Source organism: Pteropus medius, unplaced genomic scaffold, assembly GCF_902729225.1.
Source record: "Pteropus medius unplaced genomic scaffold, Ma_sr-lr_union100, whole genome shotgun sequence".
Taxonomy (NCBI): Eukaryota; Metazoa; Chordata; class Mammalia; order Chiroptera; family Pteropodidae; genus Pteropus; species Pteropus medius.
In genome coordinates, this window is record NW_024350399.1 from 3,164,551 (window position 1) to 3,236,639 (window position 72,089).

The following is a 72,089-nucleotide window of genomic DNA, read 5'->3' on the forward strand; positions in this document are numbered from 1 at the left end:
TCCCAACTTGTTGAGATAGCCCAGAAGGTGTTCAACAACAGGGAGGCACTGGATGACCCCAAACGTATGGCTAAAATAATGGTAGCTGCCATACAGGAGGAGAGATCAGGGAAGACTAGGGCAGAACAAGGAAGATCAGAAAAAGGCCCACGTATACAGGTTGCACACCCATATGGAAAAATCAATGTGCTTACTGCAATAAAGAAGGCCATTGGAAGAATGAATGTCCTAAGAGAAATGCAAAAGACCAGGGAAATTGCAAGACTAAAATACTCGTCACTGAGGAAGAGAACTGACGGGACCGGAGATCCTACACACTAAGCCCCCAGGAGCCCAGGGTAGCCTTAAAAATTGGGGACAAAACTGTTAACTTCCTGGTGGACACAGAGACTACCCACTCAGTGTTACTCGACCCAGGGGGACCAATCTCCAAATGAAAGACCACCATCCAAGGGTCCATGAGCAAAACATGAGAATACCCATGGACCACTGAAAGGACTGTACATCTGGGGTGAGGGACAGTGATCCATTCTTTCCTCGTAATTCCAGAATGTCCAGCCCCACTTCTTGGTAGAGACCTACTCCAAAAGCTAAGGGCTACTATCATATTCGGAGATAATACACCTCAGGTGTCTATGTCTGCCCCATCAACTATCTTAATTACCTGTCCTCTATCCGAAGAGTACCTCCTCTATGAGAAGGAAGAAAATGTAGACCCATACACGAGGCCTTGCTAGACATACTCCTGATAGAATATCCAGGGGTATGGGCTGATAACAATGCCCCAGGTTGGCTAGGCACCAAGCCCCGGTAGTAGTGAGTGTAACTGCTACCATGACCCCTGTCCGGGTTAAGCAATACCTGATTGGCTGAGATGCCAAAATCAGTATAAGGAAGCATATCTATTAGCTACGGGAAGCGAGATTCTTGTGCCATGCCAATCGCCATGGAACATTCCTTTGTTCTCAGTCCAGAAGCCTGGTACTCAGGATTACGGGCCAGTACAAAACTTAAGAGAAGTGAACAAGAGAGTTGAAACCGTCCACCCGCCTGTATCCAACCCATACACTCTCTTAAGCTTGCTACCTCCTGAGAGAACTGTTTATACCATACTAGGTTTAAAAGATACTTTCTTCAGCATTCCCCTAGCCCCCAGCAGCCAGCCTATTTTTGCCTTTGAGTGGACAGACCCAGAAGGGGGATTCTCAGGCCAACTAAAATGGACGCATTTTCTGAAAGAATAAAAAAAATTCTCCTACTCTATTTGATGAGGCCCTAAGTGCAGATCTCTGTCCCTTCTGTCAACGTAATCTTGACTGTACATTACTTCAGTATGTTGATGATTCACTATTAGCAGCTGAAACCGAGGAGGTCTGTCTTGCAGCAACCAGGGACTTACTCGGCACCCTAGAGGCATATGGGTACCAGGTCTCGGCTAAGAAAGCCCAGTTGTGCACTCTGCCGGTGGCCTACCTCAGGTATACCCTCGAAGGAAGAAAACGGACTCTCTCCTGGCAGAGGATTGAAGCCATTCTTCAGATTCCAGTACCCACCATCAAGAGACAGGTAAGAGAACTCCTTGGGGCAGCGGGTTATTGCAGACTTTGGATTACTGGGTTTGCAGAGATCGCAAAGCCCCTGTACTTGGCTACGGGAGGAAATCAGCCCCTCAACTGGACAGAGACAGAACAGAAGGCCTTTGACCTTCTCAAGCAGGCACTCACATCAGCCCCAGCCCTTGCTCTTCCAGATATCACCAAGGGATTTCATCTTTTTGTGAGTGAGACCAAGGGAACCGCCAAAGTGGTCCTAACCCAAATGCTAGGTCAATGGTGCCAACCAGTAGCCTATCTATCAAAGAGACTAGATTCAGTGTCCTCTGGATGGCCACCCTGCCTACAAGCCATAGGAGCGATGGCTCTCCTAGTCAAAGAAGCTGACAAACTCACCCTTGGGCAGAGTCTAGACATTACTGCCCCTCGTGCAGTAGAGGCCCTTCTCCGCAGTAGCCCAGAATGATGGATGACTAACTCCAGAATCACTCAATACCAGACTCTCCTCCTCGACCATCCAAGGATCAACTTCTCCAAAGCTACTGTCATCAACCCAGCCAGTCTGTTGCCAGATCTAGACACCGAGACCCCCATTCGTGACTGCATGGATTTCATTGACGCTCTGTGTTCCTCATGGCCAGACCTCAAAGACTTCCTTCTGCCTGAGGCTGATGAAGTTCTGTTCACGGATGGGAGCAGCTTCATGCAGGAAGGAAGGAGGTATGCTGAGGCAATGGTCGTAACTCTAACTGGCATCATCTGGTCACAAGCTCTTCCCCATACAACTTCTGCTCAAAAGGCAGAACTCATCACCCTCACTGAGGCACTAAGATGGGGAAAGGATAAAGCAGTCACAATATACACAGACAGCCGATATGCTTTTGCCCCTGCACATATACAGGGAGTCATCTACAAGGAATGAGGGCTTCTGACTTCAGCTGGGAAGGACATCAAGAACAAGGAAGAGATCTTAGCTTTACTTGAAGCCATATGGATGCCTAAGGCTCTGTCTATTGTTCGTCGTAAAGGGCATCAAAAAGGGAATAGTCCTGAGGCTGAGGAAAACTGATGGGTTGATGCAGAGGCAAAGACAGAGGCCACAAGGCCAGTGGGGCCCCCATCACATCTACTGACTGTTGTCCCTTACCCAGAACTGCCTCTGTCTCTGACCTATACAGCAGAAGAAAACAAGTATTTTCAAGACAAGGGAACCACTAGGAACCAACAGGAGTGGTGCATGACCCCAGATGGAAAAATCGAGCTCTCACGGGCCCTTGAAAGGACTCCTCCACCAACTACACCAAACCACACACCTAGGGCGAACTAAGATGCCTACTTTTACTTGTTAGAAGGGAGAAGAACCACAGAGGTGATTGCCTCACGATGCCCAGCTTGTGCCCAAGTTAATCCAAAGAAAGGCAAGATAGAAGAACCTAGGCATAGGGAAAGAGGAATTTATCCAGGGGACCACTGAGAAGTCAATTTTTCTGAGGTAACCCCGACTGTGGGGGGCTATAAATATTTACTTGTTTTTATAGACACCTTTTTAGGATGGGTAGAGGCCTTCCCCACCAGGAAAGAAACTGCCTTAGTAGTTACTAAGAAACCGAGACAAGAAATCCTCCCTTGATTTGGTCTCCCTGGATCTTTAGGGTTGGTAATGGGCCAGCCTTCATAGCAAAAGTATCATAACAATTGGCTAGCTACCTAAATTTGCAATGGAAACTCCACTGCGCCCACCAGTCCCAAAGTTCGGGCCAAGTAGAGTGAATGAATCGGACCCTAAAAGAGACATTAGTCAAGTTAGGATTAGAAACTGGTGGGACCTGCGTAGAACTTCTCCCCTTTGCTTTTCTCCAAGCCAGGTGTACTCTGTATATTAATGGATTCACCCCATTTGAAATTTTTTTTGGAAAACTCCCACCTTTAGTACCTATAATAGAAGATGAGAAAAAGGCAGAACTACATAAGTCTTGTCTTACTTAAGTCTTTACAGGCCCTTCAAAGTGTACAGAAGGAGATTTAGTCCCGGGTTCGTGTTGCCCACTCAGCCCCGGGAGACGGACTTCTCCATCGGTTTCAGCCTGGGGACTAAAACCCAAAAGGAAAAGACCCTTCACTGTCTACCTGATGACACCCACTGCAGTTAAAGTAGACGGCATCCCATCATGGATTCATCACTCCCACATGAAGGCAGCACGAGAGTGGACAGCTCAGGAGGACGGACCCTTAAGTCTAAGACTCAAGTATACATAAGTCTAACCCTCTATTTCTTCCTTTTTTCCTCTTTAGCCCAGGCATTTGACCAGCCACAACCAAAACCAGAAGGAGCATTACACAAGGTCTTAAATAAGACCACCCCAACATAGGACAAGATTGCTGGTTGTGCCTAAACCCAAAACTCCCTTACTATGTCGGGGTAGGAACTCCCCTAAACTTAACTGAGCTCATCAGGGTAGAACTTCAAGTCGATTCACTAGCAGAAGTAGTCCTCCAAAATAGAAGAGGTTTCGATTTATTGCTTCTATGCCAATAACTCTGGAATAATTAGAGAAAGTTTACTACTAGTACAGAGAAATTTAGATGCCAGGGAAAAACAGAGATTAGAATCAAATAACTGGTTTCATAGGATGTTCAATTCGTCATCATGGCTAACAACCCTCCTATCTGTTGTAGCTGGATCTTTTTGCATATATAAGGAAGAGAATTAATTCCATTAAACTTTTAGTGTTACAAAATAGAGGTTATGAGCAAATTCCACATGAAGAATCAAGGATTTGAATTTTTGCTAAGGCCGGTGGGGAATGTGCTGGCTGGAAAATTATTGCTTGGCTATCGCCCATGGGACCATAGGCTATCATTCATGGGGACATAACATTCTAACAATAAGCTTTCTGCTTCTGTACCCCCGCTTGCACAACCTACCTGTGGGTTGACAGTAAATAGAAGAAACATAGACTTTTGTGTTCAGACAGAATGAAGAATAGGGTTTAGGGCTTAAAAACTCTGTACCTCTACATTTTGGGGCTTCTTAATTTGGGGTCTGCATACCTCTGGCAGACCCAACTGGCTGAATAAAGAGTGTGCTTCCTATAACTCACTGGTTTCTGGTGGTCCATGTTTCTATTGGGGGCTGGCGCCTACAACACTACCAATAACCTAGACTCTGTGACAGAAACTAATGTGCAGTGCATGAATCACCGATCAAAGCTGTCGACTCTTAGAGAAAAGAAAGGAGACCTCTGGACAGTTAACATTTCCATCCTTTCTTCAAATGATATAGACTGGAGACCCATGCCCATGACACAAAGCCAGTTTCTTCCTAACACTAATACAACGGAGCCCTGTTCTAATGCTAAAAAGCCTGTCCTCATTGAAAATTAGAATATTGGAGACCTTAAACCACAAGGCCAGCCTTTGCTCTGGTATGAATACCTTCTTAAATAACTAAGCATTGGCTCCAGGACTGGACTTTCTGTTAGGATTGAAAGTGGTGACTTTGGCTTGCAGTACCAAATCTTCACCTATTCCAGGAGGTCAAGCTGGGACCTAGGGCCGCAGCATTTCTTCTGTCTTTTCTTAGTAGAGAATGATGTGGTGGCCTGAACCTACGCTTCTAAGCTTGTTCTCCTTGAACGAATGTCAAGTGGTGTCCTAGGGCCACAGCAGCAAACCCATTTTCATGCAAGAGAAACTAGAATGGAGACTTAGGCCTGTTTCAAAAAGCCAGGACTCTCCTCATAGGAGTTAGATTGCAGTCCCAGGCTCCCAAATTCAAGATCATCCAATTTATAACAGACTAGATGAAGCAACTGCTCACACTACACAGGAGGTATCACCTGTGAACAGAATCTAATGTGGAGTGTTAGGTCTACAAACAAAGCTGTCTCCTCAGAACAAAAGAAGAATGGAGGCCACCATTAATACCAGCAAAACTGTCTTCCCTTAATTGGTTGTGGAGCAGTGACAGGGGCCCAAGAAACAATGCCTGTTTTTTCCTAACAAAAAGTACAAGGGAGACTGGGACCAAAGACATTTAAGCCTGTCCTCTCTGATAATTAGTAGATAGGAGATCTTAACCCACCGGGCAAGCCTGTCCTCAGGTAAGAGAATCTTATCTGGAAACCTAGAACCTTGTCTCCTGCCTGGATTTCTAATCAGGAAACAGAGTGCTAGTAGTCTAGCTATTCAGTTAAGATCCCATCATCTCTTTAAAAAGGATAGAGCATAGAAATTAGCCCACAATATTCTTATTCTTTTTTCATAAAAGAGACTGAATGGGTGGCATTATCCTACACTTCCAAGCTTGTCCTCTTTGAAAAAATATCGCCTGGAGTCCTAGGCACAATCAGCCTCAATTATCAACACCGGGAATGTGCAAGGGCCACCTCCACTGACATAAAACAGTTGTCCGGACAAAAGACAAAACTTCAGATGAATTAACAATCATTGGCTGGCCGCATATACCGCTGACCTCAAGTAACTTTTGTAATGTGGACACGACATGCGATTGGAGGTCAGTTAGGAGGCTGTCTCAGCTACTTTCTGTTACACACAGACTAATGTTTTCTCAGTGTTCATGTGAACTTTCTCAACTGATATGCACTCATCATTTGAAAGGGAGCACTACATCATCCCCATCTGTCACATAATGTTCCTGTGTTTCATACAGTCCAGTCTCTTGATAGGCATCTGATTGCCATGGGCAGACACGTGATCCTGTCATGACTCCCTCTTGGCCATGCTGCCAAGATTAATACTGTCTAATTTTGAACAGATTGGCTAAGGAACTCCTCACCCTACCAATAACCAAGACCCTGTGACAGAAACTAATGTGCAGTGCATGGCACACTGATCAAAGCTGTCACTCTTAGAGAAAAGAAAGGAGATCTTCAGGCAGTCTACTTCCTAGGAATGTGACAGACCTCCAGGCTGTCACATGATCCTCTCGTGACTCCATTGAGATATGCTGCCGAAGTTAATACTGTCTAATTTTCAACAGACTAGGTTAAGGACCTACTCACCATACCAACATCCTAGACCCTGTGACAGAAACTATTGTGCCGTGCATGGTCTATCAATCAAGAGTTGTTGTCTCTTACAGAGAAGAAGGAGATTTCCATGCAGGTAACAGTACAGTCTTTTCTTCAAATGATGGAGACTGGTGACCCGGGCCCATAACACAAAGATGGTTTCTTCCTAACACTAACATAACTGAGTCCTGGTCTACGGTAAAAAGCTTGTCATCACAGAAATTTAGAATATTGGAGACCATAAAATGCAAGTCCAGCCTTTCCTCTGGTACAAATATCTTTTTCTAGAACTAGAGCCTTGGATCCATGCCTGGACTTTATGTTAGGAGTGAGAGTGGTGACTTCGGCTTGCAGTACCAATTCTTCATCTATTCCATGAGGTCAAGCTGAGACCTCGGGCCACAGGATTTCTTCTGTCTATTCAGAACAGAGAATGAATTGGTAGCCTGGACTCACGGTTCTAAGCTTATCCTCCCTGAATGAATGTTGAGTGGTATCTTCAGGCCACAGCAACAAACTGTTCTTTATGCAAGGGAAATTAGACTTAGGAATGGAGACTTAGGCCAGTTTCATCAAACCTGGACTCTCCTCACAGGAATTAAAGTGCAAGACCAGGCTCCAAGGTTTATAACAGACTAGATGAAGCAACTACTCACACTACGCCCATGGTATCACCTGTGTACAGAATCTCATGTGGGGTGTATGGCCCAGAAACAAATCTGTCTCTTCATAACAAAGGAAGAACAGAGGCCACCCTTATTACAAGCAACTCTGTCTTCCCTTGGGAGGATGTGGAGCACTGATGAGGGCCCAAGGCACAAAGCCGGTTTTCCTAACAAAATGCACAAGAGAGACTGTGACCCAAGGCGCTAAGCCAGTGCCCTCTGAAAACTAGTAGATAGGAGAATTTAAACCAAGCCTGTTCAGGTAAGAGCATCTTATCTCGAGACCTAGAACATAATCTCCTGCCTGGATTTCTAATCAGAAACCAGAGTGCTGAACTAGGTTTTCAGTTAAGTTCCCATCTGATCTTTCAAAAGGGTAGAGCTGAGAAATTGGCCCACAACATCTCTTCTCTCTTACCCTAATAGAGACTGAAGAGATGGCGTTCGTCCACAGTTCCAAGCCTGTCCTCTGTGAACAAAAGTCTCCTGGAGTCCTAGACTCACAGAAAATACCTTGTTTATGGGGTAAAAAAACAACAACAAAAAACCTAAAACAAAGACTCTGGAAATCTGCATCAACCCTGAAACTCCTAAAAGAAACATTGGCAGCCACAGGCCCAACACGTCAATAACATCCTGTTGGTAACATAGCCTGACTGAAGACCTTCATCCACAAGACCCATCCTGGCATTTGCTACCAGAAACTCTTGTGGAGAGCTTGGCCTACAGAACAAAGATGTCATGTCCTAGGAGGAAGAAGAACGGAGGACTAGGTTCACGGCTAAAAGACTGTCCTCCTTTTCAAGAATTTACAATTGAAATTTGGGCAGTTGGCACCAACTTTGTGTCACGTTAACAGTACATTCAGTAAAACCTGGTACCAGGTCACATATTTTCTCTTTTGACAATTATCGAATGGTGACCATGACTTATAGCACCAAGCCTTTCCCTTTGCAAGAGAAGGTAGTGTGGGAAATAAGAAACCTGGCACAAAGCCTGGACTGTACATTCAGGAACTTGATTGAGGAGTTTGAAAGCACGGCAAGCATTGCTCCTATTTTCAGGAAGTAGAGTGAATACCTTGGCCCACAAATCTAGCATGATTTTACTTAACAGAACGTTAGGCAGAGGACTTGGCACACGGCAACAAGACCTTCCTAGTAGAAAAAAGAAAGTCGATATAAGTCCATTGCCTAGGACCCAGTTCTCTGCCCAGACTAGGGTAAGTGGAGTGGATGTTTGAAAACACAACACCAAGCTGATCTCATTTACAAGGTAAACTCGAGTGGAAAATGGTTCAAACACTCAAGCCTGGTTCATTCAAAGAAGTGAAGTGAAAACCTACATCCATAGCAACAAGACTCATCTGGAAGACACTAGAGTCCCACGGGGTCTTCCTTGGCCCCCAAGTGAATGCCATGAGGTGTTCACGTGACCGCCGGGTGATTTGCTAGTGATTGCTACTTGATTTTCAGTTGAATTCCATCTTATTACTCTTTCCTTATTCTCAATCAGATATTGTCAAAACACGTCTCATAAACTCTTCATTTTCAGTATTTCAGCATTGATGTATTGTCCATGAATAAATTCCCTCTCGACAATAGTGGCATAAGGTCTGCATACAAGAATAATGTGGGAGTCCCACCAGAAGTTGTTAAGAGCTATGCTCAAAATGACTCAGCATTTTTGCTAAATTACTGCAAAATTTTGCCTACTGTTTCCACAGCTCTAATGTAGCTTCCTCAAGCAGACTCAGCCTCCAAATGTGAACGTGGTTAATGTGCGACAGGCTCTCACATGGCCTTCAAGCAAGTTACCTGACCACAGACTAAACCTCAGCCCAGTTAAATGATGACAATTGTGTTGTAGTCTGCACCATTTTCCGCAAGCAAGTCTTCTCATGCAGACATGACCTCCTGAGTAAAGGGCCATTAAGTGGCTAGGTTACACACAAATTCACTTTTGCTCAGTGTTTATGGGATTTTACCAAGAAATGTAGAAGAGTAACTCAAAAGTGAAAGCAAAACCATTGACCCAATGTCATGTGATCTTTCTGTGATGCCCTCAGGCTAATCTCTTGATGGTCATGTGAATCCCGCAAGAAAGCCTCGTCAATATCACGAGATTCCCTAATTCTTGTCACGAGATTTCCATGTGACCGCCACCTCATTTTCTCTGCTATCCTAAAAGAAGCTTTTTCAGAACACTTTGAAGGAGCTTTCTTTTTATGGTAATTATGCCAGTCCTTTTCAGAATTTGTAGTCTGAGGTTTGCTATAGTGAAATTCTGAGGCAGCTGTTCCTTCCTCCATGAAGACGTATCCTTTCAATGTTCTAGCATTTTTTCTACAATACAGCAAAATGATGACAGTTATCACCACTTTCCAGTTGCTTCCTCACAGCACCATCAGGCTCCAATTACCAACACAGCAAATATGCGACTGCTATCTCCACTGCAATAGTGGTTTTTCCGGACAAGATACAAATTTGGCTGTTTGCGTATACTGTTGACCTCAAGTAAGTTTTGTAATGTGGACACGACATTCGATTAGAGGTCAATTAGGAGGCTGTCTTGGCCATCTTCTGTTACACACAGAGTAATGTTTTCTCAGTGTTTATGTGAACTTTCTCACATGATATGCACTGTCATTCCAAAGGCAGCACTGCATCATCTCCATCTGTCACATGATTTCCCTGTGTTTCATACAGTCCAGTCCTTTGATGGGCATGTGATACAAATGGAGGTCACATAATCCTGTCGTGACTCCCTCGAAGCATTGCTACCAAGGTTAACACTATCTAATTTTGAACAGACTAGGCTAAGGACCTACTCACCTTACCAACATCCTAGACCCTGTTACAGAAACTAATGTGCAGTGCATGGCCCACTGAACAAAGCTGTCAACTCTTACAGAAAAGAAAGGAGATCTCCATGCAGGCGACTGTACTGTCTTTTCTTCAAATGATGTAGACCTGGAGACTGGGATCATGAAACAAAGTCAGTTTCTTCCTAACACTAATACAGCTGAGCCCTGGTCTAAAGCGACAAAGTCTGTCATCATTGAAAATTAGAATGTTGGAGACCTTAAACTGCAAGCCCAGATTTCCTCTGGTAAGAATATCTTTTTGAAGAACTAGAACCTTGGCTCCAGGCCTGTATATTCTGTTACGGGTGAGAGCAGTGACTTTGGCTTTCAGTATGAATTCTACATCTATTCCAGGAGGTCGAGATGAGACCTCAGGCCGCAGCATTCTTCTGTCTTTTCCTAACTGAGAATGAAGTGGTGGCCTGGACCCATGGTTCTAAGCCTGTCCTCCCTGAACGAGTGTTGAGTGGTGTCCAGGGCCACAGCAATAAACCCGTCTTTATGCAAGGGAAACTTGAATGGAGACTTAGGCCTGTGTCACCAAGTCTGGACACTCCTCACAGGAATTAGAGTGCTGGCCTATGCTCCCAATTTTAAGATCATCTAATTTATAACAGATTAAATGAAGCAACTACTCACACTACACCCAAGGTATCAACTGTGAAGAGAATCTCATGTGGAGTATTGCCCACGAACTGTCTCCTCAGAACAACAGACGAATGGAGGCCAACTTTAATACCAGCAATACTGTTTTCTCTTGAGAGGATGTGGAGCGGGGACACAGGTCCAAGGCACAATGACTGTTTTTTCCTAACAATAAGTAAAAAGGAGACTGGGACCAAAGGCACTAAGCCTGTCCTCTCTGAAAACTAGTAGATAGAAGACCTTACACCACAGTGCAATCCTATCCTCATGTAACAGAATTTTATCTCGAGATTAGAACCTTATCTCTTTCCTAGATTTCTAACAAGGATCCAGAGTGTTGACCTAGGTTTTCAGTTAAGATTCCATCCACTATTTCAAATGGGTAGAGCTGAAAAATTGGTCCTCAACATTTGTTCTCTCTTTCCCTAACAGAGACTGAAGGGGTGGCATTAACCCACAGTTCTGAGCCTGTCTTTTGTGAACAAATGTCGCCTGGAGTCCTAGGTTCACAGCAAAAGTTTTATTTATGAAAGAGAAACTTGAATGGAGACTCTGGAAACTTGCATTAAGCCTGGACTTTCTAAAAGAAACTAGTTGGCAGCCCCAGGCCCACATTGTCATTACCATCCTATGGGTAACAAAGTGCAGACTGAAGACCTAGGTCCACAACACCCAGCCTACCCCTTGTTACTAGAATCTCTTGTGAAGAACTTGACCTATAGAACCAAGATGTCATATCCTAGGAGGAGGAAGAACAGAGGACTTGGTTCAGGGTTCCTAGACTGGGAGGCCTTTAAAGCATTATGATAGAAATTTGGGCAGTTGGCACCAACTTTGTGTCATGTTAACAATACTTGCAGCAAAATCTGGCCCCAAGTCACCTATTTTCCCTTTTGGCAATTATTGAATGCTGACCATAATTAACAGCACCAAGATATTCCCCTGGCAAAGAAGATTGTGTGGGCACTAAGAAACCTGGCACAAAACCTGGACTGTTCTTTCAAGAACTTGATTGGGGAGCTTAAAAGCAAGAGCAAAGAAGCTCCTATTTTCAAAAAGTAGAGTGGAGACTTTGGCCCACAAATCTAGCCTAATTTTACTAAACAGAACCTTAGGTAGAGGACGTGGCACAAGATTTTCTAGGTAGAAAAATAGAAGTCAATATAAGTTCATTGCCCAGGACACAGTTCTCTGCCCAGACAGGGTAAGTAGAGCGGATGTTTGAAAACACAACACCAATTCGATCTCATTTACAAGGTAAACTCAAGGGGAAAATGTTTCAAACACTCAAGCCTGGTTCATTCGAAAAAGTCAAGTTAAAACCTATACCCACAGCAGCAAGAATTCTCACCTGTTAGACACTAGAATCCCATGGGGTCTTTCTTGGCCTACTGTTTACATCGCCCTAAAGCAGCTTCGTCAAGCAGACTTAGCCTGAAAATGTCAATATGGTTAATGGGCAGCAACTGCTCTCATTGCCTTCAAGCAGGTTGCCTCAGCCCAGTTGAATGGTGACAATTGTCTGGAAACTTATGCCCTTGTCCTCAAGCAAGTCCTGTCATGCAGACATGACCTGTCAATTGAAAGGCCGTTAGGTGGTCTTTTACACATGGACTCTCCTTTTCTTAGTGTTTATGTGAATTTCACCAAAGAATAAAAAAGAGTAACACAAAAGTGAGCATCACACCATCAACCCAGTTTCACATGATCTCCCTATGATGCCCTGCAGCCAGTCTCTTGGTGGTCACGTGAATCCCACGGGAAAGCCTCGTGAATATTGCGAGATTCCCTAATTCTTGTCATGAGATTTCCAGGTGACTTGCACCTCATTTTCTCTGCTATCCTAAAACAAGCATTTCAAAACACTTTGAAAGAGCTTTCTTTTTATGATAATTAAGCCAGTCACTCTCAGAATTTGTAGTCTGAGATTTGCTATAGAGATATTCTGAGGCAGTCATTCTTTCTGCCAAGAAGAAGTATTCTCACAATGACTCAGCATTTTTCCTACAATACAGCAAACTGGTGGCTATTGTTTCCATCACTTTCCAGTTGCTTCTTCACAGCACAATCAGCCTCCAATTATCAATGCAGCAAATGCGCGGCCACTACCTCCATTGCTATAATTAATTTTCCTGACAAGAGACAAAACTTGAGGGGAATTAATGATCATTGGTTGACTGTTTATACTGTTGACCTCAAGTAATTTTGTGAGGTAGACACAGCATTCGATTGGAGGTCATTTAGGAGGCTGTCTTGACCACTTTCTGTTATACAGACTAATATTTTCTGTTTTTATGTAAATTTTATCAAGTGATAGGCACACATCATTCCAGTGGGAGGAATATGTCATCCCTATCTGTCACATAATCTCTTTGTGTTTCATGATCTTCATGAGCACTTGACTTCCATGGGGCTGTCACATGATTCTGTCGAGATTCTCGTGGGGCCAGAGTCCCGAGGTTAACACTATCTAATTTTGAACATACTACGCAAAAGATCTACTCACACTACCAACGACCTAGTCCCTGTGACAGAAACTAATGTGCAGTGCATGGCCTACAGACCAAAGCTGTCTACTCTAGAAAAGATAAGAGACCTTTATTCATGCAAACAGTACTGTCCTCTCTTCAAATGACAGACAGGATACCCAAGACCATGACACAAAGCCAGTTTCTTCCTAAAGTTAATACAACAAAGCCCGGGTCTAAAGCTACAAAGCCCACTAACTTTGAAAATAGTAGATTGGAGACCTTAGACCACAAGCCCAATCTTTCCTCCAGTAAGAATATCTTTTTTGGAGTACTAGAACCTTGTCTCCATGTCTGAAATTCCCTTAGGAGCAAGGGTGGTGACTTTACCTTGTAGTTCCAATCCCTTCACCTTTTCCAGGAGGTAGACCTAAGACTGTCTCACTGCATTTCTTCTCTCTTTTCCTAACAAGAGTGAAGTGGTGGCCTAGGCCCAAGGTTCTAAGCCTGTCCTCCCTGAACAAATGTTGAGTGATATCTTAGGCCCACAACAACAAGCTTGTTTTTATGAAAAAAAAATTAATGAAGACTAAGGTTTGTGACACAAATACTAGACTCTTGTCACAGGAACTAGAGTGTAGGCCCAGGCTCCCAAGGTCAAGACTTTCTAATTGATAACAGACTAGAAGAAACAACTACTCACATGACATCCAAGGTAGCCCCTGTGAAAAGAAACACATGTGCATGGACCACAAACAAAGCTATCTTCTCTGAAAAAAAGAAAAAATGGTGGCCTCTGTTTATACCAGGAACACTGTCTTCCCTTGAGAGAACGTAAAGTGGTTACACAGGCCCAAGGTGCAAAGCCTATCTTTTCCTCACAATACATGAGGGAGACTGGATCCTATGACAGTAAATCTATGTCCTCTGAAACTAGTAGAGAGGAGACCTTATCCCACAGGGTAAGCCTATCCTCAGGTAAGAGAATCTTAACTCGAGACCTAGGACCTTGACTCCTGCCTGGATTTCTAATCAGGAACCAGAGTGCTGACCTTATTTTGCAGTTCCTATCCCTTCTCATATTTTCAAGAAGTAGAGATGAGAAATTGGCCCACAGCACTTCATCTGTCTTTCCCTAACAGAGACTGAAGGGGTGGCATGAGCCCACGTTTCTAAGCCTGTCTTCTCTGAACAAATGTCATCTGTGGTCCAAGGCACACAGCCAGAAGTCTTCTTTAAGGAGGAAACACTAGAACAGAGTCTGTGGACATTAGAACTAAGACTGGATCTCCTCAAAGGAACTAGATGGCATTCCTAGGCCCATAAGGTCAAGATCATCTAATTGGTAACAAAGTCCAGACTGAAGAGCTACCCCAACACACCTAGCATGGCCCCTGCTACCAGAAACTCTTGGAGAGTCTTTGGCCAAAAGAATCAAGATGTAATCTCCTAGGAAGAGGAAGAACAAAGGACTTGATTCACTTCACAAAGGCTATCCTCTCTATAAATCATTTACGAAAGAAACTTGAGCCAATAGCATCAAACTTGTGTTATCCTAACAGTTCATTCAGCACAATCTGGTACCATGTCACCAATTTCCTCTTCTGCCAATTATTGAATTGTGTCTGTAACCTACAGCACCAATTCTTTCCCCTGGTAAGAGAAGGAATGTAGGCACTTAGAAACTTGGCACAAAGCCTAGACTCTTCTTTCAGGAAGTCGATTGGGGAGCTTGGAAGAACAGCCAAGCATTGGTACTATTTCCAGGAAGTAGAGTGGAGACCTTGTCCCACAGAATCTAGCCTAAATTTTCATAATGGAATATTTGATGGAAGACTTGGCACAAAGTAAGAAAACCGTCTTGGTTGAAAAAATATATATAAAGTTGATAGAAGTCCATGTCCCATGACCCAGTCTTCTGCCTAGATCAGGAAAAATAGAGTTGATGTTTGAAAACACAACACCATACTGGTCTCATTTTCAAGGTAAACTTGAATGGAAAATGTTTTCCACCCTCGCAAACCTGGTTCATTCTAAGAAAAAGAGTGAAAACCTATGCACAGAGTAACAAGACTAATAACCTGATAGACAAACGATTCCTTCAGGGTTTTCCATGATCCTCATGTGAATCCCATGAGGTGTTCACGTGACTGCTGCATGATTTCCTAGTGATTGCTACATGATTTTCAGGTACTTCCACACTATTCCTCATCCCCTATCCTCACCCACATGTTTACAATACATGTGTCATTACCTGCACATTTTCAATATTTCAGCATTGATGCATTGGCCGTTAAGCAATTTCTTCTCGACAGTAGTGGCCTAAGGTCCACATCCAAGATTAGTGCTTAATTCACAGCACCGGAAGTCATTAAGAGTTATGCTCACAATGACTCAGCATTTTTGCTACAATACAGCAAAATCACGGCTGCTGTTTTCACCTCTCTAAAGTAGCTTCCTCAAGCAGACTCAGCTTCCAAGGCACTTAATGTTGTACAGCTGCTCCCATTGCCTTCATGCAGGTTGCGTGACCACAGCTAAAACGTCAGGGCAGTTATCTAAAGGTCATTGACTGGTAACCTACATCACTGTAATCAAGCAAGCCTTACCATGCAGATTGAATTTTCAATTGAAGAGCAGTGAGGTGGCTTTCTTGGCAAATCTCTGCAGCACACGGAATCTCATTTTCTCAGTATTTATCTGAATTATACCAAGGAATGTAGACGGATAACTCAAAAGTGAGCACCGCACTATCCTCCAATGTCATGTGATCTCCCTGTGATGCTCTCGGGCCAGTCTCTTGATGGTCACGTGATTCCCCAGGGCAGCCAAGTGAATATCCCAAGATTCCCCTTTTCTCGCTACAAGATTTTCACGTGATTTCCACCTTATTTCCTCTGCTGGCCTAAATCAAGTGTTTCCAGAACACATTGAAGGAACTGACTCAATGTCAATATCTCAGCTTTCTTTTTATGGTTCTTAAGCCAGTCCCTCAGAGAATTTGTAGTCTGAGGCAGCCGTTCTTTCCGCCATGAAGAGGTATCCTCAAAACGACTCAGCATTTTACCTACAATACAGCTAAATTGTGGCTGTTTCCAGTACTATCCAGTTACTTCCTCACAGCAAACTCAGCTGCCTGGTTTCAGCGTGGCCAATACATCACTGCTGCCTCCACTGGCACAAAGCATGATTCCTGACAGCAGACAAAACCTGAGGCGAATTAAGAATCATTGTCTGGCCGCATATATCATTAACTTCAGGTATGTTTTGTATTGTGGACACGACATTTAATTGGAGGACATTTAGGTGGTGGTCTCGGTCACCTTCTGTTACACAGACACTAATATTTTCTCAGTATTCATGCGAATTTTGTCAAGTGATATGCACTCATCATTTCAAAGGGAAACTTTGTATCCCCATTTCACACATGATCTATTGTGTTTCATAATGGCTAGTCTCTTGATGGGCACGTTATTCCCACAGCGTGGTCACGTGATCCTGACGTGATTCCTGTGAGGCCATGGTACCAAGGTTAACACTGTCTAATTTTGAACAGATGATGCAAAAGACCTACTCACACTACCAGCAACCTGACATGCAAACTAATGTGCAGAGCATGGGCCAGAGACCAAAGCTATCTCTCTTACAGAAATAAAAGGAGGCCTCTGTTTATGGTAACGGTACTATCCTCCCTTCAAATGATGTAGACTTGAGACTCAGGCACACGACACAATACCGGTTGCTTCTGTACAATAATACAACAGAGTCCTGGTCTAAAGACACCAAGCCTGTACTGGTTTAAAATTAGTAAATTGGAGACCTTAAACCGCAAGGACAATCTTTTCTCTGGTAAGATTGTATTTCTTGGAGAACTAGAACTTTGGCTCCATGTCTTGAATTTTCCTTAGGAGCGAGGGTGATGACTTTGGCTTGCAGTTCCAATGCCTTCTCCTTTTCCTGTGATAAAGCTGAGACTCGTCCACAGCATTTCTTATGTCGTTTCCTAACAGAGACTGAAGCCTACAGTTCTAAGTCTGATCTCCCTGATTGAATGTTGAGTGGTATCCTTGGGCCTCACCAACAAGCCTATCCTTATGCAAGGGAAACTAAATAGAGACTTAGGCCTGTGAAACCAAGCCTGGAATCTCCACATAGTAACTAGAGTGCAGGCACAGGCTTCGAAGATCAAGACCACCTAATTGATAACAGACTAGTTGAAACAACTACTCATACTACACCCAAGGTAGCCCCTGTGAAAAGAAACACATGTACATGCATAGCACATAAACAAAGGAAGAATGGAGACCTCCGTTCATACCAGCTACACTGTCTTCCCTAGAAAGGATTTGAAGTGGAGACACGGGCTCAAGGCACAAAGCCTGTCTTTCTTTAGCAATAAGTACAAGGAAAACTAGGACCCATGGCAATAAACCTGTCCTCTCTAAAAACTAGTAGAGAGGAGACCTTATCCCACAAGGCGAGCATGTCTTAAGGTAAGGATATCTTAACTTGAGACTTAGAACCTCGTCTCCTACCTGGATTTCTCATCAGGACCTTGGTTTGCAGTTCCCATCCCTTCCCCTATTTCAGGGAAATAGAGCTGAGAAATGGGTCAAAAGTATTTTGTCTGCCTTTTACTAACAGAGATGGAAGGGGTAGCCTGGGCCCACGGTTCTAAGCCTGTATTCTCTGAACAAATTACACATGGAGTCATAGGCACACAGCAACAAACCTTTACAGATGAGAAACTGGAACAGAGACTGTGTAAATCGACATCAAGCTTGGACCTCCATAAAGGAACTAGTTGGGAGCTCCAGGCTCACAAAGTCAAGACCATCAAATTGGTAAAAATTCCAGAATGAAGCCCTAAACCCACAACACCCCACCTGGCCCCTGCTACCAGAAACTCTTGGGGAGTCCTTGGCCAACAGAACCAAGATGTCTTCTCCTAGGAGGTGGAAGAACGGAGGACTCGGTTCACAACAACAAGACTATTCTCCCTTTAAAGCATTCACATACACACACACACGAAAAAAACTTGGGCCAATAGCACCAAACCTGGTACCATGTCACAAATTTCCCCTTCTGCCAATTATTGAAAGGTGACCGTAACCAACAGAACTAAGCTTTTCCCGTTTTAAGAGAAGGTAGTGAGTGTGGCACTTAGAAACTTGGCACAAAGCCTGGACTCTTCTTTGAGGAACTCGATCAGGGAGCCAAAGCATGGCAAAGCATTGTTTTTATTTTCAGGAAGTAGAGTGGAGAGTTTGTCCCACGGAATCTAGCCTAAATTTTCATAATGGAACCTTTGGTGAGGTCTTGGCGCATGGTAGCAAAAATGTCTTGGAAGATAAAAAAGAAAAAATCGAGAGAAGTTAATGGCCCATAATCTAGTACTCTGCTTGGATTAAGGGAAATAGAGTGGATGTTTGAAATTATGCTAGTCTTGCTTTCAAGGTATACTCGAGTGGAAATCGTTTTCCACACACTCAAGCCTGGTTCATTCAAAGAAGTAAAGTGAAAACCTATGACAACAGCAATAAGACTAGTCACCTGGTAGAAAAAAGATTCATGCAGGGTCTTCCATAACCCCCATGTGAATCCTGGGAGGTATTCATGTGACCACAGCAAGATTCCTTGTGCTTGCTACAGATTTACCGGTAACTTCCACTTTAGTCCTCATCCCCTATCCTCAAACAAGTGTTTTCAATATATGTGTCATATATTGCACCTTTTCAACTTTTCAGCATTGATACATTGGCTGTTAAACAATTTCCTCTCGACTGTAGTGGCCTAAAGTCCACATCCAAGAATAGTGCTTAGTTCGCAGCACTGGAAGCTGTTTAGAGTTATGTTCACGATGACTAAGCATTGTTGCTACAATACAGAAAAATCATGGCTGCTGTTTCTACTGCTCTAAAGTAGCTTCCTCAAGCAGACTCAGCCTCCAAATTTCAACACGTTTAATGTGTGACAGTCTGTCCATTGCCTTCAAGCAGGTTGCCTGACCACAGCTGAAAACTCAGGCCAGTTACCTAAGGATCATTGTCTGGTAGCCTACACCGCTGTCCTCAAGCAAGTCTTCTCATGCAGATCTGACCTTTCAATAGAAGAGCAGTGAGGTGGTTGTCTTGGCCATGGTAAGTTACATGAGGACTCTCCTTTTCTCAATGTTTATGTGAAATTTACCAAGAAATGAAGAAAAGTAACTCAAAAGTGAGTGCCACACCATCACCCAATATCACGTAATTTTCCTGTGATACCCTCAGGTCAGTTTCTTAATGTTCACGTGATTCCCATGGGGCAGCCACACGAATATCCTGAGATTCCCTCGTACTTGCTACGAGATTTCAGGTGACTTCCACCTCCTTTTCCTCTGTTGGCCTAAACCAAGGGTTTCCAGAACATGTTAAAGGAACTTCCTCAATGTCAACATCTTAGCTTTTTTATTTTTTTATATGGTCGTTAAGCCAGTCCTTCTCAGAATTTGTAGTCTGAGGTTTGCTATACAAGAATTCTGAAGCAGCCATTCCTTCCACCATGAAGTGGCATCCTCACAATGACTCAGCATTTTACCTACAATACAGCAAAATGGTGGCTGTTGTGTCCACCACTATCCAGTCGCTTCCTCACAGCACAATCAGCCTCCAGGTTTCAACGCAGCATATATGCGACTGTGGCCTCCACTGCCACAAAGCCCGTTTCCTGAAAGGAGACAAAACCTGAGGTGAATTAAAAATCACTGTCTGTCCGAATATAACTTTGACATCAAGTAGCCTTTGTAATGTGGACATGACATTCGATTGAAGGTCAGTTTGGAGGGGGTCTCGGCCACCTTCTGTTATAAAGAAGCTAATGTTTTCTCAGTGTTTATGTGAATTTTATCAAGTGATATGCACTCATCATTCCAAAGGGAGCACTACGTAATTTCCATCTGTCGCATGATACCCATGTTTCATACAGGCCAGTCTCTTGATGGGCATATGATTCCCAGGGGCTGTCACGTGATCCTGTAGTGACTACTGCTGGCCATGTTCCCGAGGTTAAGACTGTCTAATATTGAACAGACCATGTTAAAGACCTACTCATCCTACCAACGACCTAGACCCTGTGACGGAAACTAATGTGCAGTGTATGGCCCACAGAGCAAAGCTGTCTACACTTACAGAAAAGAAAGGAGACCTCCTTTCATGGTAACAGTACTGCCCTCCCTTCAATTGATGTAGAATGGATACAAGCAGCCATTATGGTAGTCTTTTCCTAACAATAATAAAATGAAGCCCTGGTAAAAGCCACGAAGCCTCATTGAAAATTAGTACTTTGGAGACCTTAAACCACAAAGCCAGTCTTTCCTCTGGTAAGAATATTTTTCTTGGAGAACTAGAGCCTTGGCTCTATGTCTGGAATTTCTCTTAGGAGCAAGAGTGATCTCTTTGTCTTACAATTCTAATCTCTTCACCTTTTCCAAGAGGTAGAGCTGAGACCTCATCCCACTGCATTTTATGTTTTTTCCTAACAGCAATTGAATGGTAGCCTGGCCTAAGGTTCTAGGTTTGTCCTCCCTGAACAAGTGTGGAGTGGTTTCCTAGGCCCACAGCAACAAGACTCTCTTTATGCAAAGGGAACTAGAATGGAGACTTAGGCTGGCGACATCAAGCCTTGACTCTCCTCACAGGAACTAGATTACAGGACCAGGCTCCCAAGATCAAGACTGTCTAATTGATAACAGATTAGAAGGAACAACTATTGACACTACACCCAAGTTAGCACTTGTGAGTAGAAACTCATGTGCATGGCCCACAAACAAAGCTGTCTTCTCTGAACAAAAGTATGAATGTAGGTTTTGTTTGTAACGGCAACACAGTCTTCCCTTGAAAGGATATAGAGTGGTGACATGAACCCAAGACACAAAACCTGTCTTTTCCTAACAATAAGTACAAGGGAGACTGGGACTCATGGCAATAAACCTGTTCTCTCTGAAAAATAGTAGAGGAAAGTCCTTACCCCACAAAGAATACCTGTCCTATGGTAAGAGAATCTTAACTCGAGACCTAGGACCTTGTCTCCTGCCTGAATTTCTAATCAGGAACAGCATGCTGACCTTGGTTTACAGTTTCCATCCCTTACCCTCTTTCCTGGAAATAGAGCTGAGAAATTGGCCCACAGAATTTCTTGTGTCTTTCCCTAACAGAGACTGTGGGGATGGCCTGGTCCATGGTTCTAAGTCTGTCTTCTATGGACAAATGTCCCCTGGAATTCTATTCACACAGCAACAAGCCTTCTTTATGGAAGGGAAACTAGAGCAAAGACTTTAGTAATCAGCCCCAAGCTTGAACCATCTAAAAAGAAGTAGTTGGCTGTCCCAGGCCCACAGGGAAAGACCATACAATTGGTAACAAAGTCCTGACTGAAGACCGAGGCCCACAACACTCAGCCTGGCTGCTGCTACCGGAAACTCTTGGGAAGATATTGGCCCACAGAACCAAGATATCATCTCCTAGGAGGAAGAAGAAAGAATAATTCGGTTCACGATGCCATGACTGCCCTCCGTTTAAAGCATTTACGATAGAAATTTGTTCCAATGGCACAACCTTGTGTCATCTTAACAGTCCATTCAGCACAATCTGGTCACATGTCACTAATTTTCCCTTTTACCAATTATTGAAAGGTGACTGGAATCTACAGCACCAAGACTTTCCCCTGCTAGGAGAAGGTAGTGTAGGCACTTGAAAACCTGACACAAAGTCTGGACTCTTCTTTCAGAAACTTGACTGGGGAGCTTGGAAGCATGGTCAAGCATTGTTTCTATTTCCAGGAAGGGGACTGGAGACCTTGGCATGCAGAATCTAGCCTAAATTTTCATAACAAAACTTTTGGTTATGGACTTGGCACACAGTAACAAGACTATCTTGGTAGAAAAAAAAAGGTTGATAGAAGTCCATGGCCCATGACCCAGTCTTCTGCCCAGATTAGGGGAAGTAGAGTGGATGTTTGAAAACACGACACCATGGCAGCCTCTTTTGCAAGATAAACTCGAGTGGAAATCGTCTCCCACCCACTCAAGCCTGGTTCATTCTAAGAAGTAGAATGAAAACCTACACCCACAGTAACAAGACTTGTCACCTGGTAGACAAAAGATTGCTGCAGGGTCTTCAATGAACCTCATGTGAATCCCACGAAATGTTAAAGTGAACACCACATGATTCCCTAGTGATTGCTATGTGGTTTTCAGGTGACTTCCACCTTATTCCTCTTCCCCTAACTGCAATCAAGTGTTTCAAAACACATCTCATAACGGGCATATTTTCAATATTTCAGCATTGATACATTGGTTTTTAAGCAATACCCTCTTGACAGTAGTGGCCATAGGTACCCATCCAAGAATATTGCAGGAGTTGCACCTGAAGCTGTTAAGAATTATGCTCACAAAGACTCAACATTTTTTCTTTAATACACAAAATGGTGACTGCTGTTTCCACTGCTCTCAAGTAGCTTCCTCAAGCAGACTCAGCCTCCAAATTTCAATGCGGTTAATATGCAACAGCTCCCGTTGCCTTCAAGCAGGTTGCCTGACCAATCCAAGTCCTCAAGCCAGATATCTAAGGATCATTGTCTGGTAGCCTACACCGCTATCCTTATGCAAGTCTTCTCATGCAGGCCTCACCTTTCGAATGAAGGACAGTGATGTGGCTGTCTCTGTTATACACAAACTCTCATTTTCTCAGTGTTTATGTGAATTTTACCAAGGAATATAGACGGATAAATCACATGTGAGTACCATACCATCACCCAATATCACGTGATCTCCCTTTGATATCCTCAGGCTTGTTTCTTGATGGACATATGATTTCCGCATGGCAGCCACATGAATATTGTGAGATTCCTGCATTCTTGCTACAAGATTTTCTGGTGACTTCCACTTCTTTTTCCCCACTGGCCTAAAACAAGGGTTTTCAAAATTCCTTGATGGAACTGCCTCAATGTCAACATCTTAGCTTTCTTTTTATGGTTATAGAGCCAGTCCCTCTCAGAATTTGTAGTCTGAGGTTTGTTATAGAGGAATTTTGAGGTAGTTGTTCTTTCTGCCATGAAGAGTCATCCCCACAAAGACTCAGCATTTTACATACACTACAGCAAAATAGTCGGCTCTTGTGTCTACCACTACAAACAAAGCCTGAGGCTAATTAAGGATCATTGTCTGGCCACATATACTGTTGACCTCAAGTAAGTTTTGTAATGTGGACACGACATTCGATTAGAGGTCAGTTAGGATGCTGTTTCTGCCACCTTCTGTTATACAGAGACTAAAGTTTCACAGTGTTTATGTGAATTTTATCAAGTGATATGCACTCATCATTCCAGAAGGAGAGCTACATCATCCCCATCTGTCATATGCTCTCATTGTGTTTCATAAAGGCCAGACTCTTGGTGGGCATGTGATTCCTCTAGGGCTGTCATACAATCCTGCTATGACTCCCGCAGAGCCATGGGATCGAGGTTAATACTGTCTAATTTTGAACAGGCTAAGAAAAAGACCTACTCACAGTACTAACAACCTAGATCCTGTGACAGAAACTAACTACATGGCCCACAGACCAAAGTTGTCCACTCTTATAGAAGAGAGACCTCCATTCATGGTAACTCTGATCAAATGATGTAGACTGGAGATCCAGTTCTATGATATAAAGCCATTCTCTTCCTAATAATAATACATCAGAGCCATGGTCTAAAATAACCAAGCCTGTCTTCAGTGAAAATAAGAAGCTTTGAGATCTTAAATTGCAAGGCCAGTCTTTTCTCGGATAAGAATACCTTTCTTGGAGAACCACATGTTGGCTATTTGTCTGGAATTTCTCTTAAGAACAAGAGTTGTGACTGTGGCTTGTAGTTTCAGTCCTTGCACCTTTTCCAGGAGGTAGAGCTGAGACCTCGGTCCAAAGTACTTTTTTTTTTTTTTTGCTTTTCCTAACAGACAGAACTGAACCCTCAGTTCTAAGCCTTTCCTAATTAAACAAATGTCGAGTGGTGTTGTAGGCCCATAGCAACAAGCCTGTCTTTATACAAGGGAAACTAGAATGGAGACTTAAGCCTATGACACTGAGCCTGAACACTCCTCACAGGAACTAGAGTGCAGGCCTAGGCTCAAATGTCAAGACCATCTATTTGAAAACAGATTAGTCGAAACGACAACTCACACTACACCAAAAGTAGCCTCTGTGTAGAGAAAATCATGTGGAGTGCATGGCCCACCAACAAAGCTGCCTTTTCTGAACCAAAGAAAGAATGGAAGACTCCGTTCATAGCAGCAACACTGTCTTCCCTGGTAAGAATGTAGAGTGGTGACAAAAGGAACAAAGCCTGTCTTTTCCTAACAATAAGTACAAGGAGACTGGGACCCATGTCAATAAAACTCTCTTCTCTAAAAATGAGAAGATAGGAGGCCTTATCCCACAGGGCAAGCCTGTCATCGGGTAGGAAAATCTTAACTCGAGATCTAGGACCTTGTCTACTGCCTAGATTTCTAATCAGGAACTAGAGGGCTGACATGGTAGGCAGTTCCAACCCCATCCTTTATTTCTTGGAAGTAGAGCTGAGAAATTGGCCCATAGCATTTCTACTCTCTTCCCAATAGAGACTGCAGGGGTGGCCTGGGCCCATGGTTCTAAGTTGGTCCTCTCTGATTGAATGTCGCCTTGAATCCTGGGAACACAGAAATAAGGCTTCTTTATGGAAGAGAAACTAGAATGGGGACTGTGGAAGTCAGCATCAAGACAAGATCCCCTCAAAGGAAAGAGTTAGCAGCGCCAGGTCCACAAGGTTAAGACCATCCAGTTGGTAACAAAGTCCTGACTGAAGACCTAGGCCCACAACACCCAGTCTGGCACCTGCTAACAGAAACTCTTGGGGAAACCTTGGCCCTCTGAACCAAGATGTTATCTCCTAGGAGGAGGAAGAACAAAGGAATTTGTTCGCGGCACCAAGACTATGCTCCCTTTAAAGCATTTAAGATAGAAATTTGTGCCAATGGCACCAACCTTGTGTCATACCAACAGTCCATTCAGCACAACCTGGTATTACGATATCAATTTTCCCTTTTGCCAATTATTGAAAGGTGACCGTGACCTATGGCAGCAAGCCTTTTGGCTGGTAAATAAGTAGTGTGGCACTTAGAAACTTGGCACAAAGGCTGGACTCTTCTTTGAGGAACTCGACTGGGGAGCTTGGAAGCACAGATAAGTATTGTTCCTATTTCCAGGAAGTAGAGTGGAGACCTTGGCCCAGAATCTATCCTAAATTTTCATACCGGAACTTTTGGTGGAGAACTTGGCACATGGTAACAAGTCTATAATGGTAGAAAAAAAAAACGTCGAGAAAAGTCCATGGAGCATGATCTAGTCTTCTGCCCAGATCAAGGGAAGTAGAGTTGATGTTTGAAAACATGATGCCATGCTGGTCTTATTTTCAAGACAAACTCAAGTACAAAACATTCCCCACCCACTCAAGCCTGGTTCATTCTAAGTAAAGTGAAAATCTATGCCCACGGTAACAAGACTAGTTGGCTGTTAGAGAAATGATTCCCATGGGTCTTCCATGACACCCCCTGCCATATGAATCCTGCGAGGTGTTGATGTGGCCAACGAATGATTCCTTAGAGATGATTATGTGGTTTTCAAGTGACTACCACCTTATTTCTCTTCCTCTATCTTCAATAAAGTGTTTTTAAAACATGTCTCATAAACTGTACGTGTTCAATATTTCATCATTGATACATGGGTTGTTAAGCAATTCCCTCTCAATAATATTGGCTTAAGTACCACATTCAAGAATAGTGTGGGAGTCGCACCTGAAGCTTTTAAGTGTTATGTTCACAATGACTCATCATTTTTCCTCTAATATAGCAAAATGGCAGCTGCTCTTTCCACTGCTTTAAAGTAGCTCCCTCCAGCAGACTCAGCCTCAGAATTTCAATGTGTTTAATATGCAACAGCCACTCCCATTGCCTTCAAGGAGGTTGTTTGACCCGAGCCAAAACATCAGGCCAATTATCTAAGTATCATTGCCTGGTAGCCTATATCTCTGTCCTCAAGCAAGTCTCCTCATGTAGACCTGACTTTTTGATTGAAGGATAGTGAGGTGGCTGTCTTGGCCATGCTCTGCTACACAAGAACTCTCAATTTCTCAGTGTTTCTGTAAATTTTACTAAGTAATGGAGAAGAGTAACTCAAAAGTGAGTGTCATACTATCACCAATGTCATGTAATCTCCCTATGATGTCCTTAGGCCATTCTCTTGATGGTCATGTGATTCCTGTGGGGCCACCACGTGAATATCATGAGATTCCTACATCCTTGCTACAAGATTTTCAGGTGACTTTCAACTCATTTTCCTCTGCTGGCCTAAACCAAGGGTTTCCAGAACATGTTGAAGGAACTGCCTCAATGTCAATTTCTCAGCTTTCCTTTAGGGTTATTAAGCCAGTTCCTCTCAGAATTTGTAGTCTGAGGTTTGCTATCAAGGAATTCTGAGGCAACCATTCTTTCCGCCATGAAGTGGTATACTCACAATGAATAAGCATTTTACCTACAGAAAAATTGCTGCTGTTGTTTCTACCACTATCTAGTCGCTTTCTCACAGCAAAATCACCCTTCAGGATTCAACACTAGCAATATGCAACTGCTGCCTGAACTGCCACAAAGCAGGTTTCTTGACAACAGACAAAACCTGAGGCAAATTAAGGATCAATGTCTGGCTGCATATACCGTTGAACTGAAGTAAGTTTTGTAATGTGGACAAGACATTCAATTGGAGGTCAGTTAGGTGGCTGTCTTGGCCACGTTCTGTTATACAAAGGCTAATGATTTCTCAGTATTTATGTGAATTTTATCAAGTGATATGCACTCATCATTCCAAAGGGAGCACCACATCAACCCCATCTGTCACATGATCTCCCTGTGTTTCATGCAGGCCAGTTTCTTGATGGGCACGTTATTCACATGGCCCTGTCAAGTGATCCTGTTATGTCTCCCTCGGGGACAATGGTTCCAAGGTTTACCCTGTCTAATTTTGAACAGACTAGGCTAAAGACTTACTCACAGTACCAACAATCTAGACCAGGTGATGGAAACTAATGTGCAGTGCATGGCCCACAAACTAAGCTGTCTACTCTTACAAAAAAGAAAGGAGACTTATGTTTATGGTAACAGTACTGTCTTCCCTTCAAGTGATGTAGCATGGAGACATGAGCTAATGATACAAAGCCATTTTACTAACAATGATATAATGAAGCACTGGTCTAAAACCACCAAACCTGTCCTCATTGAAAATTAGTACATTGTATACCTTAAACCACAAGGCCAGTCTTTTGTCTGGTAAGAATATCTCTCTTGGAGAACTAGAGACTTGGCTCGTGTCTGGAATTTCTCTTAGGAGAAAGAAGGGTAACCTTTTCAGGAGGTAGAGCTGAGATCAAGGCCCACAGCATTTCTTCTGTCTTTACCTAACAGCAGCTGAAGTGGTGGCCTGGGCCTATGTTTCTAAGCCTGTGTCCCTAAACAAATATCAAGTGGTGCCCTAGGCCCACAACATCAAGCCTGTCTTTATGCAAGGAGTGCAGGCCAAGGCTCCCAAGGTCAAGACTGTCTAATTGATATCAGACTAGATGAAACAACTACTCACACTGTACCCAAGGTAGCCCCTGTGAACAAAAACACATGTGCAGTGCATGGCCCACAAACAAAGCTGTCTTCTCTGAACAAAGGAAGAATAGAGGCCTCCATTCATAACCAACATTGTCTTCCTTGAAAGGGTATGGAATGGTGACACGGGCCTAAAGCAAAAGCCTTTCTGTTCCTAACAATAAGTACAAGGGAGACTGTTACCCATGGCAATAAACCTGTCCTCTCTGAAAACTAGTAGTTTGGAGACTTTACCCCACAGTGCAGGAAGACATCAAGGTCTTCTCAGCAAGGGAAGATATCAAGGTTTTCCCAGTGGAGAAAGACATAGGCCAGGGCCTTCCAAAAGGGAGGAAATGTTTTACCCTGGTGTGTGAATGAGCAAAAGAATGGGCTTCTTGACCAGTTTGATTCAGTCAGGTACAAATTCGTGACTCCACAGCTGGGCACTCTTAAGGTCCCCTAAAGTCTATGGAGTCCAAGTGGGCTCATCTGTGAATCCGTAATGTACGACATATGGTTCAGCGCAGCATTGGACTAGTGTCTGATTGTAAGTCACAAAGTCGAGTCCACTATAGCCAAGTGTCACCTAAGCTCCTTCGGGATGCAGCCAGATGAGCACCTAGTTGGTCTCCTCTGGAGGAGGCACCCACACTTGTTTTTGCATCACTGACACAGGGTGGGATACACGAATGGGGAACAATTAATTACTGATTTGGCTTAAGAATTGTCTATCTCCAAATGGCCCTTTTGACAAAGGCGCCCTCTGTCAAATTATTTTCTTGAAAATTTTAAGGTCTATTTTCCCCCTCCATTAGGAAGTTCTGTAAGGCAAATATGGAGATGTTCCTCTAAGCCAACTGCTTTTTAAAAGTTTTCTCAGGGGATTACAAGGTCAAGTTGACCCCAAGGAAACTTCGTACTCTTTGTGAGTTTGAGCGGCTGGACTGACTCTGGAAAGAACAAGGAAGAGCCAGCAAAAGATATCCAATTTATTTTAGCCACCCGCTACACAACAATTGAAACGGACCACATTCTAACAGCAGCCTGTCAGGAGGCAGATGAGGCTTTAGCTAATAACACCCAGAGCCATGCCCCTGGAATAGAGGTAGTACCTTTAAATGATTCTGATTGGAATTATAATACCCAAGAGGGAATGTCTAGATGTGCCAAATTTCTAGAGGCCCTCATGAGGGGAATGAAAAAAAAAAAGGAGAAAAAAAGAGAATGGAATACAAAAGCCATGAACTATGAGAAGTTTAGAACCATTGTTCAAGAAAAAAGATGAGAACCCGGCCAGCTTTTTGGCCAGCTAGAAGAATCCTTTAGGAGGTACACTAATGTAGGCCTCACTGTCCCTGCGGGGTTAACTTTATTAGGCCAGCATTTTATTAGCCAGTCAGCCCCTGGTATCACATGCAGGCTTTAAAAGCTGCAAATGGGGCCACAGATTAACCAAAATCAATTACTAGATATAGCCTTCATGGCCTATAACAATCAAGATCTTGAAGAGGGAAAAGGAGAACAGATAAAGAAAAATGACAAGCCAGGATTATGACTGTCATAATTGGCCAGGTCCTTGGTACCCAACAAGCATCCCTTTAGAGACTGGGGAATAAGGAGACACTGAGTTTTTGCTTCAAATGTAAGAAAGTAGAACATTGGATAAAGGACTGTATCGAAAAGCCCCTGAGCCCCTGCCGCACATGCAAAGAAACCAGTACTAATCCCTGGCATTGGAGAGCTGACTGTCTATGCTCCCAGAGAGGAGGGTGGCCAGCTAACACCCTGGTAGCCCATGTCTGGGTACTGTGTGACTGAAGAGGCCAAGGGCGATCTTCGCTGCCCTTGTCTGGGAATGTGGTCATCACGACCAAGGAACTCCAGGTAACCCTGGACATAATGGGTAAGCAAATTCAGTTTCTTTTATTACAGGGGCAACCTATTCTATTCTCCCTTCATTTGCAGGAAAACCCTCCTCACGAACTACGATTATCATAGGAGTAGAAGGGGAAGGCAAGGTCAACCAATTTACTCCACTACTAACCTGCCAATTTGAAGATCATATCTCTCTGCAGGAGTTTTTAATAGTTCCAATCTGCCCAGCTTCCTTTGTTAGGATGGGATATTTTAACTAAATTAGGAGCAATATTACAACTCGGGTGTAGATTCCTCAGACTTTTAATGCTCCAAGTATCAGCTAATATGCCAGAAAATATTGACCGACAAGTTAATCGAGTGTCTTGTTATAATGGCAAGCCCAGGCAAGCCAGGACGGCTGCACCAGTAAAAGTTCAGCTTCTATGCTTCTTCACCAAGACTCAGACTTATTAGCTGGCCCAATGATAGGAGCACCTTTCTAGAGATCTTGGTATTCAGGAATTTCCTCCCTCTTCATGCTTGGACTCTAAGAGGGAAATGAGTTCTCTTGGGACCCCATCTATTTCATCGCTCCCTGATGAAAATAGATATGCAACCTCAGGGAAGTTACAAATACTAATGATGGGGAAATAAGAGTATGTATATGACCTCTGATCTATATTTATCTGTGTTATATGAAATGTGGTGGTTCAGTTAAAATTATAATTATGATGGAAAGGAAAATGTTTTTAGTAACAGAAGGTATAAAGTATGGAGATTTATTTTGAAGGGAAATGAAGGAAAGGTGTTTGTCTTAAAGTTGGTTATTTCTGAATGAGTGGGAAGAGGCAAACTGAAGAAATGAGGCAAGAGGTTGAAGGTGTGTGACGAGAAATCCTGAGAGGAAATTTTATGTGATTAAGCTAAACAAGACTGGAAATTTAAATGCCAAAAGTCTTAGACTATTGGTCTGATACTGATGTTATGGAAAAGTTTTCTGAATAGAAAAAAAGTATTTCGTGCTTAATTAAAATAATTTCTATATTTTATGTTGCCTTAACCAGTTTTCCGAGACTTTTAGACAATATACTAACATTGGCCCAAAGTCTGAGGGCTAAACACTCCTGGCTATATATTTCAAAACTTGGACTGTGCCCAATATTCAAAGGAAGCTTCAAAAGTTGGGGCATAGACCCAAACCCCACAGACTGCCTTGCTGCCAGAGGTCTTTAAAGTGTCCAATAACTGGGACAGGGAAGAGAAGGAAGTTCCTTGTCTAGAGACCAACGCAGCACTTCAGTGGGAAACCCAAGACCCTGCTCTGATTAAGGCGCAAAAGGGAAAAAGCTCCATGAAACCCCAGTAGGTAGGGACTACGACCCTTCTTAGCAGCAAGCAGATATAGAAGACACCTCCCATCTCTCAACATCCATACTAATAATAAAGGTTCATGGCTCTTAGAAAAGAGTTAGGCAGGAAAATTAGTTAGAGGGTATCCGGGTCTGCCTGAAAACACTGAGGTAGGTCATCCTATCCTAGAAGGGGTATGCCCTAATCCACCAATAATTAAATGAGTCATGGGTGTCCTGGTCCAGAATACGGAATTGAGGATCCTGGCTTCTCCCATTTGCAGGTCCTCTCTTCATGCTCTTCATAGCTCTCTTATTTGGTTTCTGTATCCTGAACTGTCTCCTCACGCCTAGAGTCCATAAAGTTACAAATGATTGTGACATCCAGACCACCCTTATACCAGCCCCTAGACCAGGAAGATCAGGAGGTTGACGCCCTATAAGAATTTAAAGGGCATCAAAAGGAGGAATGAAGAGGAATTTTTCACGCAAATGGCTAACACTGTAATCTGTAGACATGCTTGCTGCATAGAGCGAAGAAGTGGGTGACCTCAAGATCAACTGAAGATGGACCCTCCCCTTTGCTTGTTCTGTCTAGATAAGAGATGTATTACCTTCGTTTGTTAAGAACAGATGTATTACCTTTGCTTGTTAAGCCCTAAAAAGGTAAGGTTACCCCTAAGCTTGGGGCCCAGATCTTCAGAGTGCTAGCTCTTCTGGGACTGCCTGCATAATAAACCTGAGTTTTCCAGCTCTCTGAATGCTGCTTGGTTTCTCACCAGTCTTGTTTCACAACATTTCTGCAACACTACCAGAAACTCCTAGGAGGAGGAAGAACAAAGGAATTGGTTCACGGCACCAAGACTGTCCTCCCTTTAAAGCAAATGATAGAAATTTAGGTCAATGGCACCAACCTTGTGTTATCCTAACAGTCCATTCGGCACAACCTGGTCCCACATCATCAATTTTTCCTTTTGCCAATTATTGAAAGATGACCGTGACCTACAACAGCCAGCATTTTCACTGGTAAGAGAAGGTAGTATGGAACTTAGAAACTTGGCATGAAGCCTAGACTCTTCTTTCAGGATCTCGATTGGGTATCTTGAAAGCACGGCCAAGCATTGTTCCTATATACAGGAAGTAGAGTGGAGACATTGGCCCACAGAATCTAGCTTAAATTTTCATAATGGAACCTTTGGTGGAGGACTTGCCACACAGTAACAAAACTATCTTGATAGGAAAAAAAAAGTCGATAAAAATCCATGGCCCACGACCAAGTCCTCTGCATGGATCGGGGGAAGTAAAGTGGGTGTTTAAAAACACGATACCATTCCAGTCTAATTTTCAAGGTAAACTTGAGTGGAAAACATTTTTCGCACACTCAAGCCTCATTCAGTCTAAGAAGGAGAGTGAAAACCTATGTTCACAGTAACAAGACTTGTCAGCTGTCAGAAACGATTCCCATGGGTTTTCCAAGGCACACCCCCCATATGAATCCCAGGAGATGTTGACGTGATCGCCACATGATTCCCTAGTGATTGCTACATGATTTTCAGGTGAATTCCACCTTATTCCTCTTCCCTTATCTTCACCCAAATGGTTTTAAAACCCGTCTCATTAACTGAACATTTCAATATTTCAGCATTGATGCATTGTCCATTAAGCAATTCCTGCTTGACCCTAGTGGCCTAAAGTCCGCATCCAAGAATAGTGTGGACCTCGTACCTGAACTGTTAAGTGTTATGCTCACAATGACTCAGGATTTTTGCTACAATACAGAAAAAATAGCGACTGCTGTTTCTATTGCTTTAAAGTAGTTTCCTCCAGCAGACAGAGCCACCAAATTTCAATGGGCTTAATGTGCAGCAGCCACTCCCATTGTCATCCAGCAGGTTGCCTGAACACAACTGAAAGCTCAGGCCAATTATCTAAGAGTTGTTGTTTGGTAGCTTACACCATTGTCCTCAAGCAAGTCTTCTCATGCAGACCTTCCCTTTTGAATGAAGGGAAGTGATGTGGCTGCCTCGGCCACGCTCTGTTACACATGGACTCTCCATTTCTCAGTGTTTATGTGAATTTTACCAAGGAATGTAGAAGGTAACTCAAAAGTGAGGGGCACAACATCACCCAATATCATGCAATCTCACCGTGATGCCCTCAGGTCAGTCTCGTTATGGCCACATGATTCCCTCAGGGAAGCCACGTGAATATCACAATTCCTGCGTTTGTGCTACGAGATTTTCAGGTGACTTCCAATTCATTTTTTTCTGCTGGCATAAACCAAGGGTTTCCAGAACATGTCAAAGGAACTTTTCAATGTCAATATCTCAACTTTCTTTTTATGGTTATTACGCCAGTCCCTCTCAGAATTTGTTGTCTGAAGTTTGCTATAGAGGAATTCTGTGCAAGCCATCCTTTTCGCCATGAAAATGTATCTTCACAATGACTCAATGTTTTACCTACAATAACGCAAAATTGCAGCTGTTGTTTCCACAGCTATCCAGTCACTTTCTCACAGCACACTCAGTTTCCAGGTTTTTACGCAGACAGTACGAAATCGCCACTTCCACTGCCACAAAGCAGTTTTCCTGAAAACAGATAAAACCAGAGGCGCACTAATGATCATTGTCTGCCCACATATACCGTTGACCTCAAGTAAGTTTTGTAATTTGGACAGGACCTTTGATTGGAGGTCAGTTAGGAAGCTATTATGGCCACATTCTGTTACACAGAGACTAATGTTTTCTCAATGTTTATATGAGTTTTATGAAGTGATATGCACTCGTCATTCCAAATGGAGCACTACGTCATCCCCATCTGTCACTTGATTTTTCCATGTTTCATACAGATCAGTCTCTTGATAGGCACGTGATTCCCATTGAGTGGTCCTATTATACTGTCGTGACTCCCATGGGGCCATAGTCCCAAGGTTAACACGGTCTAATTTTTAACAGATTAGGCTAAAGACCTACTCACACTACCAACAACTTAGACCCTGTGATGGAAACTAATGTGCAGTGCATGGCCCACAGACCTATGCTGTCTACTCTTACGGAAAAGAAAGGACACTTCTATTCATGGTAACAGTTTTTTCCTCCCTTCAAATGTTGTAGACTGTAGACCCAAGCACATGACACAAAGCCAGGCTCTTACTAACAATAATACAATGAATCCCTGTTGTAAAATTACCAAGACTGTTCTCGTTGAAAATTAGTAAAATGGGGACCTTAAACCACAAGGCTAGTCTTTCCTCTGGTAAGAATATTTTCTTGAAGAAAAGAATCTTTTCTCCATATCAGGAATTTTTCTTACGAGCGAGAGTGGTGACTTTGGCTTGCAGTTCCAATCCCTTTACCTTTTCCAAGAGCTAGAGCTGAGACCTCATCCAACATAATTTCTTCTGTCTTTTCCTAACAGAGATGGAATTGGTGGCCTGGGCCAATGGTTCTAAGCCTGTCCTCCCAGAAAGAATGTCGAATGGTGTCCTAGACCATCAGCAACAAAGCCCTTCGTTATACAAGGGAATCTAGAATGGAGACTTAGGCCTGTAACACCAAGCCCGGATTCTCATCACAGGAACTAGAGTGCAGGCTCAGGCTCCCAATGTCATGACAGTCTAATTGATAACAGACTAGATGAAACAAATACTTACACTACTTACCCTGTGAACAGAAACTTGTGTGCAGTACATGACCCATTAAAAAAAACTGTCTTCTCTGAACAAAAGGAAGAATGGAGGCCTCCATTTGAATTGAGTAACACTGCCTTCCTTTGAAAAGATGCGGAGTGTTGACACGGGCTCAAGGCACAAAGCCTGTCTTTTCCTAACAATAAGTACAAAGAAGACAGGGAAAGATGGCAATAATCCTGTCTTGTCAGAAAACTAATAGAGAGGAGACCTTACCCCACGGGGCAAGGCTATCTTCAGGTAAGGAAATCTTAACTTGAAACATAGGACCTTGTCTCCTGCCTGGATTTCTAATCAGGAACCAGAGTGCTGACTTTGGTTTGCAGCTCCAATCCTTTCTTTTGTTTTCAGGAAGTAGGGTTGAGAAATTGGTCCACAGCATTTTTTTATCTTTTTCCCTAATAGAGACTGAAGGGTTGGCCAGGGTCCCTGGTTCTAAGTCTGTCCTCTCTGGACAAACATTGCCTGGAGTTTGAGGAACACAGCAACAAGCCTTCCTTATGAAGAGAAAAAGAACTGAGACTATGGAAATTGGCACCAAGCCAGGACATCCTCAAAGGAACCAGTTGGCAGACCAAGCCCATAAGGTCGTGACCATCCAATTGGTAAATAAGTCTAGACTGGAAACCTAGGCACATACCACCAGGCCTGGCCTCTGCTACCAGATACCCTTGGGGAAAATTCGGCCCACAGAAACAAGATATCATCTCCTACAAGGAGGAAGAACAGAACAGTCGGTTCACAGCACCAAGACTGTCTCCCTTTAAAGCATTTACAGTATCATTTATGGGCGATGGCAACAACCTTGTGTTATCCTAACAGTTCATTCAGCACAACATATTTCCACATCACCAATTTTCCCTTTCGCCAGTTATTGAGAGGTGACCATAACCTACAACACCAAGCCTTTGCCCTGGTCAGATATGGTAGTTTCAGCACTTAGAAACTTGGCACAAAGCCTGGATCCTTCTCTCAGAAATTCGATTTGGGAGCTCAAAAGCACAGCCAAGCATTATTTCTATTTCTAGGAAGTAGAGTGCAGACATTGGCCCACATAATCTAGCTTAAATTTTCATAACGGAACCTTTGGTGGAGGACTTGGCATACGGTAACAAGACAATTTCTGTAGGTAAAAAAAAAAAGAAGTCGATAGAAGTTTATGGCCCATGACCAAGTCCTCTGCTCAGATAAGGGGAAGTAGAGTGGATGTTTAAAAACACAACACCATGCCAGTCTCCTTTTCAAGGTAAACTTGAGTGGAAAACGTTTCACACATACTCAAGCCTGGTTCATTCTAAGATGTACAGTGAAAACCTAAGCCCATAGTAACAAGACAATTGGACAACGAACAATTCCTGCGAGGTCTTCCATGACCCCCCATGTGAATCCCACAAGGTGTTCACGTGACCGCTGCATGATTCCCTAGTGATTGCTACTTGATTTTCAGGTAACTTCCACCTTATTCCACTTCCCATATCCTCTACCAAGTGTTTTTAAAACACATCTCATGAACTGCACATTTGCGGTGTTTCAGCATTGATATCTTGTCTGTTAAGCGATCACCTCTTGACAGTAGTGGCCTAAAGTCTGCATCCAATAGTGCAGGAGTCTCAGCAAAGGTCGTTAAGAGATATGCTTATCATGACTCAGTATTTTTGCTGCAGTACAGCAAAATGGCAGATGCTGTTTCCACCACTCCAAAGTAGCTTCCTCAAGCAAACTCGGCCTCCAAACTTCAATGAGCTTAATGTGAAACAGCCGCTTCCATGCCTTCAATCAGGTTTCATGACCACAGTGAAACCTCAGGCTTGTTAGCTACGGATCATTGTCTAGTAGGCTACACTGCTGTTCTCAAGCAATTCTTCCCATGAAGACCTAACCTTTAGATTGAAGGACAGTGAGGTGGGTGTCTCGGTCATGCTCTTTTACACACGGACTCATCTCTTCTCAGTGTTTATGTGAATTTTACCGAGGAATGCAGAATGGTAACTCAAAAGTGAGCACCACACCATCACCCAGTATCACGTGATCATCTTGTGATGTACTAAGGCTAATCTCTTGCTGGTCACATGATTCCCCTGGGGCAGACCCGTGAATATCTCCAGGTTTCTCTGTTCTTGCATCGAGAATTTTAGGTGACTTCCGCTTCATTTTTTTCTGCTGGCCTAAACCAAGGGTTTCCAGAAGACTTTGAAGGAAGTACCACAATGTCAAATATCAGCTTTCTTTCCATGATCATTAAGACAGTCTGTCTCAGAATTTATAGTCTGAGGTTTGCTACATAAAAATTTTGAGGCAGCAGTATTTTCCACCATGAAGAGATATACTCACAACAACTCAGCATTTTACCTATTGCTGCCATTGTTTCCACTGCTATCCAGTCGCTTCCTTATAACACACTCAGTCTCTAGGTTTCAACGTGGCCAATGTGCAACTGCTGACTCCACTGCCACAAAGCAGGTTTCCTGACAACAGAATAAACCTGAGGTGAATTAACGATCATTGGCTGGCCGCATATATCGCTGACCTCAAGTAAGTTTTGTAATGTGGAAACAACATTGGAGTGAAGGTCTATTAGGAGGCTGTCTCAGCCCCCTTTGTTACACAGAGACAAATGTTTAATCAGTGTTTATGTCAATTTTATCAAGTAATATGCACTTGTCATTCCAAATGGAGCGCTCCGTCATCCCCATCTATTGCATGATCTTCCTCTGTTTCATACAGGTCTGTCTCTTTTGGGCACGTGATTCCCATGGAAGGGTCATGTGTTCCTGACATGACTCCCATGGGACCATGGTCCCAAGGATAACACTGTATAATTTTGAACAGACTAAGCTAAAGACCTACTCATACTACCATCAACATAGACCCTATAACAAAAACTAATGTGCAGTGCATGGCCCACAGACCAAAGCTGTGTACTCTTACAGAAAAGAAAGGAGACCTCCATTCATGGTAACAGTAGTGTTCTCTCTTTAAATGATGTAAACTGGAGCCCAGGCCCCATGAGACAAAGCCAGTCTCTTACTAACAATCTTCCAACAGAGCACTGGTCTAAAGCCACCAAGCCTGTCCTTGAAAATTATTATTGTGAAGACCTTAAAATACAAGACCAGTTTTTTCTCTGGTAGAATATCTTTCTTAGACAACTAGAACCTTGGATCCATGTCTGGAGTTTCTCTTAGAAGTGAGAGTGGTGACTTTGGCTTGCAGTTCCAATCTCTTCACCTTTTCCAGGAGGTAGAGCTGAGACCTTGTCCCACAGAATTTCTTATGTCTTTTCCTAACAGAAACTGAAGTGGCAGCCTGAGAACAAAGTCCTAAGCCTGTCTTTCCAGATCAAATGCTGAGGCCCACAGCAACAGACTGCCTTTATGCAAGGAAAACTAGAATGGAGATTTAGGCCTGTGACACCAAGCCAGGACTCTACTTACAGGAACTAGAGTACAGATCCAGGCTCCCAAGGTCAAGACAGTCTAATTGATGATAGACTAAATGAAACAACTATTCACACTACACTCAAGGTAGCTCATGTGGAGTGTGTGACCCACAAACAAAGTTGTCTTCTCTGAACAAAAAGAAAAATGGAGGCTTCAATTCTTACCAGCATCACTGACTTCCCTTGAAAGGATGTAAAGTAGTGACACAGGCCCAAGGCACAAAGCATGTCTTTTCCTAAAAATTAATAAAAGAGAAACTGGGACCCATGGCAATAAAACTGTCCTAAAACTAGTAGATAGGAGAACTTATCCCATGGGGAAATCTTGTCCTCAAGTAAGAGAATCTTAACTTGAGCCTTAAGATATTGTTTCTTGCCTGGGTTTCTAATCAGGAACCAGAGTGCTGACCTTGTTTGCTGTTCCAATCCCTTCCCCTATTTCTAGGAAGTAGAGCTGAGAAATTGGCCCATAGTATTTCTTTTGTCTTTTCCTAAATGAGACTGAATGGGTGGCCTGTGAACCCAAATCTAAGCTTGTCCTGCCTGAAAGAATGTCTCCTCTATCATAGGCACACAGCAAAAAGTCTTCTCTATGGAAGAGAAACTAGAACGGAGACTGTGGAAATCGGCACCAAGCCTGGACCTCCTCAAAGGAACTAGTTGGAAGTCTCAAGCCCACAAGATCAAGACCATTCAATAGGTAACAAATTTTGAACTAAACACCAGGGCCAACACACCAAGACTGACTCCTGCTACCAGAACCTCTTGGGGAGACCTTGGCTCACAAAACTAAACTGTGATCTCCTAGGAGGAGGAATAACAAAGGACTCAGTTCTAGGCACCAACGCTATTCTTCTTTAAAGGATTTACAATAAAAAATTGAGCCAATGGCACCAACATTGTATCATCCTAACAGTCCATTCAACACCACCTGGTCCCATTTCACCAATTTTCCCTTTTGAAAATTATTGATAGGTGACCATAAACTATAGTACCAAGCCTTTCCCCTGGTAAGAGAAGGTAGTGCGAGCACTTAGAAACTTGGTACAAAACCTGGACTCTTCTTTCAGGAACTTGACTGGGGAGCTTGCAATCATGTCCAAGCATTGTTCTTATTTTCAGGAAGTAGAGTGGAGACCTTGGCCCACAGAATCTAGTGTAAATTTTTATAATGGAACCTCTGGTGGAGGACTTGGCACATGGTAACAAGATTATCTTGGTAGAGAAAAATAAAGTTGCTAAAAGTCAATGGCCCATGACCCAGTCCTCTATCTGGACCAGAGGAAGTAAAGTGGATGTTTGAAAATATGACACATTCCTGACTCATTTTCAAGGTAAACATGAGTGGAAAACGTTTCCCAAACACTCAAGCTCGATTCATTCTAAGAATAGAGTGAACACCTATGCCCACGGTAACAAGACTAGCTATCTGGAAAACAAACAATTCCCGTGGGGTCTTCCAGACCCCCCCCCATGAATCCTGTGATATATTCACATGACAGTTGCATGATTTTCCAGTGAGTGCTACATAATTTTCATGTGACTTCTACCTTATTCCTCTTACCCTATCTTCAACCAAGTATTTTCAAAACATGTGTCATAAACTGCATATTTTCAATATTTCAGCATTGATGCATTGGTCTTTATGCAAATCCTTCTTGACAGCAGTGGCCTCATTCTGCATCCAAGAATAGTGTAGGAGTCAACCTGAAGCAGTTAAGAGTTATGCTCCCAATGACTTAGTATTTTTGCTGCAATGTAGCAAAATGGTGGCTGCTGTTTCCATAGCTCTAAAGTAGCATCCCTAAGCAGACTCAGTCTCCAAATTTCAAGGAACTTAATGTGCAACAGCTACTCCCTTCAAACAAGTTTCTGGACCACAGCAGAAACCTCAGGCCAGTTATCTAAGGATCATTGTCTGGTAGTCTACACCGCTGTCCTCAAGCAAGTCTTCTTATGAAAATCTGATCTTTTGATTGACGGGGCAGTGATATGGCTGTCTTAGCCACACTCTATTACACACAGACTCTTCTTTCCTCAGCGTGTATGTGAATTTCACCAAAGAATGTAGAGGATAACTCAAAAGTGAGCACCACACCATCTTCCAATGTGATACCATCAGGCCAGTCTCTTGATGGTCATGTGATTCCAGTGGGGCAGCCACATGAATATTGTGAGATTCTAGCATTTTTGCTATGAGATTTTCAGGTGACTTCCAACTCATTTAACTCTGCAGGCCTAAATCAAGGGTTTTCAGAACACGTTGAACTACCTACCTCAATTTCATTATCTCAGCCTTCTTTCCATGATTGTTAAGCCAGTCCCTCCCAGAATTTGTAGTCTGAGGTTTCCTATACAGAAATTATGAGGCAGCAGTACTTTCCACCATGAAGAGGTATCCCCACAATGACTCAGGCTTTTACCTACAACAACAAAGTGGAGGCTATTGTTTTCACTGCTATGCAGTTTCTTCCTCGCCCCACACTCAGCCTCCAGGTTTCAATGCAGCCAATTGACCGCCACCTCCATGGCCACAAAGCAGATTTCTTGAAAACAGACAAAAACTGAGGAAAATTAAGGATCATTGTGTGCTGTATATTCCATTGACCTCAAGTAAATTTTGTAATGTGGACACGACATGCGATCACAGATCAGTTAAGAAGGTGTCTCGGCCAGAAGGAACAGGGCTCTTATGATTTCGCACCCATGTAGACCTGAAAAGGAGAGCAAGACACCGACAAGCTAACAAACAAAAGCCAGTTCAGAGCCTCAGACATGAGACCTGTATGTATCAGAAACTAAGGGCAGTGCGGCGGGGGGACAACATGTGTGTAAAGGGGCTCAGTATTTGGGAGAAGGTGACACACCAGGCAGCGGGTGCCGAGCAACCCATGCAGGTGACTGATGTTGGAGATGAAAGCAGCTTCCCTGACATGTTGGTAAGGGTGTTAAGCCATGTAGTCCTGCTAGGTTTCATTGAGTCCAATGGACAAACCACGGCAGGTTTTGAGGCGTCAAATGCTAGGCTGTCATTCTTCAGATGGCAGATTTCTGAACACATTGGGGCATTGTTTGGATTTGCTAGGATCGTTTTCCATCCTGTCACAGAGCTGCCAAGTAGAGACTATTGGAGTTGCCTCAATGCTGTTTGAGTAGGAGTGGCAGTCTCGGTGCCTCAGGGTATCCTGAGACTATGTCCATCACATTCATCGTGCATTTTAAAAATGAGAATGACTCAAAAAGGATATGTTCCACTCTTCCTGAGAAGTCAGCTACTTCAGAGCCGGAAGAGAGAAAGGGTAATCCATTCTGGAATAGGGGAGTGAAAAACAGGGAAAAGAAAAGAAGGCTGGGATGCTGCTGACAGAGGACACTCAGGACCCTTTCTCAAATATTTACAAAAGTTCAACCTTGGAGAACAATGAACAACTTTGTGGAGAACAAAGGGTACTTGGGAGCCATTTGTTCTTTTGGCCTTGGGCTAAATAAGGTCTCCTGGGACCTCTGCAAATGCCAATTTTCTCATAATCTTGCCCTGTCGAGTGATTCCCTCTGTCTGAAACTCTATCGTGATTGCTCACCAGAAACAATCCAGATTCCTTAAGGAACGGGACAGTCCAGGATGTGAGGTCTTCTGCCATTTAAACCCTGATCGGTAGATCATTAGGTCAATTCTTTTCAGACATCAAATGAGAATGGGGGTGAGGGGGAGAGATAGGAGCCAGAGAATCAAATTGGTGGCTTTGGTGTGTGGGAAGGACCCTGGGCCCACTGCTGAGTTCTCTAGAATTCACACATGATATGGCTGGCCACTGGAAAGGCCGATCACCTCACACATGATTTTACAAAGACACTAGAAATTTTATTTGTGAAGTCAGAAAGGAAGGATAAAAGCTGAGATAACCTTGGAACTAATGACACATTCTCTACTCACTACAGAGAAAAGAATCTGAGACACCACAGCCAGTCACCTCCTCAGCCACCTGGGCCCTGGACTGAACTTTGGCCTCAGGAGGACTGGGCCTCCCTTGGTCCCTGATGTTGAGCATGTCAGCAAATACCTGAGAACAGGAGATTCTGGTCCTGAACTGAATGCTGGCCTGAGCAGACTGCAGGCAACTCGATGGTTGTGAGGAGACAACACATGAAGCTCCATATAATAAATATGGGCGTGAGTGTGTGGAGAGTTGGGATCTTACTAAGTGTATTTCTTTCCTTTATTCACACAAGTTGGATTAACAATGCTCCAATATCATTAAACAAATGTGAATTTCACAGAACTCTCACAGAAATATTCAGGGAGTCACACACACGAGGGCACTCACATATTTTCACCCCCCTAGATGTAACCATGTCTCTATATCACACACGTTTAGACACAGACAAACACATCTGAACACTCACACACACGTGCACAAACATACAGACAGGCACACACACACAGGGACATTGTAAACTCACAGTAAGAATCCTATTTAAGCTCCGTTCATAGAGAGTGAGGAACATAAAACAGATCCACCACACCCAACGCAGGTGTGCAAGTGAGGCAAGCCATGACTTTGCCTCTTTGAAACAGACACATGAATACTCCTGAAGTCAAGGATGCCTCCCAGCCAGGCTCTTAAGGCCTACAGAGGCCTTTCCCTTTGGCACCCATCACAACTGGGCCTAGCTCGTCACTTCAGCCTAGTGACTACCACGCCTCAGGAGGAAAGTGAGTGTGCCTGGCACCATGGCTGGCAGAGGGGATGTCAAGTCTCATCTTCTGAAGTTCTGGCCAGTCTAATAACATATAAGCAAAACCTAGTCCCTGGCTGCCCCAGACTGGCTGGTCAGTGGGCTTCAGAGTAGCCAGGTCCTAGGAGCAGGGTGCTTGCTGGTGGTCCAAAGCCCTGCTGTGGGCAAAGAGACTGTTCATGTTGAGTGTGTGGGAGGGGAGAATGGGCCGCCTGTGTTGGAATAGGTAGGTGAGGATTACAGGTGTTTAGAGGGGGCAAGGAGGATGGTCAAATGGGAGGAGGGAGGGCGGTAGAATTTGTAGCAAGTATGGAAACGTGGAGTAACAAGGGAATGGGCTGCCTGGAGGCCAAAGAAGGTGGAAGGGTCCTGGGAGTGGACTTGGAAGCTGAAATTAGAAGGAAAATGGAATGAGGCATCTGGAAAAACAGTGGGGCTGCTGTGTCAGGGGAAGGCATAGCGGAGGAAAGGAGGGAAGTGTCCCTGGCCTAACTCTAATCAATTCGATGGACAACAACTTTGATTGATTGACAGCTAGTTCTGCCTCCAAGGAGCGCTGATCGGGCAACTCATCTCTGCCAATCAAGGGACTCGGAGAAGCTGAACCCCTATCCAGTGGCCTGTTCCCGCCCAAAGCTTCCCTCTGGGGTTTCCAAGTGTCCTACGCCTGGTGGTGACTAGTTTAAATAAAAGTCTGGAATGACAACACCGGACTCAGGCAAGAAGCTCCAGGGTTGAGCAGGAATGAGGAAAAAGTGGCCTATATTCACTTCCAAATCAGTCAAGGGCAAGAGCATATATATTGGTGACTTGGAATTTCAGGGTAGCTGTGAGGCTGGAAGCACCCCTTCTTGCTTCCCTGCAGAACTTCAGGGGTTTACACAGGTGCCATTTTCCAGGATGGGGGCAGTGACTCACGGACTTCCCAATTCCAGGCCCTTTCCAGGCCATGTGTCCAGGGCGTTTGAAGAATAAGGCCAACATTTGTCCTGGGCCTTCTATGAAAATTGGTTCCTTTATATCTACTGCCGTGCTGGCGGATGGCTCATGGTAATAGCCTTGACTGGGCTGTGGGCAGTGTCCTTATTTCATGGCCAATGGGGCATTTGTATGTCCTGAACTGAAAATGGCAGGTCAGTCCTTCTGCATACAGCAGGGTCTCTATCAATAGCAGAACCCTCCTGGAGCCGCCATCAGTGTATTGCACCACCGCCTCCCCAGCCTCAGCAAAGGATGGACTAGAGGCACTGGTCCTCCAATCTCCAAAACTCCAGTGCTATTGGAGTCCCCAAGAGAACCAAGGCTCATGATGCCTGCACTGTCCTGTGCCAGGGTTCAGCCATTAGCTGCCAGCCTGCTGAGAGGCCAGGCTCCACTGCCATACATTGACTTCCTTGGCCTCCCTAATCATGGTCGCATCTGCATTCTCTTTGCCGAGATGCCATAGCTGTCCTCTCTGAGCCAGTGGCTGGTCCTTCCACCTCTGTTTAGTCTGGAGACAAGTGGCTCACAGACAGCCTTAGGAATTTTGAAACTGTGTTCTGCCTGGCATTCAGGCCTCTGCCACTGATGAGCTTTTATGACTGGCCCTTTCAAGCAATTTCCCTTGTCATCAAGGGAAGGGAACTCTCAGACTGCAAGGAACAGGGCCCTCATGATTTAGCTCCCATGTAGACCTAAAAAGGAAAGAAAGACTCTGACAAACACAAAAACAAAAGCCAGTTCAGAGCCTCAGACATGAGACCAGTGTGGTTCCGAAACTTAGGGAAGTAGGTGAAGAACAACATGGGTGTTAAAGGACTCTGCTTTGGGGAGAAATTCACACAGCAGGCAGAGGGTGACGAAGAGCCCACACAAGTCACTGACGTTGGAGTAGAATGCAACTCCCCTGACATGTTGGTAAGAGTGTTAAGCCATGTAACCTCGCTAGGTTTCTTTAAGTTTAATGGACAGACCACAGCAGGTTTTGAGGCGCCAAACCCTAGTCTCATATTTTCCTGAAAACAGATTTCTTGACACACTTGGACATTGTTTGGATTTGCTGGGATCATTTTCCATCTTGTCACAGAGTCACCATGCAGAGACTATCGGAGTCACCTGAATACTGTTTGAATTGGAGGAGCAGTCCCGGTGACTCAGTGTATCCTGAGGCTATGTCCATTATGTTCATTGTGCATTTTGAAAATGAGAAGGACTCAAAAAGGATATGTTCCACTCTTTCTGAGAAGTCAGTTACTTCAGAGCTGGGTAATCCATTCTGGAACAAGTGAGTGAGAAACAGGGTAAAGAAAAGAAGTCTGAGATGCTGCTGACAGAGGAACACTCAGGATCCTTTCTCAAATATTTAGAAAATTTCAACCTTGGAGAACAATGAACAACCTTGTGGAGAGCAATGAACAACCTTGTGGAAAATAGAGGGTACTTGGGAGCCATTTGTTCTTTTGGCCTTGGGCTAAATAAGGTCTCCTGGGGACCTCTGCAAATGCCAATTTTCTCATAATCTTGCCCTATTGAAGTGATTCTCTCTGTTTCAAACTCTACCGTGATTGCTCCCCAGAAACCATCCGAATTCTTTAAGGGACAGTACAGAATGTAAGGCCTTCCCCAAGGCAAACCCTGCTCAGTGGATCATTGGGTCAATTCTTCTCAGATATCAAATGAGAATGGGGTGGGGGAGGTAGAAAGGAGCCAGAGAATCAAATTGGTGGCTTCTGTGTGTAGGAAGGACCCTGGGCCCACTGCTAAGTTCTCTGGAATTCACACATGATATGGTCGGCCACTGGAAAGGCTGGTCACCTCACACATGCTTTTACAAGGTCACTGGAAATTCCATACATGACGTATAAAAGGAAGGGTGAAGGCTAAGTTAACCTGTGAGCTGATGAAACATTTTCTACTCACTACACAGAAAAGCATCCGAGAGAAGCCACAGCCAATCACCTCCTCAGCCACCTGGGCCCTAGACTGATCTGTTGCCTCAAGAGGACTAGGCCTTCCTTGGTCCCTGATGTTGAGCATGTCAGCCCCCATTTCAGAACAGGAGATTCTGGTACTGACCTGGATGCTGGCCTGAGCAGGCTGCGGGCAACCTGGTAGTTGTAGAGAGGCAACACATGAAGTTCTATCTAATAAATCTGGGCTTGGGTGTGTGGGGCGTTGAATCTTCTTGGGTTTATTTCTTTTCTTTACTCCCACAAAATGGATGAATAATGCTCCCATATCATTAAATAAATGTGAATTTCATAGGACTCTCATAGAAATGTTCACAGAGTCACAAACACGTGGGCACTCACATATTTCCACCTGCCTGAATATTACACAACCACCTCTATAACACACGCATTTAGACCCAGAAAACACACACACACACACACAATATAACACACACACACACACACACATGAACACACACACTCGGGGACACTGTAAACTTCCAGCCAGAATCCTATTAGGGCTCAGTAGGTAGGGACATAAAGGAGGTCCACCACATTCAAAGCATGTGGGAAACTGAGGGAAGCTGTGATGTTGCCTCTTTGATACAGACGCATGAAGACCACCAAAGTCAAGGAGGCCTCCCAGGCAGGCTCTTAAGGCCTCCAGATGCATTTCCCTTTGTTGTCCTTCACAACTGGGTCTAGCTCGGTCCCCACAGCTCTGTGACTTCCTGGTCTCAGGAGGAAAGGGAGTGTGCCTGGCTGCATGGCTGGAGGATGGAATGTGAGGTCTCACCTTCTGATGTGCTGGCCAGGCCTAATAACATATAAACAGAACCTCTGCCACCAGGACCCATCCCTGGCTGCCCCACCTGGTTGGGCAGTGGTCCTGAGAGCAGCCAAGATCTCAGGAGCAGGGTACTTGCTGGTGGTACAGGGTACCTGCTGTGGGCAAAGAGACTGTCCGTATTGAGGGTGGCAGAGGGAAGAATGGCTGCCTGTATTGGAATAGGTAGGAGAGGATCACAGGTGTTTAGAGGGGGTAATGAAGACGGTCAAATGAGAGGTAGGAGGGTGTTAGAATTGTCATAAATGGAGTATGGAAATGTGGAATAGGAAAGAAATGGGCTACCTGGAGGCTGAAGAATGTTTAAAGGCCCTGGTGTTGTGGAAAAATCCCAAAAGAAGTCCAGCGAAAAACCATGCAGTCTACTTGGAGAGAATGGGAGAGCTCAGGTTTATTATGTGTGTTACCATAGGAGCTCGAGCTCTGAAGATCTGGGCCATGAGCTATTTTGTAACATTCCTTGTATACCAGTCTATTATGCGAGCTGATTGGTTGATTCGAGCTTAGACCATTACAAAGCAGAAGGAGTTGCTATGGTTCCAAGTAGTAACATTGGTAGAAGGGTTGGAGTTGCTATGGGTTACCAATGGTTACAAATTGTTACAGGAAGGGGGGGCAAACGGGGAGGACTGCCAGGGTACAAAATGCTACAGTTATATTTACAGGTTAAGCAAAGTGCAAGTGAGCTCTTACATGCAGCAAGCATGTTTACAGAAGCAGAACAGAAAGCTGATTAGTTTTTACTGAAATTCCCCAAATTTCCTCTTCATTCCTTCCTTTTGATGCCTGTCTACATTCATATAGGGCATCACCTTTTGATCTCTCTCTTCCTCTTTTTGAGCTGGAGATCAATAATTCTATTGCATAAAGATCTCTGCTGTAGTCTTTTTCTCTACTATGGCCATAAAGGATCCTTTCTTTTGACTCTTGCCATCTTATGTTTTACTCCTGATGATGACAGCCTATTCTTTAAATTTATTTAACATGCGTGTTTTCTTGGATTCTACTAGGCTGTGATCTGTATTTTCTCCCTCTTTCTCTTTTTTGTACACTCTTTCCCAAGGGAGTCTCCTCATCTTATCTTATTTACACGTTTTCCCGTACCTAGGTTCCTGCTCGGGTGCCACCTGCTGTGTCCAGCAAGTGGTAAGTCCTGCCACATCCAGTGCAGCTCTGGAAAATATGCCTTTTCCACCTTCAAGCTAGTATATGGCCTCCGTGTTCTCCTATATACATAGCAGGAAGTGACATTCAGGGAATGAGCTATTCCTTCAGCTATTCTGAGAAATAAGTTTTTCACTGACTGTGCGATGAGGGTAGGGTTCAGTTACTTATAAACCTATAAGATTTGAGCTGGATGGTCCCGTACTTGACCTTTAATACGAATTTGAACATAGGGATTTAGGTCTATCTGAACGTTTACAGAAAAATGAGGTGCCAGGAACTTATTCAGTGCTGGTAAATTTTCTTATTTAAGAAAATGGAAAGTAAACCAATATGACTGCCGCCAAATCTCATATTTACTTTAATTAGACACTTAAGTCTGCCTCAATATACCAAATCTTTTCCTACATCCTTCTCTTGCGCTCCTAAAACTTCATGACTTTAGACTTCCTTACATTTTGAAGTTTTGCCAAGCAAATTATAGGCAAAATCAAATTCTGAGAAGTATGTACCGGAATTAAGATGTTTACAAATACATTTTAAAGGATCATTTGAAAATTTTAATTTAAATTTGCAGACTATTCAATAAATTGGATCATTAAAAAGTTATAAAGTTAGTCGTTAAGCTGCATTGCAATTTAGTTAAAACTCTAGAAGTTATCATTCTTATTGAGTAGACGAATTATGAATTGCCCTTACATTTTTCCTAGATAAAATTTGTATCTGACTGAGATTTTCTTTTATCCTAGTCTAGGTTAACATGAATCTATCTGTCTATTCTGCTAGTTAAATAAATTTTGCCTCAATTCTTATTATTTTCATAGTTAATTCTGTTTAGGAAATGTAGTCTTTCATGAAATAGAATATACTAGACTTTCTCAATTAAGATTTAAATATCTAGAAAGTAGTTTGATATTTAGTGACATATGAACTTCCTTTTAGAAACTGCATCATAGTTTCTCAAATTTTCATTTGAATTCTCTATTTTTGCCAATCTGAAACATTGACTACCAATGGAATAACAAATTACTTTTCTGGACAGATAATTATTTCTAATAGTCTATATCTAGCCTATATAGAGCTCTTTTGGAGAGTTAATTCAGTTTGCTTAGAAGATACCTTTAATATCTAAATGGTTGTTTATATATATATATAAATATATATAATATATATATAAACAACCATTTTTATATATATATATATATATATATATACACACACACACACTTATATATATTAATATATATATAAAATCTAAATGGTTGTTTTTATATATATACACACATATATATAATATATATGTGTGTATATATATTATATATATATATATTTATGGCCAATTCAAATTATTATTAGCATTTGAAATACATGATACTTTTGCATTTTAGAAGATAGCGAGTTACAACTGGATTTCCAGAGGCCTTGTATTTGTTGGCTTAGAGGATTTTAGGTAAGCAATCTCATGCTTCTTGGAATCAGTGTTGTGGAAAAACACTAACAGGGGTTCAAAGGGTTGGTTATGATCTATTCTAATTGCACATATGTGTAGTGCAGTTTGATATAGCTACCTCATTTCAAAAACTGTTTCAGTGGGAGGGTTAGTTGGGTTATAACATAGATAAAGTTGACTATTTCCCAGGCTACATACTGAATATTGAGTCCGTTTATAGGTACAAATCCCTTTCTGAATTCCCTGACATTCATAATAGCTATAGAAAAGTAAGGTAGTGGAAATTCTCTTACCTCCTTTGGTGACATGAATACATAGCTTTAATTTCCTTCCCTCTCCAGTGTCTAATTATAAGGAGTCCCATGATGAAATTCCTCAGGCTTCAGCCCTGCGTAGACCAACCAGCTTCCAGTTGGTGGCTGGAGCAGAGTATTTTGTCTTTCTCAGTTAGTGGGATCTGTCTGCACCATCCATGAAGGAGTTTCTGCAGGAGATGGCTATGGTGAAGATCTGGACAGTTTGGATAGCTGGTCCTTAAGCTTAACCACACTGACAAACCAGGCAAAACTTAGAGAATCTGGTTGAATTAGTAATGTTTTGGTTGATTTTGCAAATAAATGTATCCAAACAGTACAGCAGTATGTGATTCAATATCAATTTCCTCATAGAATCTTAAAACCTGTGTCATATTGAGTTAATTCTTTTGTAAAATTCAGCAATCTTATACTCTAATAACAAATGTTAGGCTAATGAATACGTTAGCTAGACTAATTTTATACAAATGCATTTTGGCAGACATTTTACATAGTACTTTCAGTTCCTGACTCCAGGTTGCTTTAATTTAGGGTAATACACTGGATTAGAACTTTATAGTACTCTTTCTTGATTTCGATCTTTTGTAAAGGATGCCCATGAAAGGTTTTATTAAGAAAGTTTGGTGGAAAACAAGCCATTTAAGTGTTACTAGGAATTTATCTATATTTCTCCCCTATGCTCATTTGTTTACTTGTAAATGGCAGTGGGAGTTGCTAATATAAAAGCGTGAGGACCTGTCTAGCTTGGTTGGAGTGGCTCCTTCTTCCAATCTTTAACTTATACTTCTCCTGGATGAGAGGGGTGATCCTAATTTCTTAAAAGAATAGGGGCTCTTTCTAAAGTTTCCCTAGTGATGTGGTGGGGGCCTGAAAGTGATAAGATATTTCAAGGTCAACTATTAATCTAGGGTCTTCTTCTAACTTCCTTATTACTGGGGGAGGTCTCCTGCAAAGGATTTCGCTGATCTCTCAGTGTCTATGCAGGCAGACCCAGAAACTCTCATAACTAATTTTCTTGCCTAATTCTTTTCTATGAGCTATGCATCCCTTTATTATCATATGCATGTTGAGAGACAGGAGGTCTCTTCTTCTGTATCTGCTTCCTGCTGAGAATGGTCATAGTCTCTGCCTACTGGGGTTTCACGGAGCTCTTTCCCTTTTCTGATCAGGGCAGGATCTTAGTTTTCCTGATGAAATTAGCTAGAGTAGTTTTGTGGGTTTGGTTCATATGTTCAACTTTCCCTAAACTTTGCAACCATTAGGCTGTGTGGAGCTTCTTTTCCTCTCACTGTCTGCAATCCCCCTTTCTGATGAAAGGTTCCATGTATATGCAAGGTGACAAAAGGCATACCTTGAATTGGTGTAGATATTGGCCCATTGTGATGACCAGCCCTGCAGCAGAGCCTTAGCTCTGATTACCTCATTGGCAGTTGTTGCGTAGCTGGCTTTGAGTGGTCCTTCATATGGATAAAGCTGTTCCCGACTGTGAACAATACTAGTTCTGGGTCTTAAAGAGGAACATCTCTCTGGTCTGCCTGGTTTGTCCATGGCCATCTCACAATCGTGGTTGGGAGTCTCTCCTGTAGTGGGGTTCAATGTATGTACAGTTTCTGAGGCAGACTCGTGGACTTTTGTAAAGCAGCCCCCAATGACGAGTTATTCTGGCGTTGGTCAGCTACATATGTTCTTAATTTCTCACCAGTGCAATTACCTCTATATTTTGTACTAGTGTAAGCTTGTCCACTTCTTTGACCAGGATTATTGTGGCAGCTAAGGCCTGGAGGCACGGCAGCTATCCCGGAGCTACCAGATCTAGCCATTTGGACAAATATGCAATTGGGCCTTGCCATTGCCCGACTGTGTGAGGACCCCTGAAAAGGTTAAAGTCTCATGTTATATCTGGTAGTCCTAATGCTGGTGTGCTGGTTAAGAGTCTCTTTATTTCCCTGAAAGCTTTTTCTTGTTTGATCCCCAAATCAGGGGATCTTTCCTTATTCAGTGACTTGGCAATCTCAGAGAAACCTAACATCCAGATTCGATGAAATCCAGCTGCCCCTAGGACCTCACAAATTCCTTTTGGTGTTAATGTCCACTATAAAAGTCAATGATTGGCCCCCTGCTTCTATTGCGGGTATAGGCTCCTTGGGGTCTAGGATCAGCTCCTTGGGGTCTAGGATTAGCTCCTAGTCTGATTGTTCCTTGGCCTGGCTGATGAGTTCTTTGGTGAAATTCTTGGCCTTTTAGATGTTTTCCTATGACGAGGGTACTCGTTTCTCCAATGGCCGGCTTCTTTGTAGTAGGCGCATTGGTTGCAGTGAAGTGGCAGTCTCCTTCCGGTTTCTCTCCTTCAAGAGAGAGCAACAGTCTGTTGTTCTGGACCTGGGTTTCCCAATGCAGCTGTTAACAGGGAGACCTTCTGCTTCCTCTTTGACTGTCACCTCATTGTTGTGCAGGATGAGGGCCAAGTAGATGCAGGCGAGCTCTGAGAAGGATGTCATGGTGCAGGCAGTGCTGGGCGAGCACTGCTGGCATGGTGTTAGTCACTGGATGAAGTGAGGGCCTCTCCCCAAAGTGGCCTTAGCTTCCTTGGAAGGACCGAGCACCTTACTAGTAGCTGAGAAAAGGGGTATACATCCGGAACGCCTTGTATAGTCTCTCAAAAAACTCTGTGAGTGACTTCTCTGGCAAGCTTTTTAATGAAAGGGATGGGAACAATCTCAACCCAGCCATCCTTGTTCTGGGCACTCCATCACTGTCTATCAGGCTTCTTTATTATCACCAGGATTTCACCCTTCTCAAAGGGCTGGTCTTTGACATCAATCCCAGGAAAGTCATAGAGAGTCTGTACATATTCTAATGTGCTTAGATATCTGGGCGCAGGCTCCATCAGGGTGGTGGTGTTCAGGCAGTGAGTTTTGTAAAACCCTAGCAGGGTCAGCAACAGTCAAATTCTAGGTCCCTGATTTTAAAACGGTGATTTGGCAGTGAGTTGATGATGTAGTGAGAGATTCACATATTCTCAAACACAGACGGTACATAGTCCCCAGGGTAGGTGGAGGAGTCACAAACTAGGAACATCCTGGGGAGCTGACTTTGGAGCTGGGTCTGAGCCTCCTGGTGAGACATCATCCCTACATACGAGGTAAAGCAATCTGAGTCATCGAATTTGAACCTGACAGAGGGCATGGTTTGGGCCAGGGCTCTGGGGTAGGTCGGGGTGGCAAAGGTACTGATGGTGGTGGCCTACCGAGCAATTGTGAGTAAAGTGGCTGTGCAGGGACTGATGAACCTGCTAAGATGTACGGTGGTAGGAAGAAAATAGGTTCCTCCTTGTGGTCTCCTTAGTAGATTATTTTTGCTGGCACTTCCTTGTTCTTTTCTCGAGTCATTTGGGTCACAAATACTTTACTCTATCCCTGCCTATTCACGCAAAACCAGACTGAAGAGAGCACTACAGCAGCAATCTGCAGTCATGTGTCTATGTACAGCTACTGGTCCGGATATCCAGAGGTCCCTGTCACTACCCAATATACTGCCCTCACTGTAGGGAGGTCTAATGTCCCTTCCGAGGGCCACCCTACTCTAAATATGGGCCATTCAAGCTCACAAAGAGTACAAAGCTTTCCTGGGATCAGCCTGACCCCGTAATTTTTCGAGAAATTTTCTTTAAGATTTTCCAACATACAATCTAATGCAGTTGGTTTAGCAGAAACTCCCTCCATTTTTGCAGGGGGCTTCCTTTGAAAATTGGTCACAGGGCCAGTGTTAATATATTCCCTAAAGTTCCAGAAACTTGGTTAAGACAACATAAAACACTGAAATTGTCTTGACAAAATTCTTATTTACTTCTCAGAAAAACTTTTCACATTAGTGTCAGACCAATAGTCTAGGAAACATTAAATATAATTCTAATTTTTGCTTTAGCTTACTTTCAAATTTTTAAATTCTCACCTTGTTTTGCTTAGTTACATAAAATTTCTCCTCAGAATCTCTCCCCCAAAACCTTCTTTCATACTTTGCTCTTAGGATATTACACTTTCAGTTTAATTTCCCCTCTGGATCTCTCTTCACATATACACATAGATGTCTCTTCTACTACTTTCCTTATTCTCTCCACTTGCCTCTTATCACCCATTCAGTAATATCCAACTCTGAGGCAAACACCTTCCCTTCAATTTCCTTCAGAATATGTCTCCAGACCTTATACCTTCTGTTAGCAATGACAATTTCTTTTCTTCCTACTCAAACCTTCCACTACATGCCTTATTCGTTCATTTAAATCTGAGGTACCTCCCATGCCCCCCATGATAGACAACAATCATGAAGGAGTGGAGGATAGGGTCGGGGAAAGTTTGAAGGGGATGCCACTTGCTTCGCCGGTTTCTGGCTGCTCCCTTCAGGGGGATTTCAGGTGCCTCTTAGCATTGGTGGGTTGGTATAAATTCCCAAACCGGATCACTGGCGTAGACTCCTCATGGAGATCTAGTAGGGCCACCATAAGATGTATGAGGATTGCCACGGAACCATGGATTGGGGCTCAACTCTTGTTTCTTGGCAATGCCACATCTCAATCTTTCAGCATTTACTCTTTTTCATTCAACCTCCTACTGTTTCTTCTTTTCTCTCTCTCTCCCTTTCAGAGCTTTAGAGGGTAACCCTTGCTTGACTCCTCATGAGATTGCAAGGACCTTGTCAGTTCACAATCTCCCTTATTTTTTATTTATTTATTTTTATGCCTACAGCACCTGGTTTTCTTAGGTGGTCTCCTATCCAAGTACTAACCGGACCTGACCCTGTTTAGCTTCCAAGATCAGACAAGATCAAGCTTGTTCAGGATGGCATGGCCTTAGACTTCTTCTTTTCTCTTGAGAGTAAGCAGTCACTCCCCACAACCTGTGGAAGGCACTTGGTCACTCTCTGGAGGGTGATGGAACTCCCTCCTTTACTTAGTGTTTTACCAAACTCATCCCACCCTGGAATGGTAACACAAAGACAAACAAGGGTGGGTGCTCCTTCCACAGAGGAGACCATTCAGATGCTCATCTGGTCATGTCCTTCAGGAGTTTAGGTGATGCTTAGCTGTAGCGGACTCAACTTTGTGACTTACAATCGGACACTAGTTTGATGCCACCCTGGATCATATGCCATTCACCACAGAACCGCAGAATGAGCCCACATGAACACCATAGCCTTTAGGGGACCTTAAGGGTGCCCAGCTGTGAAGCTACACACTCGTGCCTGACCGATCAAGTCAGTAAAGCCATTCATTCACTCACTTATTCACACATCAAGTTAAAACATTACCTCCACACCAGTATACATGCAGGTTTTACACTCGGCCAGTGGGAGGCCTTCTTAATGTCTTCCCCGCACCCCTTTTTAGAGACCCACAATGTCTTCCCTCACTGGGAAGACCCTGAACTCAGATTATTCATCAGGTTCTATGCTGTCTTCTTACTGAAGACTAAGAAGTGATCAAATTCCTCTTTCGTCTGACAGATGGGCTACCATGATGTCCCCAGGACCTTACCTTACCTTGGTACCTTTCTACAAATGATGGTAAACCCTTTCCCAGCAGCCATTCTTGTTGAGTTGGTCCTTCCTTCCTATGAGTCCAGTTGGGAGCTCAGTCATGCTGACAGCAGAGGTGCCGATTCAAGAGAGAACCCAAAATACTCGGGTGGCACACCTTCTTAGTTGTTTCAGAACCCCTCCATCTTGATCCTACTGAGAGGCCCGTCTGGCATCATGGTTGGAATCTCTCTGGGGCATCCAAAATGTTGTGGAAAAATCCCAAAAGTAGCTCTGAAGATCTGGGCCATGAGCTATGTTGCAACATTCCTTATATACCAGTCTATTATGTGAGCTGATTGGTTGATTGGAGCTTAAACCATTACAAAGCAGAGGGAGTTGCTATGGTTCCAAGTAGTAACATTGGTAGAAGGGCAAGAGTTGCTATGGGTTACTGATGGTTACAAATTGTTACAGGAAGCCGGGAACTGCCAGGGTACAAAATGCTCTGTCCCCTCAGCCCTGTGACTTCCCGGCCTCAGGAGGAAAGAGAATGTGCCTGGCTGCGTGGCTGGAGGATGAAACATGGGATCTCATCTTCTGAGGTGTTGGCCAGGACTAATAACATATAAATAGAACCTCTGTCCCCGGGACCCATCCCTGGCTGCCCCACCTGGTTGGGCAGTGGTCCTGAGAGCAGCCAAGATCTCAGGAACACGGTGCTTGCTGGTGGTACAGGGTGCCTGCTCTGGGCAAAGAGACTGCCCATATTGAGGGTGGCGGAGGAAAGAATGGCTGCCTGTGTTGGAATAGGTAGGAGAGAATCACAGGTGTTTAGAGGGGGTAATGAAGATGGTCAAATGAGAGGTAGGAGGGTGGTAGAATTGTCATAAATGGAGTATGGAAACGTGGAATAGGAAAGAAATGGACTACCTGGAGGCTGAAGAATGTTTAAGGGCCCTGGTTTTGTGGAAAAATCTCAAAAGAAGTCCAGCAAAAAACCATGCAGTCCACTCAGAGGGATTGGGAGAACTCAGGTTTATTATGCGTATTACCATAGGAGCTCCTGCTCTGGAGATCTGGGCCACAAGCTATGTTGCAACATTCCTTATATAGCAGTCTATTATGTGAGCTGATTGGTTGATTCGAGCTTAGACCATTACAAAGCAGAGGGAGTTGCTATGGTTCCAAGTAGTAACATTAGTAGAAGGACAGGAGTTGCTATGGGTTACCGATGGTTACAAATTGTTACAGGAAGCAGGAACTGCCCCAGTACAAAATGCTGAAAGAGGTGGGAGCTACTACAGTACAAAAGGTTACATTAACAGGTCAAGCAAAGTGCAAGTGAGCTCTTGCATGCAGTACGCATATTTACAGAAGCAGAACAGAAAGCTCATAGTTTTTACTGAAATTCCCTAAGTTTCCTTTTCACTGGGAGCAGACTAGCCACCTTGAGGGTTGGGGAGGGGAGAATGGGCAGCCTGTGATGGAATAGGTAGTTGAGGATTTCAGGTGTTTAGAAGGATTAAGGAGGATGGTCAAATGGGAGTAGAGAGGGCTGTAGAACTGGCAGCAAGGGAGTATGGAAATGTGGAGCAAGAAGGGAATGTGCTGCCTGAAGGCCGAAGAGGATGGTAGGGCCCTGGAAGCCTACTTGGCAGCTGAAATTAGAAGGAAAATGGAATGAGACACCTGGAAAAAGAGTGGGGCTGCTGCATCAGGGGAAGATACAGAAGAGGAAAGAAGGAGGATAGTGCCCCAGGCCTTACCCTAATCAAATTGATGGACAACAGCTATGATTAATTGGCAGCTAATCCTGCCTCCAAAGAGTGCTGATTGGGCAACTCACCTCTTCCAATCAAGAGACTCGGAGAAGCTGAACCCTTATCCAGTGGCCCATTCCCACCGGAACACTTCTCTTGGGTTTCCAAGTGCCCTAGGCCAGGCGGTGACTATTTTACATAAGAGTTTAGGGGGGACAGAGCCAGACTCAAAAAGAAGCTCTAGGGAGGAGTGAGAGGGAGGAAAAAGAAGCTCGTGTTCCCTTCTAAATCAGTCAAGAGACCTGGGGCAATAGCATGAATATTGGTGCTCCGGAAGTTCAGAGTAGCTGTGAGACTGGAAGCACCCTTGGCCACTGCCCTGCAGACCTTTAGGGGTTTATGCAGCTGCCGTTTCTCAGGATGGGGGCAGGGTGGTGACACAAAACTCCCAATTCCAGGCCTTTTCCAGGCCTGGCACCCAGGAAGTTTAAAATTACAAGGTCAACTATTGTCCTGGGCCTTCTAGAAACTTGATTCCTTCATACTTACAGACCTGCTGACAGGTGACTGGTAATAACAGCCTTGACCGGGCCATGGGAAGCAGTCTCATTTCATTACCAGTGTGGCATTTGTGTGTCGTGAACTGAAAATGGCAGGTCAGGCCTGACATGTACAGCAGGGTCTCTATCAATAGCAGAACCCTCCTGGAGCAGCCACCAGTGTATCACATCACTGCCTCCCCAGTCTCAGCAAAGGGCAGATTAGAGGCATTGGCCATCAATGTCCCCAAGCTTCAGTGCTCCTGGAGTCCCCAGGAGAACCAAGGCTCAGGACACCTGCACTGTCCTGTGCCAGGGTTCAGCCAATAGCTCCTGGCCTGCCGAGACACCACCCTCCACTGCCACATATTGACCTTCTTGGCTTCCCTAATCATGGTTGCATCTTCATTCTCTTTGCCGAGATGCCATAAACTGTCTAATTTGAGCCAGTGGCTGGTCCTGCCACCACTGTTTAGTTTGGAGATGAGTGGTCGCCAGACCACCCTGGGAATTTCAGAGCTGTGTTGAGCCTGGAATTCAGGCCTCTGACATTGAGGAGCTCCTAAACTCACCCATTCATTTTGAGACTGGCCTTTCAAGTGTGGGTGACTCTCTTTTTTCTCACCATCAAGGAAAGGGAACTCTGTGAGACTGCAAGAGACAGGGCTCTTATGATTTCACTCCAGTGTGGACTTGAAAAAGGGAGGAAGACACCAACAAGCAAACAAACGAAAGCCAATTCAGAGATGCAGACATGAGACTGGTGTGGATCAGAGACTAAGGGCAATAGAGGGAGAACAATGTGTGTATAAAGGGGCTCAGCATTTGGGAGAAAGTGACACACCAGGCAGCAGGTGCCAAGCAGCGCACACAGGTAACAGATGCTGGAGTAGAAGGCAGTTACTCTGACATGTTGGTACGGTGTGAAGCCACGTAGCCCCTTAGGTTTCACTGAACAAATAGAACGTGGTAGGTTTTGAGGTGCCAAACCCTGGTCTGACATTCTCCTGACGAAAGATTTTGAGACACACTGGGTCATTGTTTGGATTTGCTGGGATCGTTTTCCATCCTGTCACAGAGCCATCAAGCAATGACTATTGGAGTCACCTGAATGCAGTTTCAATCTGAGCGGTCCTCCCAGTACCTCAATGTATCATGAGACTATGTCCATCATGTTCATCATGCATTTTGAAAACGAGAAGGACTCAAAAAGCATATGTTCCACTCTTCCTGAGAAGTCGGCTACTTCAGAGCCAGAAGAGGGACAGGGTAATCCATTCTGGAATAGGGGAGTGAGAAACAGGGAAAAGAAAAAAAAGGCTGGGATGCTGCTGACAGAGGGACACTCAGGACCCTTTCTCAAATATTTACAAAAGTTCAACCTTAGAAAACAATGAACAACCCGTGGAGAACAAAGGGTACTTGGGAACCATTTGTTCTGTTGGCCTCTGGGTAAATAAGGTCTCCCAGGGACATTGGCAGATGCCAATTTTCTCATAATCTTGTCCTGCCAAGGCAATTCCCTCTGTCTGAAACTCTATAGTGATTGCTCCCCAGTAACAATCCTGATTCCTTAAGAGACTGTACAGGTTGTGAGGCCTTCCCCGAGGCAAACCTTGCTCAATAGATGATTAGGTCAATTCTTTTCAGACATCAAATAAGAATGGGGATGGTAGTGTGAAAAAGGTTCCAGACAATCAATTGGAGGCTGTTGTGTGTGGGAAGGACCCTGGGTCCACTGCAGAGTTCTTTGGAATTTACACATGATATGGCTGGCCACTGGAAATGCGAGTCACTTTGCATAGCCTTTTACAAGGTCATTAGAAATTCCATACATGAAGTCAAAAAGGAAGGGTGAAGTTTGAGGTAACCTTGGAGCTAATGGAACGTTCCCTACTCACTACAGAGTAAAAAATCTGAGAGACGCCACAGCCGGTCATCTCCTCAGTCACCTGGACCATAGACCGAGCTGTGGCCTCAGGAGGGCTGGGCCTCCCTTGGTTCCTGATGTCAAGCGTGTCAGCCATCTCCTGATGAGAGGAGATTCTGGTCCTGACCTAGAGGCTGGTTGGGGTAGGCTCCAGGCAATGCAATGGTGTGGGGAGATAGCACATGAAGCTCCATGTAATAAATTTGGGCTTGGTTGTGTGGGGTATTGGGAACTTATCCAGTTCATTTCTTTTCTTTAATCACACAAAGCAGATGAACAATGCTCCTACATCATTAAATAAACATGAATTTCATAGGACTCTCATAGAAATGTCCAGAGTGTCACTCACACGGGGATACTCACATATTTTCACCCTCCTGGAAATCACACAACCACATCTCTATGTCACACATGTTTAGACACAAACAGATCCACACACACACTCACATGCACACACTACAGAAACACGCACACACAAAAGGACATGGCAAACTCCCATCCAAACCTATCTGAGCTCAGTTCTTAGAGATGAAGGACATAGAACAGGTCCACCACACCCAAAGTAGGTGGAAAGTGAGGCAAGCCATGGGATTGCCTCCTTTATACAGACATCTGAAGGCCTCCAAAGTCAAGAAGGCCTTCCAGCCAGGCTGTTAAGGCCTCCAGAGGCCTTTCCCATTGGCGCCCTTCACAATAAGACCTAACTTGGTCCCCTCAGTTCTGTGACTTTCTGATTTCAGGAGGAAAGGGAGTGTGCATAGCCTTCGGGTGGGACGCGGGTTCTTGCTTCCTGAGGTGCTGGCCAGGCCTAATAACATATAACCAAAATCTCTGCCGTCAGGACCCAGTCCCTGGCTGCCCCAGCCTGACTGGGCATTGGGCTTGAGAGCAGCCAAGTTTCCAGGAGCAGGGTGCTTGCTGGTGGTCCAAAGCTCTGCTGTGGGCAAACAGTCTGTCCATATTGAGAGTGGGGAGAGGAGAATGGGCTGCTTGTGTTGGAGTAGGTAGGTGAGGATCATAGGTGTTTAGAGGAGGTAAGGAAGATGGTCAAATGGGAGGATGGAGGGCAGTAAAATTGGCAGCAAGGGAGTACAGAATTATGGAGCAGGTTGGGAATGGGCTGCCTGGAGGCCCAAGAAGGTAGAAGGGCACTTGGAGTGAATTTGGCATCTGAAATTAGAAGGAAAATGGAATGAGGCATCTGGAAAAGACTAGGACTGTTGTGTCTCGGGAAGACACAGTGGTAGAAAGAAGGAGGAGAGTACCCCAGGCCTGACCTTCATCTATTCAATGGACAACAGCTTTGATTAATTCACAGCTAGTCCTTCCTCAAAGGAGCACTGAATGGGCAACTCACCTCTGCCAATCAATGGACTCAGAGAAGCTGAACCCCTATCGAGTTACCCCTTCCTGCCCAGAGTTCCTCTCTAGGGTTTCCAAGTGCCCCAGGCCTCGTAGTGACTAGGTTACATAAGAGTCAAAGGATGATAGAGTCAGACTCAGAGAAGAAGCTCTGGAGGGGAGGAAGAGGGAGGAAAAAGTGGCTCCTGTTTACTTCTGAATCAGTCAAGAGGCCTGGGCAATAGCCTAAATATCGGTAACTTGGAAGTTCAGGGTAGCTGTGAGACTGGAAGCACCCCTGCCCGCTGCCCTAGAGACCTGTAGGGCTTTATACAGGTGCCATTTCCCCAGGTGGGGGCAAGGCAGTGACTCATAGATCCCTCCAGGCCCTTTCCAGGCCAGGCGCCCAGGGCATTCAAAATAACAAGGCTACCTCTTGTCCTAGGCCTTCTATGAACCTTCATTCCTTCATACCTACCACTCAGCTGGCTGGTGGCTGGTGATAGCAGCCTTGACCATGCTGTGGGCAGTGGGCTAATTTCACTGCCAGTGTTAGAAGGAGGAGAACAACATGTGTGTAAAGGTGTTGCAGAAAAGCTCCAAAATCAAACCAGAGAAAAAACAAGAAATAACTCAGAGAGAAAGAGAACTCAATTTTAATACTCCCAGTCTCAGAGGAGCTAACACTCTGAAATCTGAGAACATTTGCAACATTTCTTATATACAGGATTTTTACACAAGCTAATTGCTTGATTCATACTTAGACCATTATAAAGCAGAGGGATTGGTGGAAGGGCAGAAGTTGCCATGGGTCACCAGCAAATAAAAATTGTTACAGAAAGAGAGAGCTGGTAGAGTACAAATGGTTACATTGGTTGAGCAAAGGGCAAGTAGGACAAAGAGCAAGTGAGCGCTGCAAGTGATCTCTTGCATGCAGCAAGTATATTTACAGAAGCAGAACAGAGAGCTGATGAGCTTTTAATAAAAAATCCTGAAATTTCCTCTTCATTCTCCTCTTTCGATGCCCATCTAAATTTTTTTGTAGAGCATCACCTTTCTATCTCCCTCTTGATCTCCCTGGACCAGGGACCGGTAATCCCACTGCATAAGGATATTTTCTGCAGTCTTTTTCTCCACTAAAGCCTCTATAAGGGAGGTGATCGACCAGATAACAAGAGGCAAAAGACAAGGCATAAGTAGACAGGTACCGAGGAAGAGAAGCACTATTCCAACTATGGTCTTAAAGCCTCCGAAGGTAGAGAACCATCCTCCAAGGAGACTATCGAGTCCCATCCATGCCATTATTGCATGGGCACATGTGCAAGTTTTGTCATTTATTTGACAAGGACCTCAATTGCCTGGACTTGGTCATCAATCTGTATACAACAGTTGATGAAATTGAATTTCACACACACACCTCCTTCTGCTGCTAATAGATAATCTAGTGCTGACCTGTTTTAGTAGATGACATTTCTCATCTGATTCTGCTGATGTGCTATGAGGGTCAGGGCTCTCCCAGTCTCATTAGTAATGATCTCTAATATTGCCTGCAGTCAGATAATTCGATTTAACATGTAAATGGGGGTATGATATCTCCAAGACCCATCTTTTGCCCATTTGGCAGTGTCATAGTATTGGATTATTTGTTCTGGAGGCCACTCATCATCCTTCCAGTCCCCTATTTGAAGTTCTCTTTTGACTCATTGTAAGGGTTGTGGGACCGACCGGGTGACCAAGCAGATCCTTTGTTTTCAGAGGTAGAAGGAAAAAGGAAGGTTTTATCACACAAATTACATAGCTCCCCTCCAATTTTTTGGGGAGGCAGTTGTAGGCCTTATTTCCACAAATTCAGTAAAGTTCATGTGCAGCTATTTAGTCTCGGACCCTGCTTGGGTTCTTCCAGGCCTTAATTAGCTCTGAGAATCAGGTCAACAGATTTCTCTCTCTCTCCTTTTTCCCCACCACATGCTTTGTTTGGAAGTGGCATTATAATATCATTGGCCTAAGCAACTTAAATTTTTGACTGACTTTGTAAGTTTTCTTCCACCTGTGGCTAGGCAGTATTGTCCCACCATAGTATGTTTTAAAATTCATTGATCATCATTAGAGGTACTTGGGGCTGTTACTTCTGGCATTGCTTGAATGAGAACCAACTCAGTAGCTTCCCACGGCCACTTATCCCCTACTAGAGTTTCTCCACATACATAGCAGGAAGTGACATTCAGAGAATGAGCTATTCCTTCTGCCATTCTGAGAAACAAGTTTTTGATTGATTGTGATGGTGGAGGTTGGGGCTCAGTTACTTCCTTGTAGAAGGACTTATAAATCTGATAGACTTGAGCCGAATGGGCAAGTACTTGACCTCTAATATGAATATGAATTTGAACATAAAGATTTAGCCCTGCCCCATCAATGGCAAGTGTTAAAACTTCTCTGGAACGCCAATGGAGATTCAAGGGGTTAGTTATGATTAATTCTAGTGGATTGCACATATGTGTGGTGCAGTTTGATAAAGCTACCCCTTTACGTAAATGCACCTCTTTCTTATTGGTGGTGTCTTCTTCCCAGGTAGCCCGTAGGACACATGACCAATAAACACAGCTTGTTTCACATGTGGAACTGTGCAGACATATATACTTTCTTTCTGTTCTATAGCTTTCTTCCCAACTGAGAGATCCACAGGATCTCTCTTCCTCTCTTGTAGTCCCTCAAGGCTGCCCTTATTTCAAAAACTGTTTCAGTGAAAGGGTTATTAGGGTTGTAACATACATAAGGTTAATTACTTCCTGGGTCACATATTGAATATTTAGTCTGGTTGTAGGTATAGGTCCCTTTCTGAGTCCCCTGACATTCATAGTAGCTATAGAAGATTAAGATAGTGGAAATTCTCTGACCTCCTTTGGTGACATGGATACACAGCTCACAGTCCTTTGCCCCAATTTCCCTCCCTCCCCAGTGTCCAATTAAAAGGAGTCCCACGATGAAATTCCTCAGGCTTCGGCTGTGCGTGGACCATTTAGCTTCTGTTTTTTGGCTGGAGCAGGGCATGCTGTCTTTCTACTTACGAGAGTTGGTGGGATCTGTCTCTGTTGTTCACGAAGGATGTTTCTGCAGGCACCAGCTGTTGATCCTGAAGCTTCTGCCACACGTAGACTGGCCAGCTTTCGGGAGTGGCCAGAGCAGAGCCGACGATCTCAGGTGGATTTCTGCTGCCTCCAAAAAGTGATCTGGAGTGGCTGATCAAAATTAGTTTCTACAATCCAAGACTCATGCCTTTCTAGAGGTGCTGCTCTTTTTATTCATGTGTGGTGGATCCACGGGGTGATGCCTGCAACTTTAATAGCAGTGGGAGTTGCTAATATAACAGTGTGAGGACCTGTCCAGCTTGGCTGGAGTGGCTCCTTTTTCCAGTCTTTAACCCATACTTCATCTCCTGGCTGAAAGGGATTGACCCCATTTCCTAAAGTGATAAGGGCTCGTTCTAAAGTTTTCTGAGCAATGCAGCAGAGGACCTAACATAGGGTCCGAAGGTGTTGGGACATTTCTAAGTCAGTCACTAATCTAGGGTCTCCTTTTAACTTCTCTATCACTTGAGGAGGTCTCCCATAAAGGATTTCAAAAAAGGGAGTAGCCTGAACACCTTGGGGTGCATCATGTTTGGAGTAGAACTAAAGACAGCAAATGAATCCAAGGTAACTGAGTTTCCTGATAAAGCTTAGCTAGAGTGGTTTTAAGGATTTGGTTCATGCATTCAACTTTTCCTGAACTCTGTGGCTTATAGGCCATGTGGAGCTTCCATTTGATTCCTAAAGCTTTGGATAAGGTCTGGACTATCTCATACATGAAGGCAGGTCCATTGCCTGATCCTATAGAGAGGGGTAGTCCATTTATTGAGACAATTTCCCACCAGCCTTCCTTCCTTCTGGTTTTCCCTTTTCTTGGAGCCCATAGTTCTTATTCCTTAGTGTATTTTGGGGATAGTGTAATTCTGGTGCCAAGAGAACCTTGGAGGTAGGCTTAAGACTCGTTATGGCACTCGCTTGGCAGCCTCCCTTGCTGCTTGGTCTGTTAGGCAGTTTCCCTTATTGACAGGGTCGGTTCCTTTCTGGTGGCCCTTGCAATGGATGATTGTCACTTTTGAAGGCTTCCAGACTGCCTCTAGAAGTTGGAGGATTTCTTCTTTGTTTTTTATTTCTTTTCCTCCCGCCATCAGTAATCCCCTCTCCTTATAAATGGTCCCATATATGTCCAAGGTAGCAAAGGCATACTCCAAGTCAGTGTATATGTTGGCTCGTTTTCCTTCAGCCCGTTGCAATGTCTGGATGACTGCCCATAGTTTGGCCCATTGTGCTGACCAACCATGAAGTAAAGCCTTAGCTCTGATTACATCATCGATAGTTGTTATTGCATAGCCAGCTTTGCGCTGTCCATGGATGAAGCTGCTCCCATCTGTGAACAATATTAGTTCTGGGTCCTGGAGAGGGACATCTGTCAGGTCTGGCCTGCTTGAATAAACTTTGTCTGTGACCTTCTCACAATCATGGTCGGGAGGATAGGGTACTTCCTCAGTGGGCAGAAACAGAAAGGTTCAATGTTCATATTTTCGAGGCGGACTCATAGATTTTCACAAAGCAGTCCCTGATAATGAGTTATTCTGGCGTTGGTCAGCCACTTATGTCCTTGATTATTCATTAATGCAGTCACAGCATGGGGAACCTTTACATTTATATTTTGTCCTAGCATAAGCTTGTCCACTTCTCTGACCAGGATTACCATGGCAACTAAGGCTCGGAGACACGGTAGCCATCCTGCAGCCACCGGATCTAGCTGTTTGGACAAATATGAAATTGGGCGTTGCCATGGCCCAACTGTTTGTGTGAGGACCCCCAGTGCAGTGTGATTATTCTCATGTATGAAAAGTTAAAGTCCCATGTCACCTCAGGCAGTCCTAATGCTGGGGTGCTGGTTAAATGTCTCTTTATTTCTCTGAAAACTTTTTCTTGCTTGGAGCCCATTCCAGGAGGTCTTCTCCAGACCCAGCTGTGGCCTCATATAGTGGTTTGGCAATATCAGAGAAACCTGGTATCCAGATTCTACAGAATCTGGCTGCTGCTAAGAACGCTCGGATCCCTTTCTTGGTGTTTGGCCGGGGTATTGAGCAGATGGCCAATTTCCTCTCATGCCCAAGTGCCTGATATCCTTCTGAGATAATTAATTCAAGATATCTTGACCTCATACCCCATGATAGACAGTAGGGCTAGTAAGGCTCTAGTACCTTTCCAACAGTCTCCTTGGGTGGTGCTAGCTAGCCAGCAGCAAGTCATCTACATATTGAAGTAGAGTGCAGTTCAAAGTCTTTTCAGGGAAGGCAGCAAGCACTGCAGCCAATGCCTCACCAAACAGGGTGGGTGAGTTCTTAAAGCCCTGTGGCAGTTGAGTCCAGGTCAGTTACATTTTCCTCCCAGTGTGTGGATCTTCCCACTCGAAGGCAAACAAAGGCTGGCTAGGCGGTGATAACTGGAGATTGAAGAAGGTATCTTTAAGGTTGAGGCATGTGAACCAGCTCGTTTGAGCAGGGAAAGGCTCAAAAGAGTGTATGGGTTCAGAACCACTGGATGGATGGTGACCACTGTGTTGTTGATGGTGCGGAGGTCCTGAATGGGGTGGTAGTCATTCCCTCCAGGCTTCTTGACTGGCAAGAGCGAAGTGTTCCAAGGTGACTGACATGCAACTAGAATTCAGGAACTGCACAAACATTGAATGTAGTCCTGAATTCCCAGGCGTGCTTCTCATGGCACTGGATATTGTCTTTGTGTGATGGGGATAGCCCCTGGTTTCAGGCCTACCATTATGGGTATGTGATTTTTGGCTGGACCTGGGCCCCCCTTTTCTGCCCAAACAGTAGGGAACTCTTTCAGCAGACTGGTGGGATTGGTTTGTTTTTCTTCTGGAGAATAAAGGTGTCATCCGTCCTCCCTAGGCACAGTCACTGCCATCATTAAAGCAGGCTGGCCCCTCAGTGTGAGATTGGTGGGCTTCCCTGAGGTAAAGGTTATCTGTGCTCCAAGCTTTGTTAGTAAGTCTCTGCTCAAAAGGGGAATGGAGCACTCTGGTAGATACAAGAACTCATGAGTCCCTAGGTGGCCCCCTAGGTTACATGAGCAGGCTTTATAGAACGAGCGAGCGACTTGGTCCCCCGTGGCCCCAACGATAGTTGCCGTACGATCTGTGAGGAGAGCCACAGGCTTAGTACCACAGAATATTCAGTTCCAGTGTCCACCATAAAAGTTATTGTTTGGCCCACTATATCTATTGTGATCATAGGCTCCTGGAGGCCTAGGATCAGGGAGTCTTATCATGCCTAGTCTAATTGTTCCTCAGCCAGGCTGATAAGCTCTTAGCTGACTGGCTGAGGTTGGTATTTTCCCTTGCAATATTGATTGAAATTCTCTGACCTTTTGGGTGTCCTCCTACGATGAGGACACTCGTTTCTCCAAAGGCCGGTTTCTTTGCAGTAGGCACATTGGTCATGGCGAAGTGGAGGTCTCTTCCTGGTTTCTCTCTTCCATGAAGGAGTAGGAGTCTGTTGTACTGGACCTGGGTTCCCCAATGCAGCTGCCAACAGAGATGCCTTTTGTTTCATCCATTTGTCAGCTACCTTTTGGGTCTCCTGGTCATGGTTTAAAAACACCTTGTTTGCAACCTCCATCAGCTGAGTGGCATTCAACCTAGCAAAGCCCTCTAATTTCTGAAGCTTGCAGAGGAAGTCAGTGAAGGATTGGGCCACAAATGCTGCATTGACCATGCGCTGGTTCTCTTGAGTATCGGGGTCAAAGGAGTATACACCCAGAATGCCTCACATAGTCTTTCATAGAATTCTGTGGGGGATTCCTCTGGCCTCTGGAGTTTCTCTGCCATTTTTGAGATATTTGTTGGATTTCTAGCCCCAACTTTTACCCTTTGTAATATGGCCTGTCAGTATCTGTTGAGAGACTCTCGTTCATGTGGGACGTTAAAGTCCTATTTAGGCCTCGTGTGGGGCGCAGCCTCTGAGGCCCATGCTACAGGGGCCAATACACTGCCCAGTGCCTGTTCTTGAAGCTATCCTCATGCTTCTGACAGAATCTGGTGCCATTCTTTGGTGTTGAAGAGAGTCAGGAGGAGTTAATGGCAGTCATCCCCAGTAGGCTGAATATGTAAGGTGGACTCGAGCAGATCAATCATCGCTTGAGGTTTCTCCGAATAAGACGAGGTGTGCTGCTTTCAGTTGAGGAGGTTGGTTGTGCTGAATGGCTGATAGTAGTAGACAGGGCAGCCTGGCTGGAGTGTGCCATCTTCTCCAATTTCATAGAGACCTCGCGCCTCTTGGAGGGGCCTCTCTCTGAAGGGCTGCAGATTGCTGAAACGGTTGAGCTGGTTGCATGGCCTAACGAAGGCACCATGGACTAGGCCTTGGTGGTCACTCAGGCTGTTGGGGTGGCGAAGGCATTGATAGTGGAGGGCTGTCTGTCAATTGTAGGTCGAATGACTGTGCAGGGACTAGTGGAGCTGTTGGGATATATGGTGGTGGGAATATAGGTTCTTCCTCGGGGTGCCCTTGATGGATTATTTTTTGCTTTTTTTCCCTGCCCTTTTGTCTAGCCAGTTGGGCCACAGTTACCTTGCTCTCTTCCTGCCTGTTCACGCAAAATTGGACCCAAGGGGGCACTATAGTAGCGATTTGCAACCATGAGTCTATGTATGGAAACTGTTCTGGATATCCAGGGGTCCCTGTCACTACCCAGTACACTGCTCTCACAGTGAGGAGGTCTAGGGCCCCTTCTGAGGGCCATTCTACCCCGAAGGCGGCCATTCAAGCTCACAAAGAGTGTGAAGCTTTCTCAGGGTCAGCTTAACACCGTAATCCTCTGAGAAACTTTTCTCAAAATGTTTCAACATACGATTAAGACAGTTGGCTTAGAGGAACCTCCCCCCATTTTGCAGGGAGCTTCCTTTGAAAATTAGGCACAGAGGCCAGTGTTAGTATATACTCTAAGATCCAGGAAGCTGGTTAAAGCAACATAGAACACTAAAATTATTTTGATGAAATACAAAATCCTAGTTTTCTTCCCAGAAAACCTTTCTAACATTTACATGAAACCAATAGTCTAAGGAACATTAAACACAATCTCAGTTTTTGCATTGGCTTGCTTTTGACATTTAAATTTCCGACCTTGTTTCGCTCTATTACACAAAATTTCTCCTCAGAATTTCTTCACAAACCTTCTATTACTTCCACAAACCTTCTTTTACACTTCCTTTATTCCTTCAGTTTGCCTCTTTTTACTCGTTCAGTAATAACCACCTCTGAGGCAAATACCTTTCTTTTTCCTTCAAAATAAGTCACCAGACCTTATAACTTTCTGTTACAAAAACACTTCCCTCATTTTCCTTCTATATAGTTCTGAGGTACCTCTCGCACTTCCCGTGACAGACAACTATCACGCCACATGAAAGTGGGATAGGGATGGGGAAAGTTTGGAGGGGACGCCACTCGTTTTGCCATTCTCTGGCGGCAAACCTCGCGGGGATTTCAGGTGCCTCTTAGTATTGGTGGGTTGGTTAAATCCCCGACCTGGACCACTGGATTACACTCCTTACAAAGATCCAGTGGGGCCACCATAAGCCGTATGAGATTCGCCTACGGTACCACAGATTGGGGCTCAGCTCTCACGTCATAGCAAGGCCACGTCTCAGTCATTCGGCATCCTCTCTCTTTCACACAACCTCCTGCTGTTTCTCCTTTTCCCTTGAGAGTGAGTAGTTGCTGCCTAGTTACCTCCAGAAGGCGATTGAGCTCCCCCCTTTACTTTGTGTTGATCAAACCCATTCCACCCTGCAACGATGACACAAAGACAAACAAGGGTGGGTGCCCTCTCCAAAGAGACCATTCAGGTGCTCATCTGGCCATATCCCCTCATGGGAAGCTTAGGTGACACTTAGCTGTAGCAGACTCAGCTTTGTGACTTATAATTGGACACTAGTCCAATGCCTCCCTGGACCGTATGCCGTACACGATGGAGGGAGAAAGGAGTCAGAGAATTAATTTGCTACTGTGTGTGGGAAGGACCCTGGGCCTACTGCAGAGTTCTCTGGAATTCAGACATGATGTGGCCAGCCAGAGGAAATGTGCATCACCTCACACATCATTTACAAGGCCACTAGAAATTCCAAATGTGAAATAAAAAAAAAATGAAGGCTGAGGTAACCTTGGAGCTAATGAAACGTGCCCTACTCACTACAGAGGAAAATATATGAGAGAAGCCAAAGCCAGGCACCTCCTCAACCAACTGTGCCTTGGACCAAGCTGTGGTCTCAGAGTGACTGGGCCTCCCTTGGACCCAATGTTGAGTGTGTCAGCCACCTCCTGAGGACAGGATATTCTGGTCCTGACCTGAATGCTGGCCTGACCAAGCTGCAGGCAACCTGATGGTTATGAGGAGACAGTGCATGAAGCTCCCTCTAATGGCTTGGGCTGTGAGTGTTTCGGATCTTATAGGATACATTTTTTCTTTTTATTCACACAAAGTGGATGAACAATGCTCCCACATAATTAAAATAAATTTCATAGGACTCTCATAGAAATGTTCAGGGAGTCCACACACGAGAGCACTCACATATTTCCACCTGCCTGGATATCACACAACCATATCTCTATATCTCACACATTAGACAGAGATAAACACATCCACACACACACATGCATGCAATACTGACATGCACACAACACAGGGACACTCTAAACTCCCAGCCAGAAACCTATTTGAGCTCAGTTCCCTAGAGAGTGAGGGACATAGAACAGGTCCACCACCCTCAACGCAGGTGGGAAAGTAAGGCAAACCATAGCTATATCTCTTTAATACAGACACATGAAGACCTCTAAAGTCAAGGAGTCTTCCCAGCAGGGCTCTCAAAGCCTATAGAGTCCTTTCCCTTTGGAGCCTTTCACAATTGGGCCTAGCTCGGTCTCCTCAGCCCTGTTACTTCCTGGCCTCAGGAGTAAAGGGAGTGTGCCTGGCAGCATGGCTGGTGAAGGGGATGTGGGGTCACCCCTTCTGAAGTGCAGGCCATGCCTAATAACATATGACCAAAACCTCTGCCCTCAGGACCCAGTCCCTGATTGCCCAATCTTGGCTGGGCAGTGGGCTTGAGAGCAACCAAGGTCCCAGGAACAGGGTGTTTGCTGCTGGTCCAAAGCCCTGCTGTGGGCAAACAGATTGACCATGTTCAGGATGAGGGAGGGGAGAATGGTCTAACTGGGTTGGAATAGATAGGTGAAGTTCAAAGGTGTTTAGAGGGTGTAAGGAAGATGGTCAAGGGGGAGGAGAAAGTGCAGTAGAATCGGCAGCAAGGAAGTATGGAAACATGGAGCAGGAAAGGAATGGGCTGCCTAGAGGTTAAAAAAAGTGGAATGGCCCTGGGATCAGACTTTATTGACATTAGAAGAAAAATAGAATGAGGCATCTAGAATAAGAGTGGGACTGCTGTGTCAGGGGAAGACACCGTGGAGGAAAGAAGGAAAAGAGTGCCCCAGGTCTGAACCTAGACAATTTGATGGACAGTAGCTTTAATTAATCGACAGCTAGTCCTGCCTCAAAGGAGCACAGATTGGGCAACTCACCTCTGCCAATCAAGAGACCCGGAGAAGCTGAACCCCTATCCAGAGGCTCCTTCTCTCCCAGAGTTTCCCTCTGGAGTTTCCAAGTGCCCTAGGCCTGATGGTGACTATAGAAGAGTCTAGGGATGACAGAGCCAGATTCAGAGAAAAAGCTCCAGGAGGGAGCAAGAGGTAGGAAAATGTGGCTCCTGTTCACTTCCATATCAGTCAAGCGGCCTAGGGCAAGAGTATGAATATTAATGACCTGGAAATTCAGGGAAGTTGTGAGAATGGAAGTAACTCTGACTATTGCCCCATAGACCTTGGGGATTTATGCATGTGCCATTTCCCAGGGCAGGGCAGTGACACACAAACCTCCCAATTCCAGGCCCTTTCCGGGTTAGGCGACCAGGGCGTTCGAAATAACAAGGTCTTGTCCTGGATCTTCTATGAAACATGGTTCTTTCATACCTACTGCCCTGCTGGCAGGTGTCTGGTGATAAAAGCCTTGACCAAGCCATAGGCAACAGCCTCATTTCTCTGCCAGTGTGGTATTTGTGTGTCCTGAAATGAAAACGGTAGTTCAGGACTGCCTTGTACAACAGAGTCTCTATCAATAGCAGAACCCTCCCAGAGCTGCCACCAGTGTATTGCACCACTGCCTCCCCAGCCTCAGCAAAAGGT

General features: G+C 44.3%; 1 pseudogene; it reads right to left on the minus strand.

Annotated features, from left to right (window-relative positions):
- Window positions 1-49,262: 49,262 nt before the first annotated feature.
- LOC120584309 (crk-like protein) lies at window positions 49,263-53,841 on the minus strand (annotated as a pseudogene).
- Between the last annotated feature and the right edge of the window lie 18,248 nt (window positions 53,842-72,089).